This window comes from Anomaloglossus baeobatrachus, chromosome 1 (assembly GCF_048569485.1).
Source record: "Anomaloglossus baeobatrachus isolate aAnoBae1 chromosome 1, aAnoBae1.hap1, whole genome shotgun sequence".
Lineage (NCBI taxonomy): Eukaryota > Metazoa > Chordata > Amphibia > Anura > Aromobatidae > Anomaloglossus > Anomaloglossus baeobatrachus.
The window spans coordinates 429,335,632-429,403,112 of record NC_134353.1 but is presented as its reverse complement, the minus strand read 5'-3'; the positions used below and the strand labels follow the sequence as shown (position 1 = coordinate 429,403,112).

The 67,481-nt window shown below is 41.6% G+C and overlaps 1 long non-coding RNA gene across 1 annotated transcript; it reads right to left on the bottom strand.

Annotated features, from left to right (window-relative positions):
- Window positions 1-6,757: 6,757 nt before the first annotated feature.
- On the bottom strand, window positions 6,758-45,779 carry LOC142316430 (uncharacterized). Its single transcript, XR_012754631.1, has 3 exons — window positions 45,683-45,779; window positions 30,873-31,085; window positions 6,758-6,924 (listed from the first exon to the last, which is right to left on the bottom strand). It is a non-coding gene; the product is annotated as an uncharacterized LOC142316430 (long non-coding RNA).
- Between the last annotated feature and the right edge of the window lie 21,702 nt (window positions 45,780-67,481).

Here is a 67,481-nt window from a genome sequence, read left to right as displayed (position 1 = left end):
CTCCACTTTACCCCTGTTATGTGGATGTGTGAGTACGGGACGCCTACGGGCCCTCCCCCCGCCGTTACTGTCTCCAATGACACCCCCTCCCTCCATTCTAACAGCTACTTCTGCCGCCCGTCCTCCCCCTGCCGGTACAGTCACCATCTCCAATGACAACCCCTCCCTCCGCTCTACCCAGCCCCCACTCTGCCCCCGCTATTGCTACCACTGGTCTGTGTGTTTGTGTGCCTCTGCATGTGATACCGCCGCTGCTACCGTCTCCAAAAACACCCCCCCGCTCAACCCACCCCCCCGCCACCTGTCAGCCTGTGTGTGTACCGGTGATACTGTCTGCAGGGCTGTGTATCTAATCCTAGCCTGTGATACTGTCTGCAGAGCTGTGTATCTAATCCTATCCTGTGTGATATGGTCTGCTGAGCTGTGTATATAATCCTATCCTGTGTGATACTATTTACTGAGCCATGTATCTAATCCTATGCTGTGTGATACCGTCTGCTGAGACGTGTATCTAATCCTATCCTGTGTGATACTGTCTGCTGAGCCATGTATCTAATCCTATCCTGTGTGAAACTTTCTGCTGAGCCGTGTATCTAATCCTATCCTGTGTGATACCGTCTGCTGAGCCGTGTATCTAATCCTATCCTGTGTGATACTCCTGCTGTCCTTGGTGACACTTTAGACATTTCTGGTCACCAACAAAATGACTCTGCACTGTGTCCCTACATTTCATTCTCTCATCAGTTGGAAACACTCAGGTTGGGAGGTGGGGCTGTGACATCACACACAGGAGAGCAGATTCTGCCCACTCAACTGCAGCTGTAATCCAGGATTTTTCTACAGTGGCTTTTCTGTAGGATTTCAGCAGCTGCTCCCCTTCGTGTTTAACAGTGGAAAATATCAAACTTTTTAATTTTTTTTTATATATTTTCCTCAATTAAAAACAAATATTTAAACAAAACATTAAAACATTAATACTTTACATTTTTTCAGTTATTGAAATTTTTTTTTGACGACTACACCTTCTTTTTAAACTGAATATGCTGGAGCAAACTACTGGTTGTAGTTTTAAAGGAAATCTGCCACCAGGTTTTTGCCACCTAATCTGAAAGCAGAATGATGAAGGAAAACATTGACAAGTGCACCAACGTGTTTAGGAATGCTTGTGGCCGAAAATGTTGTCACCCTTGAAATTGTTGCAGAAAATGAAGTCGTTCTTCCAGAAAATTATTTGAATAACGCATTTTATTATACATGTTTATTTCCTTTTGTGTGTATTGCAACAGCACAAAATAAAACTGAAAGAAAGGAAAATTGGACATAATTATACCCAAAACTCCAAACATGGGCAAACAAAATTGTTGGAACCCTCAACTTATTTGGTTGCACACTTTGGAATAAATAACTGCAATCAATTGCTTCCTATAACCATCATCAAGCGTCTTATACCTCTGAAATGGAATTTTGGACTCTTCTTTTGCAAACTTCTCCAGGTCTCTCGTATTTGAAGGTGCCTTCTCCCAACAGCAATTTTAAGATTTCTCCACAGGTGTTCAATGGGATTTAGTTTCAAGTGTTCTGTTCTCTTCTCCTCTTTCTGTTCTCCATTCTTGGGGTGGCACATACAGACATATATTGCAAAGATTAAGTCAACTTCTCCCCTTTATATCTTGTTTAAGGTGTGATTTTCATATTGCCCACAAGTGTTATTTGCCACAGGTGAGTTTCATCGACCACATGCTTGAAACAAAGTTGTTTACTCACAATTTTGGAAAGGTGCGAATAATTCCATTTTTGATGTTGTGATATGATACCCAATTTGCTTTTTTTTTCTCTAATTTTTTTTTTCTTTGTGTTGCTCCAATACACACAACCTAAATAAATGTGTATAACAAAATGTGTAATTGCAATTATTTTCTGAGAGAAATATTTTATTTAGTGTAATCATTTCAAGAGTGCCAACATTTTTGGCCATGACTATATGTGCCCTCTGTGTCTAACTGTTGGGGGAACCAGCATACAAGATATAATACTGTCTTTTGAGGAGTTATTTATACGGCACTCTTTTAGCCCCTTCCCGACCTTGGATGTACTGGGTACGTCATGACTATCTGGGTTCTGCATCCACATGTTCACCTTTGGGGACTCAGCTTACCAGACAAGCTGAGCCTTGGTTTTAGCAGCCAGGGACAGTCCCCGCACAGTTTCTGGCTTTTTAGCCCATTAAATGCAGCGGTTGATATCAATCACAGCATTTAGGGGATGTAGGATCGCAGTCCTTCCCTCCAATCAGTTCTCCCATAATGGGAATGTCATGACAACCTCTGGTCATCAAGCTATGGAAAACTCCTGGAATCATACCAGTAGCATGATCCCAGATGCTTCTGTCCATGTAAAAGTGACGTAAAATGTTTTCCCTTTTAATACAATATACATGCTATCAAGGAAATAAAAAGTAATGTCCCATATAGGGACTAAGTAAAAAAGTTAAAAAAAAGTACAATAACAAAATATTTACAAAAAAATCTATAAATAAAGAACAGAAAAAATTCCAATATATTTTCCAATATATATTCCAGTATATTTATTTAAAAAAAAAAACTACTCTTATTTGGTATCTCCGTGTCTGTAACAACCCAATCTATAAAACTGTCACACTAGTTAACCCCTTCAGTAAACGCTGTAAAGAAATTAAAAAAAGCAGAAGCTGTCTTTTCATCATAAAGCGTCATCTTATCCCGCAAAAAACAAGCCGCCATACCCATACAGCTATAGTACTAAGAATACAGCAATGCAAAAACTTTTTCCATAAAATAGTTTTTATGATTTTAAGAGCATCAAAACATAAAAATACTATATAAATGTGATATTGCTGTATTCGTACTGAAGTGAAGAATAAAGCTGTAATTACGTTTACAACACTGAACGGCATATAAAAAAAAATCCTGAATTACTGCTGCTTCTTGATTCTGCCTCCCAATACACGGCGGAATAGAAACCTATAAAAAAATAGTGGTCCAAAATGGTACCAATAAAATCTCCAACTCATCCCGCAAGAAACAAGCCCTCACATGACTGTCAGCAGAAAAAAAACAAACTATAGCCTTCCAAATTCGGTGATGCAAAAAACTTGTTCTGTAAAAAAAAAGCAGTTTTAGTGTGATACAAGTAGTAGCCAAATCTAAACAAAAAAATATATAAATATGGTATATCTGTTATCATACTGAGTTGAGCAAAGGAACAAAGCCCAAATATCTGTCTTTGAGCTGCAGTTTTCCTTTGCAGATGCGGGAGGAGAGTTACTTCATATTTAAAATATATGTTGATCTTCCTAATATCCTACAGGGTTGGAATATTTGGAATTTTTCATTTTACAGTCAGACATTGCCTAGCAGCAGTGAGTATATCGGCCACTAGTATTTTCAGATTTGTTGGGAAAGTTTCCAACCCTATATTTAACAGTGCTTGTGGCGCATCCATATTAAAATGGAACCTTGGTAGTGATACTTAGTCCCAAAAGCTTTTGACCTTAGGGCAGAACCAGCAAACATAACCCATAGTACCTCTTTGCAAGCAACTCTTCCAACATAGGGGCGAGCAGTTAGGAATTAATTGGGACAACTTGGCAAGGGTTACATACCAACCCATATACATTTTCTTGAGGAGTTATAAATGATTTAAACATTGAGGTCTTCTGAGTCTATCTTGATGCAGAGCACCACTAATAGAGGGGTTCGAATTATAATTCACACTCCCAAGTGACCATGTAAGGTAATTTTGAGTGTTCCATTGGACTACTTAGGGCTTTATAAAATAGTTCTAATACAAAAGGCCCATCACTATCTTTAAAAAAAAAATTTCAGGGAAGGGTAAGGCATGACACCAGTATAAAAAAGACATTAAGAAATCTGGAGATACTGATAGAAACTATTTTTCTGAAGTGAAAACCTTGTAGTTAAGTCAGAGAAAGAAGATAGGAGTGAGACTTTTTGAATGTCTGCTGGGACTAAAATCCCATATTTTTTCCAGGTACTCAAATTTAAATACAGACTATGGGCCTTCATTGTTCTTAAAGGAATATCAATGAAGAGGAAATATTTCTCTCTCCCCATTTAGACCACCAATATAATATCGCTGACATAGTAAGGAGATATTGACTGGAATTAGATGGCCCTAGAAGTTCCCTTTCAAGGAGTTCTGTGGTGGAGCCTTGATACACATAAAAGAATTCTAATTGCAACTACTTATGAGAATGAATATTAAGCCACCAATCTCGTGATACCTCCAAGATTGTTGCCCTATGATATAAGAGAAGGTTGGGAACTCCCATGCCCCATAGACATATGAATAGTGTAAGAGGTCTCTTGTTCGCCCAAACAAATCTTCATATTGATTGGAGTTTAGAAATGAGTGTATTTGTAATTTTTAAGGACATACATCTAAATAAGTAAATTTTTAGGAGAAAAGTAATTTTGAAGGCCTGGATTCTAGCAATCCAAGATGAGTGCAAAAGATCATATCTATCTAATTCAGCTTTAATGGAATAGTATAGGGCATCTATATTTTGCTGGACTATAGCGGGCTTTACACGCTGCTATATCGTTAATGATTAATCATCGGGGTCACGTTGTTTGTGACGCACATCCGGCGTCATTAACGATATCGCAGTGTGTGACACTTATGAGCGAACTAAAACGATCGCAAAAGCGGACAAAATCGTTTGCCGCGGAGAGGTCGTCCTAAAACAAAAAATCGTTCTCTTCTAATTAGCAATGTTGTTCCTCGTTCCTGCGGCACCACACATCGCTATGTGTGACACCGCAGGAGCGAGGAACATCTCCTTACCTGCCTCCACCGCCAATGCGGAAGGAAGGAGGTGGGCGGGATGTTTACGTCCCGCTCATTTCCGCCCCTCTGCTTCTATTGGACGGCTGCCATGTGATGTCGCTGTGATACTAGACGACCCGCCCCCTTAGGAGGCGGATCGCAGGCCAGAGCGACGTCGCAGGACAGGTAAGTCCCTCTGACACGGGTAAGTGAGGTTGTGCGCGACGGGCAGTGATTTGCCCGTGTCGCACAACCGACGGGCGGGTACAATCGCTTGCGATGTCGCTAGCGAGATCGCAGCGTGTAAAGCCCGCTTATGTCTCGGGAACGTATCTCTTCATTCCCAGGTAAAGGATACTATCCTTCCATGTGAAAGGAAATTGAGCTTGTAACTGATGATTAAGTAAAGGGGAAATAAAGAAAGGAAGAATGAGAGATTTGGACTCATTGAGTTTGTAATATCAAACTACAGAGTAGTCTGCTAGCGCATCCAAGGTAGCCCGCAGTGAGGATTCAACATCTGTGCATGTTATGATATCATCAGCATATAAGTCTATAACATGATCTAGATCTCCAATTTGAACCCCGGATATGTTAGACTGAATAGATTCTGCTAGTGGTTCTGTCACTAAAGCAAAAATAACAGATAATAGGTCACCCTTGGCGGGTTCCATTTGTAATGGAACCATTTGTAGAAGAAAACACAGATGCTAACACAGATGCATTAAGGTTGGAGTATACTGACCTCACCGCAGATCTTATTTGGCCCACAAACCAAATTTTGTCAGAACTTTATAAAGTTACCCCCAGCGTACCCTGTCTTTTCGTCCAGTGACAAGAGCACACTTGGGACTTCCCTCTTTTCAATCGTCTCAATGATATCGATCAGCCTCCTTGACCCATTCTTAGCCTGCTTTCCTGACACAAAACAAACCTGATCTGATATTAAGGATGGTAGCACTGTTAAGATTCTATTAGCTAATATTTTTGAAAATATCTTAACGTCACAATTTAGCAAGGAGCTGGGCTAAAATTACCCAGAGCAGTATGGGGTGTATCCAGCTTTGGTAATGTGGTTATCGTGGCCTCCAAATTTTCAGGAGCAATGAATTGAGAAGATTGCCATTGGTTGGAGGTCTTGGGCATATATGGTCCTAGCGTATGGGAAAACAGGTAATAACTATTAGTATGCCCATCTGGGCCAGGAGCTGAAATTCGTTTGGTTGTCTGGATCGCCCACTGAATCTCAGTAACAGAAAAAGGAGTGTAAAAGCTTTCAAGTTGTGATGCTGAGATTTGTGGGAGTTTAATCTTTTCAAAGTAGATCTGGATGCTTTCTACAGATTGTTGAGCTGACGTGTCATTTTTAAAATTATATTGTTTATGATAATCCACAAAACCACTAGTAATGTTCATAGGGTTACGGAGTATGGCACAGTCTCGCAACTCTATATATTCTAGTTTTGTTTTTGACTTGTTTTCTAACTCTTAGCAATGCTTCGGTCCTGCTCATGGCATAGAATTTCGACTTCAAGTTTTTTTCATACTCAGACATAAAGCTGCCATGGAGCTGTAATCTCAATGATATAATAGATTTGGAGAACATTGGGGACGGGGTTTCTATATTAGCTTCTTCTTGAATTTGAGACAAAATATCGGTCACATGTTTTTCCTTCTTTCTCATATGTAGTAATTTTAATGAACATGCCTCTTTTAAATTCTTTATAAGCTGACCATAGTGTCTACTCTGTTACCAACCCATTATCATTAAAAATGATGTATTCTTCTAGGTTTTTAATAATTGTATCTACAATCTTTCTACTCACCAGAAGATAATCATTTAACCACCATCTAGTTGTTTTACAGGCTGAAAATTGATCTTTAATAATTAGGAATATAGGGGCATGATTAGACCAAGTGAGTAACCCAATCTCTGGCTTGACACAGTTGCAAAACCGTTTACTATTTACAAACAAGTAATCTATACTATAATAACCATGTCTAGAGGAAAAAAAAATCATTTTTTTTTCATTAAAGTGCAAATACCTCCAGATGTCATGCAAGTGATATTCAGGTGGTAGAGTCCACTTCTCTTTCCTGTTAAGATTAGAGTGAGAATAATCATATTCTTTTAGACATGGAAATGTTAAAATCACTACACAATATATTAAATCCATGAGCAGATTCGAAGAACTTCTGAAGGAACTTCCATGTGAAACTAAGTTGAGATGTATTAGGCATGCAAATACAAGCTATAGTATATTTTACATTATTCAGGGATCAGAAGAGTGACAAATCTGCCTTCATGGTCTGATTCTATATTATGCAGACTCCATTTCTTTTTTTTTTTTTGTTATTCGCAGAAAACCTATGTCGGAATTTAATATTGCTCAGTCCACTGTTATCTTGTTCCAACAGATGACTCTACAGACAACATCACAATTTGACCTAGATACCTCTGTCCACATTAGGGATCTCTTAGCGGCAGAGTTTAATTCCCTCACTTTCAGTGATAAGAACTGTATACTCATGCTGACATTGTGGGAGAACTAGTACAGAATATATGCATGCCAGATCATTGAGTGTAGTGAGCAAAAAGGGATGAAACAAAACAGTAATAAAAAAACAAAGTAAAGTCTTTATAAAAGTCCAAAACATAAGATTCGAACAATAAGACTGCTCGATTGGGGCAACAAGTACCTAATAGTTCCCATGGTTAAGATGGATACTATTTGTGTAAACATAGCCAAAGGTAGGGTTTGAAGTCCAAACTAGGCTTGTATCTGGAAAGTCATGGGTTATACCACTTCTGGATAACCTTTTCCTCTGTGTACCTTGGGCTAGAGCATGGTCCGCTTTATGAGTCGGTTGCATGTTCCAGGATTGCAAAAGTTTCCCTATTTGCACTGGTATATGACACACAATTGAAGATCCAGATCTTTGGACCACCAGTTTGACCAGGAAGTCCCACCTGTACAGCACACCATTCTCTCAATGTTTTGGTGAATGGAGTAAATTCTCTTCTCTTAGCTAGTGTCCCAGCTGAAAGCTCAGGTAACACTACCATCCTGGAAGATCAGCCCCTTTTCTTACGCTTTGTAAAAAGACCTCTTTGATTTAAAAAAAAATGAAGTTGTGACAGATTCTGGTTCAGTGCTTTAGGCTTAGGGGCACTATATATTGTGTCCACTATTAACTCTTTAATATGCAAGTCCGGCAGGACTGCTACCAACATGTTATTGATGACTTTATAAGGCATAAATCCAGCGCAATCTCATAACGTATTAAAAACAATCATCTTTATTCATATGGTTTTCATAAAATCCAGGAACATGCAGCATAGATTATAAAGATGCCCAGGTCTTAATCATGGTCTGAACCAAAACTGACCAAATCCTTCTTTAAGAAGGGAATCAACCCAATAATAATTGCTCACCTGTGGGGCTAGCAGCTAATGGGTTAACATGCAAAAAACATACAATTAAAAACATATACAAATATATTAGTTACATCACAATTAATGGAGTATGTAGAAAATATTCGGAATCATGATAGTTTTTATCTTAGAGACAAATATATTATTTTAAATTGTATAGTAGAAGAATATTTTAAAGGTTCACTTTTTTAATTAGGTTTTATTATAATTGTATCAAAATATTCTACTTTTAAAATGTCAGAGGATCAATGAGTACATATAAGTTTATAAACAGATCAATAATGTAAAATTAAATTCTGTCTGCTGTTCAGTCCATGGGGGTATCTGGTTTCTAGGGTGAAGATCCAGAAGGTCTCTCGATTGAGAAGTTTCCTCCTGTAATCTCCACCCCGTAGTGGTTTAGTAACCTTTTCAATTCCCATTACTTCGATACCATTCAGACTACCCCCATGGATATCGCTGAAATGCTTGGAGACCGCTGATGCAGATAATGCATTAGGGTTCCCAGCGTCTAATATGTGTCTCCTTAGTCTTACTATTAAAGGGCCAGTCGTACAGCTAATATATTGAATATTGCACAGAGTACATGTTATCAAATATACTACGTACTCCGTGTTACAGTTGATGTAATTTTTAATCAAATATTCTTTTTTTATTATGGCTAGATATAAAGTTTTTATTAGATTTAACATATCTACAGGTTTTGCATCGGTTAGCACCGCATTTATAAAAACATCTGCATTCAACCATGTCCTTCTATCTTTAATACTTTAATATTCTCACTAGTATAAAGACTGGGTGAAAGTAGATTAGCCAGTGTAGGCGCTCTTTTTTGCGATGCAATGTGTACCGTTGCTTAAAATTCGTTTAAGTTTCAAATCCTCATTTAAAACAGGTAGATTTTTTTTATTATTTCAGCGATTTTCCTAAACTGTAGACTATAATTAGTTGTAAAAACTGTATTTTGTGATTTTTTTTTTTTTTTTTTTTTTTTTTTTAATTTTTATTCTTATTTTTGTCAGCAAACAGAAGTTTATTACGATCCATCTCCGTCACTATGGATTTTGCTCTATTTAGGGACCAGGTAGGATAACCTCAGTATAAGAGTCGATCACATGTCATTTTTTTCATGTTTATTATAGTCTTCGGAGTCAGTGCAGTTGCATTTTATGCAAATTAATTCACCCACTGGGATGTTTTTTATCGTATGTGGCATATGGCAAGAAGTGGCTTTTAAGATGGAATTTGTAGCAGTAGTTTTTCTAAATGGTAAAATATTAACCTTATTATTTTTAATTACTAAGGATACATCCAAAAAATTAATATCTGTGAGATGTGAATATGATGTAAATTTAAGGTTAAACTCATTATTGTTAATATAACTCATAAAATTAGTTACTTCTGTCTCTGAGCCTACCCAGATGATCAACAGATCATCCAGGTATCTCCCGTACCACAATAAGTTTTTACAAAAAAGGGTATCCTCGTTATAAAGCATATCCTCCTCCCATCTAGCCATCACCAGGTTTGACAAAGACGGTGAGAAGCGGGCCCCATACTCTGTCTCTGCAGAAAAAAATCTCCCATTGAAGTAAAAGTAATTATACCTCAATAGGAATTCAGCTGCTGAAATCGGGAATATTTTTAAATTTTCATCATATGAACTATACTTATTGAGATGGTCTGATAAACAACGTAGGGCTACATGGTGAAGGATAGATGGGTAGAGGGAGGTCACATCACAACTAAGCCATCGGTACTCTGTATTCCATGGAATACAATCTAAAGCTTTCACTACCTCCTTGGTATCTTTTAAGAAACCAGGGATTTCATATACCAGGGGCTGCAGATGATAATCTACCCACCCCCCAAGATTCTCGTCCAATGATCCAATTCCCGAAACAATTGGTCTCATTGGGGGTGGAAAGATGTTTTTGTGAATCTTGGGGAGTGAATGATAAATGGGAAGAACAAGTGTCGGTACATACAAGTAATCTTTCATTTTTTCATCTAAAGCTGCTTTCACAAAAACAGTTTGTGCAGTGCAACTCAATCCGGCTCAAAAACCTATGCAACGGATGCGGCGGAAAAAAAAGATCCGTTTCATAAGTTTTTCCATGCGGCCCGTCCGTTTTTTGACGGATGCGACTTGATACTGAGCATGTGCAGCGCAAAAAAGCATCTGGCGGCCGGATGCGGTTTTTGCCGCAGCACGCCGCATCCGGCGTCCATAGGCTTGCATTGTAAATTGCGCCGCATTAGCGCTAAAATGCACAAACGCAGCGTCTTGAAAAAAACGCACGCGTTTTACCGCGTTTTGGTGCGTTTTTGGCTGCGTTTTTGCTCATTGCGTTTTTCTGCGTTCATCAGTGAACATTGCCATTAAAGATTGTTGAAAAAAAAAAAAAGGTCTGATGTAATTTCCTTCTTCAATATGTTCTTCATTCTCCACTAGTGTATGCATGAGAGCAGACAGCTGCAGAACTACAAGGCTCAGCATGCTCCATCCAGGACTGTATGCTGGAGGGAGAGTCAAGGGGAGCAGACCTACAAGGCTCAGCATACTCTATCCACTAGTGGATGAAGGAGAGCAGACAGCAGCTGCAGAACTACAAGGCTCAGCATCCTCCATCCAATAGTGTATGCAGGAGAGCAGACAGCTGTCGAACTACAAGGCTCAGCATCCTCCTTCCAGGATTGTATGCAGGATTTCTTTGCCCAACCCCCCCCCAACAAAAAAAAAATGACATTGGCTTTGCCATATTTTTGTATGCTAGCCGGGTACAGCAGGCAGGTATGGGCTTCCCCCAGCTGCCTATTTGTACCCGGCTGGGAACCAAAAATATAGGGAAGCCCTTTTTTTTTTTTTTTTTTTTTTTTTATTTCATGAATTTCATGAAATTAAAAAAAAAATAAAATGACGTGAGCTTCGCCTAATTTTTGTGTCCAGCCAGGTACAACTAGGCAGCTGGGGATTGGAATCCGCAGCGCAGGGTGCCCTAGCTTTCTGGGCACCCCCGGTGCGAATTGCAGTCCGCAGCCACCCCAGAAAATGGCTCTTTCATAGAAGCTCCATCTTTTGGCGCTGTATCCAACTCTTCCAGCTGCCCTGATGCCGGGTGGCTCGCTGGGTAATAATGGGGTTAGGGCTAGCTGTATTTTATCAACTGGCCCTAAGCCCGAAATTCATGGTGTCACGCCAATATTAGACATGGCCACCATGAATTTCTAGTAGAGATAAAAAAAAAAAAAAACACAAAACACAGAAAAATATTTCTATTAGAAATAAAACACAATTAGTGACTCCATCTTTATTGAAATAAAGAACCCCCCTCTGCAGTAATCCTGGGTCAAGGGTCCCGCGCCGTCCAATCCGGATCCAATATCATCTGATCGGTTTGCTGGAAGGCAAAGCGATCAGATGATGTGTCAGGTTCAAGGCCTGAATCACATCACACATCAGCTGATTGTATAAAAGCAGTTTATACAATCAGCTGATGCATCAGTGCAAGAAAAAAAAACAAAACACTTCTGTGCAGCGTTGGGCTGGCTACCAGAGGAATCGCCAGTAATGCCAGGCCTGGATTCAGGTACCTGCACTGCACTCCGGAGTTCTCACCTGAGCTCCAGACTGCAGCCAAGACTGTACAGCAAGCGAGCGCCGAGTGACTGATTCCCCTGCACTTACGATTCAGTTCATGACAGCTGCAGACATCCAGGCTCATCTCCGGTGCTCTCACCTGAACTCCGGAGATCACCCCAGCCTGTCTGCAGCTGTCATGAACTGACTGCAAGCACCGGGGAATCAGTCACTCGGCGGTAAAACCAGCGTCACCGCGAGACTTACGATCAGCTGATGCATCAGGTGATCACTGCCAGGTCCTCACGGCCAGGTCCTCACGGCCAGGTAATGCAGGTATCGTACGTGCCTGGGAGCCGGCACACAGCTGGAGCGGGGGTGGCGGGACCGGGAGAGGAGCTGGGAGCGGACATGGCACCGGGAGTCTGCAGACAGGTGAGTATGACATTTTTCTACTGTTCACTTTTGATTTAGCAGCCGCTTCCACCTCCTGCACGGTAGCGGACATGGTCAGGGCGGGAATTGGAAGTGACGGTACCGGGAGGATTCACGCTTCTGTGTTTACTGACAGAAGGAATCCTCTTCCTGTACATGTAACTTTACTACCCACCCCTTGCGTTTATAGCTGCGTTTTTAGTAATAAAAACGCACTAAAACACAGCTATATTTGCAATTTGCTGTTTTCATTGCGTTTTTGAACATCTCATAGAACTCAATGGGTGGAAAACGCAGTGAAAAACGCAAAAATAATTGACGCTGCGTTTTTGTGGGCACCACAAAAACGCAGCTAAAAAAAAAACGCTGTGTGCAGACAGCAAAAATGAAAACTCATAGACTTTACTGGGGAAGCAAAGTTATGCAGTTTTCTGAGCAAAAACGCACCCGAAAAACGCACTGTGTGAACTTACCCTTATGTATTCCAGATAAATATCAACATTTTCTAAATCTTGGAGATTAAGTTTTTCATACAATCCTGAGTCGAGGAGAACAATCACTCCCCCCTTATCTGCCTTCCTAAGTATTAAATCCTTATTATTCCTCAATTCATGGAGAGCAGCACATTCTCCTCGACTCAGATTATCACTAGTTTTTTTTAGAATTATTTTTTAGATCTATAAGATAACAATTCTTGAAATAAATCTAATACTTTTGGGCGTGACTTTATAGGGTAAAAAAAGGGGATTACTAGTAGGGAAACTGATTCTAGTATTATTTGTATCCTCCATTACATTAGATTCACCCTTTAATTGCCTAAGATATTGTAGTGATTTTTGTTCATTAAATAACGGATAAGAGATATCATTCTGATCACATACATCATATAATATCTCTGAATTGGTGGTGGTCATCTCCTCATTATCAAAGTGACATTTTAATGTCATTTGAGAAAACCTGTTTACATCAAGAATTGTCTCGAAAATATCAAAATCCACTGTTGGGCAGAAACCAAGTCCTTTAGATAGAAGGGAGATTTGCTCTTCTGACAAAATGTAGCTGGAAAGATTCCATATTGGAAGACTTAAATCTTTTGAATCTATATCCCGGGGTGCTAGCGGTCTTTTCTAGTGCTTCCTCCCTGCGCTTCTGCGTTTTTTGGAGGAGGTCCGCTTTTATTCTTATTTTTGTTTTTATAGTACGTTTTAGATCTTGTAGAAAAGTTACTGTTCTCCTGTGGAGGAATGGAGTTGTCTGAGGTTCCCTCTGATGTTGCAAAAGAGGAGTTATAAAATGAGCAGTTGGAATCATCAAAACTCACTCTATTTGTATTATAATGACTTTTCTTGAGGATTGGGCGAGGTCTTTTTCCCCAATTATACACTTCATCTCGTGTTTCTAGTGAATTTCCTTTTCTTTAGATTCATTAGATTAGTTTCCAATTTAGTCATTTTCACTTGGATTTTATCATAAGTATTTTTATACTCCTCTTGCGATGTGTAGCTTGTCAGAGATTCTCAAATTTTCTTTATATTATCTTTCAATGTTGAAAACTCTATTTCTTCCTGCTTCACAATAAGATCCATCAGTTTTAGGGAACAATCACTCAAAATTCCATTCCAGTTTTTAATCTTTTAATTTTAATCCCTTCTATCTAAAGGACTTGGTTTCTGCCCAACAGTGGATTTTGATATTTTCCAGACAATTCTTGATGTAAACAGGTTTTCACGAAATATTACATTAAAATGTCACTTTGATAATGATGTGATGACCACCACCAATTCAGAGATGATATATGATGTATGTGATCAGAATGATGATATCTCTTATCCGTTATTTACTGAACAAAAATCACTACAATATCTTAGACCCGCAACACACATCCGTGTAATTTGTACGTGTGCGGTACGTATTTGCACGTACCGGAGACACGTACACACGGAGACCCATGTTATTCAATGGTAGATGGCACACGCACGTAAAATCACACGGAACGTGTGTCCGTGTCGTAAGTACGTGTGCGCTTTTCTACACGGACGACATGTCCGTTTTTGGCCGGCAACACGCAGGCACGGACCCGCTTTAGTCTATGGGTCCGTGCCTGCACAGACCGCACACGGAGTATGTCCGTGTTCAGCACGTATCGTCCGTGTCCGTTTTTCATTACAAAATTTGAAACACTTGTTACCAATCTATCAGGTCAATTGTAGGCCATTAATTCTGGCGCCAAACATACATTTCCTGTCTCATTTGCACGCCAGACAGCAGCTGGGCACCTGTCCTCTCACTGCGGGGGACCTTTGAGCACAGAGAACAACACAGGTACTGAGCATGGCGCCCAGAATTGATAGAGAGGCTGATTGGATAAGTAGAGAGGCATCCAGAGCTGTGGGACACACGTGTTGATGGCTATCATGACAGGTTAATGGTGGAACGAGCATGGATGGCTGTGGCAGAGAGAGTCTACCCTAGGAATGGATGGTCTCAATGTACCCCTGGAAAGAAAAATAGATATGGTGAGTACAGATATTTGCCTTGCTTCTGTCTTTACCTACATGTGCACATTCTGTAGGCAGATTAGAAACATATTTGTCTAGTTTGTTTGGCATGTATTAATGGGCCTGACTCATTTTGAGACACACTGGAGACTCACAAACAGGAGAGTGTAGTTTTCTGGCCTTTTTGAAGTATTCATTGCAGTTTACTAGTAATGTCAGCATGTGTATATGTGGTCTGCAAAGCATTTTATGCATGTACAAAAGGCATTTCAGGGTGGTCAGGCCACTATTAAACATGTTGGGGGTTTTTTTTTGGTTTGCATTTCTGTGCTTTTTCTAATGCAAATGTGCTGTGAAATGTCTATACATTTTGAGTTGTATTTCTATGTTTGGTTTATTATGCATGTTCCTTCGTGTCACCATGTCTGGAATGGTAACAGTAATGTGTAGTGTATTATGGAAAATATATGTTGAACATATGGCACTTCATGGGTTAGTAGTCATTTTCATTCTCATGCCTTTCTGTAGGAATTTTTTTTTTTCTTTTGTGTACATTTAAAAGGAGATAAATGATTATTCAGTGGTTTAAGATTTTCACTGGTGAACTTGTTTCCTTTCTCATGCTTATTGTGTTATGTCACTATATGAGTGTTATGGTGATTGTTGTTTTCATACACATGGATGTGTGTTCCTATTTTTTACAATTGCTGCAATATAAGACTGTCTAATTTTTTAAATCTACAATTGTTAGAGTTTGTGACCTTATTTTACAATGTATTTTTTTTTATACAGTGGATCTTGTCAAACGGCGATGGCGCTCAGCCCGTGACCAGTTCAGAAGAGAATATAACCCAGTGGCCACCACAGCTGCCGCTGCAAAAAAGAAAAAATATGTCCATTATGAAAAACTTAGCTTCCTTATGCCCATTATGGAAGTACCAAAGTAAGTTTAAACCATTACATCACATGGTGTTTGTTTTTTTTGTTTTTTTTTAAGGCACACATTATTTTTTTTTTTGTCATCAAAGTACAGAGGATAATCTGGAAGATAGTGAGGAAGCCCAGTCAGCAGTATTAACAGTGACCTCTGCTTCGCAGATGGAGCCAACCTCATATCAACCACCAACAATCCCCAACACCAGTCAGCCAGACGCAGAAGAAATGTCCTCTGATTTGGGTTTGGGAACAAGTCAATCCACTAATGTAATTGCAGGCCAGTCTACAGGGCAACAAAGTGGCCCTTCACCAGTTCTTGCAGAGAGTAGTCCACAGCAACATGCAGGCATACAGCCAAGAATATCAACTAATACCATGCGCACAGTAGCCCAATCTATCCGTGGTCGCAGACATAGGCGTTATGAAGATTTACGTTCCCTGCCAGATATCATTAATACCAGAATTATACGCATGATGAATTCACTGATACCAGAGAGTGATGGAGAGCGATTTTGCCGCTCCCTTTCTCCCTCTCTTGCATTGGTTGCACCTGATAGGCAGGACAGATTGAGGGCGTCCTTAATAACATGAATATCTGCTACCAAACGTGAGCCAGAACCCTTTTATTGTTTTGAAGTGATAGAACAATGGAGAGCAAATCCACGTGGCCCACACACGAACACCACTGTGGAAACCCAAACTGAAGAACATTTCTCTAATTTTCAACTTCATCCTGTAGTGCAACAAACACATATACAGTGTCCATCTTCTTCTATGGTAACTGATGTACAAATTAGGCCAACAGTTGTCCCACAACAAACAGGTACATTAATGACACAAAGGCCATCTCAACAGCCAACATTTGTCCTACAAGTACCCCAACAGACACCAATGCAAACCTCTTTTAACTATACTAGTATTGTTAGTAATGTTCATAGACTACCTCAAATGTTTCAACAACCAACAGCCTACCATGTTCCTAATAATCCACAACAACAGTACTTTCAACAACAGACTTACCCAACTAACTTCACATACACCCATACTCGGCCTCTTCCAACACATCAATATGTACCACCTACACATGGTCTACCATCTGCTCAAACAACTGCCTCATTATTTGTTCCAAGTACAACAACTGTTACTAGTGGAAACACTGATCAGTCACTCACTACAACATCTACTGTTGTGCAGCAAATATATTCTGTAGATGTCAATGCAATGGAGCTTACACAGGAAAGCATCACTAGCCTAGAGGATTTAGTTGAATCATAATGTGATATTGTATGTATTATTTTACATTTTGATATGTTTTCTAGGGTATTGCTGGTGGGAAAAAAATATCAAAATGTAACACATTACTTACTCTATATGTATGTGTTCATAATTATTTTTTCCTTTACAAAAATGCAATAGAAATTACTCTATCACTTCAAAAACAATACCTGCCTGTTAGAATGTTGCGTTGCTCTGGACATGTTGTTTGGACCATCCATTAGAATAAACTGGGTTTAGAGTAAAAATACACGCACATAAACTACTACACTAACATTCAGACACCTTTCTTATTAAAAATCCAGCCACTATGCAGTATCTGCATATGGTCTGGTCCCATACTTGTATTCCAATAGTGTCAAACAAATTATTTTTGCGTGACATTATTGCATAATAAAGTATGGTGTTTTGTATGGGCTAATGTCCCTGACAAAATTGTTCATAGATATATATATATATATATATATATATATATATATATATATATATATATATATATATATATATACATACATATACATATATATATATATATATATATATATATATATATATATATATATATATATATATATATATAGATCTATATCTATATGTATATATATGTATGTATATTATATATATATATATATATATATATATCTAGATATGTAAAAAATAAAAATACAGGGTGTATTGCAAAAGATAACATACATACATAAATAAAATAATAATTCTGGACTAATTTGTTCAAAAACAATTTGCCATATTTTAATTAGTCATGTACATTCAGTAGTACTGTTTGTAGAATAACCAAAAATCCTGATTTTATAGCAATATAGTTATATCACAATAGCTTATGGGGACCACAAAAACAACCAACCAACAAAAAAAAATAAAAATACCTATGTATGGTTATTTTCTCTTTTGTATTACATATGTGTTTGTGATTATGTAACCAAGTGATAAAAAACTATAACAATGTCAAAATTATACATGACTATGGCGATTTAAACTAAAATAATCGTTAAACTGATTCCTCACTTGTAGACCAGAAGTGGACACAGTGGTTCTAACAGTACCATTCTCTACAAATGGTGCATTTAAAGCTGGCAACTCCTCAATGTCTTCGTCATTGCTTTCATGTAATCTACAGTAATTATGTAACACTACTGTCGATTTAATGACAGCCTTGACGGTGGTTGGTTGGAGTTGGATGGTGGTTTGATAAATGCGCCATCTTGAGGCCAAAATGCCAAAGGCATGTTCAACATAGCAACGTGCTCTGGCCAATTTGCTATTAAATAGGGCTTTTGATCTGTCCAGCCCCCTTTTGGGATATGGACGCATCAAATGCCTAGACAATGCAAACCCCTGATCTGCAACCATTACAAAAGGGACAATTGGGCCATTAGTACCAGGCAATGGTCTTGGTGCAGGCAAACTTAAACTATCAGACATTAATCGTCTTGCTAAACGTGAGCTTCTGAAAATGCGTGCATCTGAGGCACTGCCATAGGCCCCAATATCAGCAAATAAAAAGCAGTAGTTTGTATCTACCATGGCCAAAATAACTACAGAAAACTTATGATAATTAAAATATCTTGATGCAGAGTTTGGTGGTTTCTTCACTCTGTGTTTTCAGTCAATGGCACCAATACAATTAGGGAAAGCTGTTTTCTCCAAAAATTCATCTGAAATGTGCATCCATTCCTGTGTTGAAGGCAGCTGCATGACATGATGCCTAAGGGTCTCCCAAAGCACAGTGCAGGTATGCAGGATAATCTTGTCAATTGTGGCCCTTCCCAATAAGAATTCGAAATGTAGACTGCTGATGGATTGCCCAGTTGCTAGGTAACTGAAATAGAATAAAAACATGACATTACTTTGACTATTCATGTAATGTATATTTCACACCAATTATTTGTATCATCCAATGACTGGCGAGATACTGTGTCTGTTTTTTTATAATTTCTTTGGTTGGGAAAACATGTGATCTTTACTTTCCATATTGGAAAAATATTTAATTTTGTGTTTAATAAACAAGCTTGTTTGAGTTAAGCCTCTTGTTTCTTTAATTTTAGTAGAGATAGAATGGTAGATGTGACTTCTCAGATCTTATTTTGAAATTGCACTGTGGTTAAGTGATCAATATAAGTTTTCTACAAAGACCATAATGTTAAATTACATAATTTCTACAAAATGATGCCTTAGTGACTTAACATGTATTTCAATATAACAGATAAAGCATGAGTATACATGACAACACCTACCGTAAAGTCACCAACAGTCGTTCCTCAGGGGAGATGCTGAGGCGTATAGAGGTGTCCTGATGCTTCAAACGATGGTACACAAGGCCAAGGATGTTGTCAAATGAATTCATGGTGAGATGGCAGTAGGCTTGGAATTTTGGTGGAAATTTGCGCATTTCGCCATATAAAATATTAAAATGCCCATGTGTTTTCCTGAGCTTCACAAGGGGGTGAATCCACATCCTTTTCTCCAGTGGTGTCTCTTCTTCAATCATATGTCGCCTAACCCCAAATCTCTTAGATATCAACCAGAGCAAATACATGGTTGCTTCATTGGAGAGAGACATTTTGGAGTGTGTCTAATGTGAGAATGAGCTCAGAAGCCATGTTTTTTTAAGGTTTTTTAAGCAAACTAAGCAAATTGGGTAGTTAATTGACCAATTTAACACACCAGGAGCACATTATGATGGGCTAACAAGGTTATGTGTGTGAAAATACGTATCTGAAAAAACGGACGGCAAACGGACTGCACACGTATGTATTTTATGTCAATACGGACATTCCACACGCACACACGGCTCGCATACGCCATCACACTGATGCCATACGTACCGGAGAAACGGCCCAAAAATACGGAACACTGACCCGAAAAACGGACCGTGTCATACGGACGTTTTTTTTGCGGAAGTGCGTTTTAGGCCTTAGGCAATTAAAGGGTGAATCAAATAATACTAGAATCAGTTTCCCTCCTAGTAATCCCCTTTTTTACCCTATAAAGTCACACCCTAAAGTATTAAATTTTATTTCAAGAGTTGGTAGTCAGTGATCTCATAGATCTAAAAAATTCTAAAAAAGCTAGTGATAATCTGAGTCGAGGAGAACATGCTGCTCTCCATGAATTGAGGAATAATAAGGATTTAATACTTAGGAAGGCAGATAAGGGGGATCGATTGTTCTCCTCGACTCAGGATTATATGAAAAACTTAATCTCCAAGATTTAGAAAATGTTGATATTTATCTGGAAATACATCATAACCCTACAACTAACTTTAATTCTTTATTGTTTAAACTATTAGAGGAAGGTTTATCTATGGAAGTGTTATATGAAAAAATGAAAGATTACTTGTATGTACCGTCACTTGTTCTTCCCATTTATCATTCACTCCCCAAGATTCACAAAAACATCTTTCCACCCCCAATGAGACCAATTGTTTCGGGAATTGGATCATTGGGGGAGAATCTTGGGGCGTGGGTAGATTATCACCTGCAGCCCCTGGTATATGAAATCCCTGGTTTCTTAAAAGATACCAAGGAGGTAGTGAAAGCTTTAGATAGATTTCCATGGAATACAGAGTACCGATGGCTTAGTTTTGATGTGACCTCCCTCTACCCATCTATCCCTCACCATGTAGTCCTACGTTGTTTATCAGACCATCTCAATAAGTATAGTTGATATGATGAAAATTTTAAAATATTCCCGATTTCAGCAGTTGAATTCCTATTGAGGTATAATTACTTTTACTTCAATGGGAGATTTTTTTCTGCAGAGACGGGGAGTGAGTATGGGGGCCCGCTTCTCTCAGTCTTTGGCAAACCTGGTGATGGCTAGATGGGAGGAGGATATGCTTTATAATGAGGATAACCCTTTTTGTAAAAACCTATTGTGGTACGTGGAGATACCTGGATCATCTGTTGATCATCTGGGTAGGCTCAGAGACAGAAGTAACTAATTTTATGAGTTATATTAACAATAATGAGTTTAACCTTAAATTTACATCATATTCACATCCCACAGATATTAATTTTTTGGATGTATCCTTGGTAATTAAAAATAATAAGGTTAATATTTTACCATTCAGAAAAACTACTGCTACAAATTCCATCTTAAAACCACTTCTTGCCATATGCCACATACGATAAAAAACATCCCAGTGGGTGAATTAATTTGCATAAAACGCAACTGCACTGACTCAGAAGAGTATAATAAACATGAAAAAATGACATGTGATCGACTCTTATACAGAGGTTATCCTACCTGGTCCCTAAATAGAGCAAAGTCCATAGTGACGGAGATGGATCGTAATAAACTTCTGTTTGCTGACAAAAATAAGAATAAAAATCACAAAAATACAGTTTTTACAACTAATTATAGTCTGCAGTTTAGGAAAATCGCTGAAATAATAAAATCTACCTGTTTTAAATGAGGATTTGAAACTTAAACGAATTTTAAGCAACGGTACACATTGCATCGCAAAAAAGAGCGCCTACACTGGCTAATCTACTTTCACCCAGTCTTTATACTAGTGAGAATATTAAAGATAGAAGGACATGGTTGAATGCAGATGTTTTTATAAATGCGGTGCTAACCGATGCAAAACATGTAGATATGTTAAATCTAATAAAAACTTTATATCTAGCCATAATAAAAAAGAATATTTGATTAAAAATTACATCAACTGTAACACGGAGTACGTAGTTTATTTGATAACATGTACTCTGTGCAATATTCAATATATTGTCTGTACGACTGGCCCTTTAAAAGTAAGAATAAGGAGACACATATTAGACGCTGGGAACCCTAATGCATTATCTGCATCAGCGGTCTCCAAGCATTTCAGCGATATCCATGGGGGTAGTCTGAATGGTATCGAAGTAATGGGAATTGAAAAGGTTACTAAACCACTACGGGGTGGAGATCACAGGAGGAAACTTCTCAATCGAGAGACCTTCTGGATCTTCACCATGGAAACCAGATACCCCCATGGACTGAACAGCAAATAGGATTTAATTTTACATTATTGATCTGTTTATAAACTTTTATGTACTCATTGATCCTCTGACTTTTTAGGAGTAGAATATTTTGATATTATAATAAAACCTAATTAAAAAAGTGAACCTTTAAAATATCCTTCTACTGTACAATTTAAAATAGTTTTTATCTTAGAGAGAAATATATCATGATTCCGAATATTTGCTACATACTCCATTAATTGTGATGTAACTTATATATTTGTATATGTTTTTAATTGAATGTTTTTTGCATGTTAACCCATTAGCTGCTAGCCCCACAGGTGAGCAATTATTATTGGGTTGATTCCCTTCTTAAAGAAGGATTTGGTTAGTTTTGGTTCAGACCATGATTAAGACAGTTTGTTGAAACGCGTCGCTCTGACCTGGGCATCTTTATAATCTATGCTGCATGTTCCTGGATTTTATGAAAACTATATGAATAAAGAAGATTGTTTTTAATACGTTATGAGATTGCGCTGGATTTATGCCTTCCAATTTACCTGGTGACTTCTAAACCATCCGTGCACTGAATCCTCCATTACGGACTGCAGCAAGTCTGTTGAGCTGATACAATACATTTTTTGTCTATATTGATTACTTTAGGTACATCCCGGTCAGGTATGGATTATGGGATTGCCCTCATTCTGACAATATTCTGTCTGGACCTGTCTTCAAGGTCCAGAATCTTATGTTTAAGCTGGGACACCTTTTCCTCCAGAGAAGTGTTGGCGTTTATCAGGTCGTTATGCAAGCTGGTCAGCTCCTCCATCTTTAACTCATTGTGAGCGGTACGTTCCCCCACAACATTCAGCTCCCCCTTCAGCTCATCCATGATACCTTAAGGTCTGCTTAGAGAAAAAGGAACCAGCACGATCTGAAATTGGCATGCAGCATATAAAAAGTGAAAATTCACAGATTTATTCCAACTGGACTATAATAAAAAAAAAAAAAATGAGATTTTTAGCAAATAATTGATCAATTTTTTGAGCCACCCCTGCCAACGTCACGGCAAATCTCAATAGGGGGGTCCTACTCTACATTCTGTATTTCATGTGCCATGCGGCCTCCTAGATAAAGTTAAAAGCAGAACCATAATGGAGCACACATACCTGTAACCTGTATATAGCCGCTTCCATGTTGCAAAAAAGGCAATTGTGGATAGAGACCAGCCCAGGTCCCAGCATGTGGAGCAAGCTCTACACATACCAGGACTATATCAGAACTGATCTTCCCAGTGCCAGACTGCAACCATTGATAAAGGCGGACCTGGGCTGGTCTCTATCCACAATTGCCTTTTTTGCAACATGGAAGCGGCTATATACAGGTTACAGGTATGTGTGCTCCATTATGGTTCTGCTTTTAACTTTATCTAGGAGGCCGCATGGCACATGAAATACAGAATATAGAGTAGGACCCCCCTATTGAGATTTGCCGTGACGTTGGCAGGGGTGGCTCAAAAAACTGATCAATTATTTGCTAAAAATCTCATTTTTTTTTTTTTTTTTTATTATAGTCCAGTTGGAATAAATCTGTGAATTTTCACTTTTTATATGATGCATGCCAATTTCAGATCGCGCTGTCTCCTTTTTCTCTGTTATGACTGTAATTATGCTACAATTTCTGGTGACTGACCATCACCATACCATGCACGCCTGATTTTGGTTTGCAATGTATTCCTCCTGTTGGTAGCTGTTCAGATTCAGTTACCTCACCCCTTTCCACAGGCAATGCTAATTAAGCACCATTCTTGGATCTGGTCCGCCTTTATTAATGGTTGCAGTCTGGCACTGGGAGGATCAGTTCTGATGTAGTCCTGGTATCTGTAGAGCTTGCTCCACATGCTGGGACCTGGGCTGGTCTCTATCCACAATTGCCTTTTTTGCAACATGGAAGTGGCTATATACAGGTTACAGGTATGTGTGCTCCATTATGGTTCTGCTTTTAACTTTATCTAGGAGGCCGCATGGCACATGAAATACAGAATATAGAGTAGGACCCCCCTATTGAGATTTGCCGTGACGTTGGCAGGGGTGGCTCAAAGAATTGATTAATTATTTGCTAAAAATCTCATTTATATTACGGTACAGTTGGAATAAATCTGTGAATTTGCACTTTTTATATGATGCATGCCATTTTCAGATCGTGCTGGCTCCCCTCTCTCTCTGTTTGGTTGTAGTTATGCTACAAATGTCTGGTGGCTGGTCACCACCATGCTATGCACGCCTGATCTTGGTTTGCAATATATTCCTCCTGTTGGTAGGTGTACACATTCAGTTGCCTCACCATTTCCACAGGCATTGCTAATTAAGCACCATACTTGGATCTGGTCCGCCTTTATCAATGGTTGCTGTCTGGCACTGGAAGGGTCAGTTCTGATATAGTCCTGGTATGTGTAGAGCTTGCTCCACATGCTGGGACCTGGGCTGGCCTCTATCCACAATTGCCTCTTTTGCAACATAGAAGCGGTGATATATATACAGGTTACAGGTATGTGTGCTTCATTATGGTTCTGCTTTTAACTTTATCTAGGAGGCCGCATGGCACATGAAATACAGAATATAGAGTAGGACCCCCCCTATTGAGATTTGCCGTGACGTTGGCAGGGGTGGCTCAAAGAATTGATCAATTATTTGCTAAAATTCTCATTTATATTACAGTACAGTTGGAATAAATCTGTGAATTTGCACTTTTTATATGATGCATGCCATTTTCAGATCCTGCTGGCTCCCCTCTCTCTTAAGGTCTGCTTGCAGAGACTTCAAGGAAGGAAGAAGGATTTGCCTTGTCTTCTTGACCACGAAGATATCAGCCGTGTCACTGTCAAGCAACTGTGACACCACTTGAGATCCTCTGTACGAACAGCGGGAAGAAGCAGGGGACGACACCATCTTTTCTGGCCAGGGCTGCTGTGCTGTGTTGCATGCAAAGAAGTCTTTTAATTTCCTGTGCCTTACCCTGCTTCATATCATGCACTTAGTATTCCAGCATTGGGGAAGAGACAAGTTAAGGCAAAATTCAGCTTGTCTTTGCTTATCTAAGCCACTTAGGAGCCTTAGAATGCAGGAGCTTCTACCTTATGAAGCCAGTGCCATTAGCTTCCAGGCCACATCCCTCCCCCTCCCTTTTGAGCCCCAGAATGTGCCTAAACCAGTTAGCGACCACATGTTTGGCATTATTGTAGGCCCACTTAATTTACAAGGTGCAGGTTTCCAGAAGCACGAGCTTGGCACACTGTACGGGCACTACAAAGGTTTATTTACAATTTTTAATTCTGCAGCATTCACTGTATTTGACTCGATGACTGTGGTTTCTAGAGACTAAATCAACACTACAGCCGTAGGTGAATTCCTAGAGGGCTGTAATGTCCAAAATGTGGTCACTTGAGGGGCTTTCTGTTGTTGTAGCATTTAGGGGCTCTGTAAATGGAGTCCACAAACTATTCTAGGAAAATCTGTGCAACAAAAATAACATGGTACTCCTTTCCTCCTGAGCCCTGCAGTGCAGCCAAACAGTATTGTACAGTCACATTTGGGATATTGCCACATTCAGGAATAATTGTGCAATACATTGTGGGGCCTTTTTTTTTTACCTATTCCCCTTGTAAAAATTGGAAATCTGGGGTAAAACAACATTTTAGTGGTAAAAATGTAATTATTTTTTCTTTACCACCCAATAGTATAAAATGTTGTGACACACCTGTGGGGTAAATATGCTCAATGTACCCCTAAATGAACTCATTGTAGAGTGCAATTTGTAAAATGGGGTCATTTGTGTGGGGTTTCTGCAGTTCTGGCACCTCAGGGGCTTTGCCAATATAACCATTTGAACTAAATCTGAACTCAAATATGGCACTCCTTCCCTTTTTCACTTTGCACTGTGCCTCAAGTAGTTTTTGACCACATATTGGCGTACTCAGGAGAAATTGCAAAAATTGTATAGTCCATTTTGTGCGGTTACCATTATGAAAAAGAAAAATCTGGGGTTAAAGCAACATTTTTGTGTTTGTGGTTAAAATGGATTTTTTTTTTTCATAGTTCAATGTTATAAAATTCTGTGACACACCTGGGGGTTCAAGGCGCTCACTAATCATTTTAAATAAATTCCCTGATTGGTCTAGCTTCCAAAATGGTGTCACTTGTGGGGGAGCACAATTGTTTAGGCGCATCAGGGGCTCTCCAAATGCGACATTGTGTCCGATAAAAATTCCAGCTAATTTGCATTCAAAAATTAAATTCTCTCCCCTTCCCTTCCGAGCCATGCCGCGCGCCCAAACAGATTTAAACCACATATGGGGTATTGGTGTACTGAGGAGAAATTGCACAACAAATTTTATGGTGTTTTTTTTTCCTGTTATCCTTGTGAAAAAAAAAATTTGCGGTTACAGCAACATTTTTTTGTAAAAATGTATATTTTCATGGCTCAACAATGCAAACCTCTGTGAAGCACCAGGTGTTCAAGGTGCTCACCAAACATCTAGATTAATTACTTTAAGTGTCTAGTTTACAAAATAGGGTCACTTGTAGGGGAGCTGTATTGTTTAAGCACATCAGGAACTCTCCAAACGCGACATGGTGTCTGCTAACGATTCCAACTAATTTTGCATTCAAATAGTCAAATTTCACTTTTTCCCTCCCAATCCCTGTCATGCGCCCAACCAGTAGTTTTTCTTCACATGTTGGATATCAGTGTACTCTGGAGAAATTGCACAACAAATAGTATTGTGGATTTTTTTAGCCTTGTGAAAATGCAAAATTTGGGCCTAAAGTAACAATTTTGTGGGGAAAAAGTAAAATTTTAATTTTTTCCTTCCACATTGCTTCAGTTCCTGTGAAGCTTCCCAAGGGTTAATAAACTTCTTTGATGAGATTTTGAGCAGTTTGAGGGGTACATTATTTAGAATGGTGTCACTTTTGAGTATTTTTCTGTCAGCTAGGCTTCTTAAAGTCACTTCAAATGTGATGTGGTCCCTAAAAAATTTAATAGCATAAAAATTCAAAGTTTGAATATTGCAAAACTTTCCCTAAATTTCTGATATTTTGACAAATAAATGCAAAAAATGTAATCTTAAGTTTACCGCTATCATGAAGTACAATATGTCTTGGAAAAACATTCTCAGAATTGCAGGGATTCGTTGAAGCATTCAAGAGTTATAACTTCATAAAGTGATACTAGTCAGAATTGAAAAAAATGGCCTGGTCAAGCAGGTGAAAAAAAAAGCTTAGGGGTAAAAGTGTTAAAGATTGGGTTGTTTCGGTCAAGGCGATACCAGTTATGTGTAAGTTTCCTTTTTAACTCGCATTTTTAGTGACAAAACGGATTTTCATGATTTTTATGCGCTTTCTTGTTTGCATTTTATTTCCTTTTTACATATTTTATTTAAAGTTTCTTTACATTTCACTTAGTTCCACTGTGGGACATAAATATTTTTGACTTTGATTGCTGGTCTAATGTATTGCAGTACATGGGACCTGTCCGTGACTGACTGTACCTGTTAGACCCTGCTTATAGCAGGATCTCACAGGCCACCATACCCTTTTGTCATCAGATTAACTCAGGGTGCCATAGCAATGCTCGACACCCATGATTACAGTCACATGGCAATGGGTGGTATTTTATCCCTCTTTTAACCTCTTGGATACCACTGTTGCAATTAAAAGCTGTATTTGAGAGGTCGATTGGCTTTAAAAGCGGTCGGGGCTGTTGCCCACTTAACAGATTTCATACACAGCTGTCACCCACGGGGGTGAGGATGCTATTCACTTATTCCGCAGCGCTATTAAGGCCCCTGAATGGCCATCGTTAAAAGGTGTATCAGCAGTTGTTAAGGGGTTAAAGATCTGAACAACTGTACTTTTCATATTTTACCAAATGCACTTAAATATGTAAAATCTAAAATATGTAGTGTACACTTTAACATCTTCATGATATTTCACAAACATTTACGTCATGGTCGTGAAGGAGTTCCTGCAAAATGACAAACTTACATCATAGCGGGCACATTAGCTGTGCCCTCACGATAGCCACCAGGCACTCTACTTAAGTGATAGCCAAGATTCGGCTATCACAGCCAGGGCTGGTGCCCACGCCTGACTGTTTAACACCCCAAATGCCACAATCAATATCGATCCTAACCTTTAGGAGACTGTGAGAAGGGACTGTGCTCCCTTTCTTACCAAATCTGGACCCTAATCATTGCCATGGCCACCTGAGGTCAAGTAATGATCTCTGGGTCTGCCAGCTATAGTGGCCTGTTAGACCATGCAAGGAGCATGGTCTAATAGGCGTTCTGTTAATGTCACACCGACTAGTATAATGCATTGCAATTCTTTTGCATTGCAATACATTTTACCAGAGAATAAAAGGTAATGTCCCATTTAGGAACTAAGTAATACAAGTGAGAAGAAAAAAGGTAGAATATAAAAAAAATAAACAAATTAATATATATGTATATGTGTATATATGTATATGTGTGTGTATATATGTATATGTGTGTATATATGTATATGTGTGTATATGTGTGTATATATGTATATGTGTGTATATATGTATGTGTATATATGTGTGTATATGTATGTATATGTATGTATATGTGTGTATATATGTATGTATATGTATGTATGTATGTATATATGTATGTATATGTATGTATATGTACAGTGCCTACAAGTAGTATTCAACCCCCTGCAGATTTAGCAGGTTTGATAAGATGCAAATAAGTTAGAGCCTGCAAACTTCAAACAAGAGCAGGATTTATTAACAGATGCATAAATCTTACAAACCAACAAGTTATGTTGCTCAGTTAAATTTTAATACATTTTCAACATAAAAGTGTGGGTCAATTATTATTCAACCCCTAGGTTTAATATTTTGTGGAATAACCCTTGTTAGCAATAACAGCTAATAATCGTCTTTTATAAGACCTGATCAGGCCGGCACAGGTCTCTGAAGTTATCTTGGCCCACTCCTCCATGCAGATCTTCTCCAAGTTATCTAAGTTCTTTGGGTGTCTCATGTGGACTTTAATCTTGAGCTCCTTCCACAGGTTTTCAATTGGGTTAAGGTCAGGAGACTGACTAGGCCACTGCAACACCTTGATTTTTTCCCTCTTGAACCAGGCCTTGGTTTTCTTGGCTGTGTGCTTTGGGTCGTTGTCTTGTTGGAAGATGAAATGACGACCCATCTTAAGATCCTTGATGGAGGAGCGGAGGTTCTTGGCCAAAATCTCCAGGTAGGCCGTGCTATCCATCTTCCCATGGATGCGGACCAGATGGCCAGGGCCCTTGGCTGAGAAACAGCCCCACAGCATGATGCTACCACCACCATGCTTGACTGTAGGGATGGTATTCTTGGGGTCATATGCAGTGCCATCCAGTCTCCAAACATCACGTGTGTGGTTTGCACCAAAGATCTCGATCTTGGTCTCATCAGACCAGAGAACCTTTAACCAGTCTGTCTCAGAGTCCTCCAAGTGATCATGAGCAAACTGTAGACGAGCCTTGACATGATGCTTTGAAAGTAAAGCAACCTTACGGGCTCGTCTGGAACGGAGACCATTGCGGTGGAGTACGTTACTTATGGTATTGACTGAAACCAATGTCCCCACTGCCATGAGATCTTCCCGGAGCTCCTTCCTTGTTGTCCTTGGGTTAGCCTTGACTCTTTGGACAAACCTGGCCTCGGCACGGGAGGAAACTTTCAAAGGCTGTCCAGGCCATGGAAGGCTAACAGTAGTTCCATAAACCTTCCACTTCAGGATGATGCTCCCAACAGTGGAGACAGGTAGGCCCAACTCCTTGGAAAGGGTTTTGTACCCCTTGCCAGCCTTGTGACCCTCCACGATCTTGTCTCTGATGGCCTTGGAATGCTCCTTTGTCTTTCCCATGTTGACCATGTATGAGTGCTGTTCACAAGTTTGAGGAGGGTCTTAATTAGTCAGAAAAGGCTGGAAAAAGAGATACTTAATCCAAACATGTGAAGCTCATTGTTCTTTGTGCCTGAAATACTTCTTAATACTTTAGGGGAACCAAACAGAATTCTGGTGGCTTGAGGGGTTGAATAATAAATGACCCTCTGAATAAACTTTTCACAATTTAAAACAAAAACAAACAAATAACATTCTTTTTTGCTGCAGTGCATTTCACACTTCCAGGCTGATCTACAGTCCAAATGTCACAATGCCAAGTTAATTCTGAATGTGTAAACCTGCTAAATCTGCAGGGGGTTGAATACTACTTGTAGGCACTGTATGTATGTATATAATATAATAGCAAAAAACTGTCTTTTCATGATACAACTGACAAAAAAGTGGAATAAAACAAATCAAAACGTCTTATGTAAATTGAAATGGGATCACTGAAAATGTTGTTTTAAAAAAACAAGCGAAAAACTGAAAAAAAACCTATAGCTCTCATAATACAGCAAAAACATTTTTTTCTTTAAAACTGTTTATTTCCTAAAAGTAGTACATAATAAATGTGGTATCACTGTATTCATACTGATCCAAAAAATAGACCGCTGTTATCATTTTACGATACAGTGAAAAAAAACATTCTGAATTATGATTTCTTCTTGATTCTGTCTCACATAAAGCGAAGTAGAATATAAGAAAAAAAAATATTATGTGCTCCTAATATGGCGTTTCTTCCCTTCAGAGTTTTGCAATGTGCCTCAAATGTAGTTTTTGACCACATATGGGTTATTGGCTAACTCAGAGAAATTGTGTAACAAATTGTACAGTTTTTTTTTCTCCTATTACCCTTTTTGAAAATTAAAACTGTGGGGCCAGAGCAACATTTTATTGTAAAAAATGGCAATGTTATACAATTTTGTGATTCACCTGAGGCCTAAAATTGCTTAGTACTCACCCATAAATGAATTCCTTGAGATCTGTACTTTCCAAAATGAGATCACTTGTGGGGGGTTTCTGTTGTTTTTGCATGTGAGGGATCTTCAAATGTGACATGGCGTCCACAATCTAAGCAAAACGGCACTCCAAGATTCAAATAGTGCTCCATCCCTTCCGATCCCTGCCGTGCGCTCAAATAGTAGTTTTCCATCACATATGAGGTATCTCTGTACTAAGAAGAAATTGCACAATAAATTGTATGGTCCATTTTCTCCTGTTACCATTGTGAAAATGTAAAATTTGTGGCTAAAGCACTTTTTCTCACAAAAATATTAACATTTTCTTTTTTTCCTTCTGCGTTGCTTTTGTTCCTGTTAAGCACCTAAAAGGTTAATAAACTTCTTGAATGTGGTTTTGAGCACTTTGAGGGGTGTCATTTTTGGGTATTTTCTTTCATACAGGCCTCTCAAAGTCACTTAAAATGTGATGTGATCTGTAAAAAAAAATTGGATTTGTAAATATTTGTTTTTGTTGGAAAATGAGAATTGCTGCTAAATGTTAACCCTTCTAACTTCCTATCAAAAAATTATTTAAAAAAAAAATGTTGCTTGTGTAAAGTAGACATATGGTTATTTCTAAATTTTGTTGGAGATAGCTACCCTGTTTCCCCGAAAATAAGACAGTGTCTTATATTAATTTTTGCTCCCAGAAATGCGCTAGGTCTTATTTTTAGGGGAAGTCTTATTTTTCCATGAAGAAAATGTCACATTTATTGTTCAACAGAAAAAATGAACATTTATTATATACTGTACAGAAGTTGTCGTCACAAACCAGCATAAATAAACAAACTGTGAATTCTATCAAGAATTTCTTGCTACTACCATTATTTCCATGTACAACATGCCCTGGTGTGCTGTTCGGCGGGCATGCTTCCAAACAAAAACTTTGCTAGGTCTTACTTTCATGGGAGGCCTTATATTTAGCAATTCAGCAAAAACTCTACTAGGTCTTATTTTCAGGGAATGTCTTATTTTGGGGGAAACAGGGTATCTCTTTTAAGGGCGTAAAAAGTAAAAGTTAGAAAATTGCGGAATATTCAAATTTTTGGTCGATTTGTGATATTTTCCTGAATGCAAATCATATCAACCAAAGTTTACCACTAACATGAAGTACATTATGTCATAAAAAAGAATCTCCGAATCACTGGGAAATATTGAAACGTTCCACAGTTATTACATTATAAAGTGACACTGGTCAGAATAGTAAATTTGGTCTGGTCAGGAAGGTGAAAAAATGCTTGGGGATGAAAAGGTTAAGAAAAGTAAAAAACAGTATTAGATCTCCTCTATACGCAATCAGTCAGCTTCTAATTGTAACACCTTTTATGTGGCCAAACACTGAATTTATCAATATGACAGGAATGTCTCCACATCTGTACCTTATGGGATTGAATATATCGATCAGCACATGCTCACAGAGGAGATTGGGAACTCTTCATCCATAAGGAAGCCTTTCAGATATAGGGTAAGTTCACACAGTGCGTTTTTTTCGCAGTTTTCGGGTGCGTTTTTGCCCAGAAAACTGCATGACTTTGCTTCCCCAGCAAAGTCTATGAGTTTTCATTTTTGCTGTCTGCACACAGCGTTTTTTTTCAGCTGCGTTTTTGTGGTGCCACAAAAACGCAGCATGTCAATTATTCCCACGTTTTTCACTGCACTCAATGGATGAAAAGCGCAATGGGATGTTGAAAGACGCAATGAGAAACGCAAATTGTTATTATAGCTGCGTTTTGGTGCGTTTCGAAGATCAAAAACGCAGCTATAAACGCAGGAGGTGGGTAGTAAAGTGACATGTACAGGAAGAGGATTCCTTCTGTCAGTAAACACAGAAGCGTGAATCCTCCCGGTACCGTCACCGCCGCTTCCACCTCCGGTCCTGTGCATGTATGCTGCCGTGCGGCGCCATGTACGGGCAGGAGGTGGAAGCGGCTGAGAAAACAAAAGTGAACAGTAGAAAAAAAAAAAAGTCATATTCACCTATCTGCAGGGTCCCGGTGCCATGCCCACTCCCATCTCCTGTCCCGGTACCGCTGCTGCGCTGTGTGCAGTCTCCCCGGGTACGTATGCCTGCAGGATGCAGGACCTGGCAATGGATCACCTGATGCATCAGCTGATCGTAAGTCTCGGGGTGACGCGGGTGCCCGGCCGGTTTAACCTGTCAGCGGATGCGTCAGGAGACTTCATCCCTGATTATTGGCAGCTGCTGCAGCGATCGGACGGGATCAGACTCCTCCAATCACTGCAGGAGCTGCCGGTAATCAGCACATAAGTAAGTATATATATATATATATATATTTTATTTTTATTTTTTTTGCACCGATGCATCTGCTGATTGTATAAACGGCTTTTATACAATCAGCCGATGTGTGATGTGATTCAGGCACTTGAACCTGATACATCATCTGATCGGTATGCCTTCCAGCAAACCGATCAGATAATATTGGATCCGGATTGGACGGTGCGGGACCCTGACCCAGGATTACTGCGGAGGGGGGTTCTTTATTTCAATAAAGATGGAGTCACTAATTGTGTTGTGTTTTATTTCTAATAAAAATATTTTTCTGTGTGTTGTGGTTTTTTTATCTTTACTAGAAATTCATGGTGGCCATGCCTAATATTCGCGTGACACCATAAATTTCAGGCTTAGGGCCAGCTGATAATATACAGCTAGCCCTAACCCCATTATTACCCAGCGAGCCACCCGGCATCAGGGCAGCTGGAAGAGTTGGATACAGCGCCAGAAGATGGCGCTTCTATGAAAGCGCCATTTTCTGGGGTGGCTGCGGACTGCAATTCGCAGTGGGGGTGCCCAGAATGCTTGGGCACCCTGCACTGTGGATTCCAATACCCAGCTGCCTAGTTGTACCGGGCTGGACACAAAAATTAGGCGAAGCTCACGTCTTTTTTTTTTTTTTTATAAATTATTTCATGAAATTCATGAAATAATTAAAAAAAAAAAAGGGCTTCTCTATATTTTTGGTTCCCAGCCGGGTACAAATAGGCAGCTGGGGGTTGGGGGCAGCCCGTACCTGCCTGCTGTACCCGGCTAGCATACAAAAATATGGCGAAGCCCACGTCATTTTTTTGTTTCGGGGGGCAAAGAAATCCTGCATACAGTCCTGGAAGGAGGATGCTGAGACTTGTAGTTCGACAGCTGCTGTCTGCTCTCCTGCATACACTATTGGATGGAGTATGCTGAGCCTTGTAGTTCTGCAGCTGTCTGCTCTTCTGCATACACTAGTGGAGAATGAAGAACACATTGAAGAAGGAAATGACATCAGACCTTTTTTTTTGTTCACTGATAAACACATAAAAACGCAGTGAGCAAAAATGCAGCAAAAAAACGCACCAAATCGCGGCAAAACGCGTGCGTTTTTGCCGCGTTTTTTTGACGTGGGTGAGTTTTTGTGCAGTTTTTGCCGCAAAAAACGCGTCAAAAAAACGCAGTGTGTGAACCTAGCCTTACTGTCCTGCACAGGATAAATCCCTCAATAAACGAACCACAAGAAGTTCTCAAGTTGGATGTGTTCCAAGATAAGTAGGAGTCAGATGACAATAGAGGTATGATCTATATTGAGATTAGTAACAGGTAATTGTAGATATAAGGGTGAATTATCAACTTAAGTAACTAAAACAAACAACCAAAGGCTCCCTAGGTTAAAAACTCACTCTTTGGGTAAGTTCACAAAGTGCGTTTTTCGCGTGCGTTTTTGGCCTCAAAACTGCATGACTTTGCTTCCCCAGCAAAGTCTGAGTTTTCATTTTCGCTGTCCGCACACAACTTCTTTTTTAAGCTGCGTTTTTGAGCTTAAAAAAAAAAAATGTACATGTCAATTCTTTCCTGCGTTTTTCTGCGTTTTCCCCCCATGCAATGCATTGGAAAAATGCAGAGATCAAAAACGCAGCCAAAAACGCACCAAATCGCGGCAAAAACACATGCGGTTTTTGCCGCGGGTGCGTTTTTGTGCATTTTTAGCGGCCAAAAAAGCAGCGTCAAAAAAACGCAGCATGTGCACATAGCCTTTGACGTTTCTCTCAGTTTGTGGATTAATCTTCCTGGTAAACAATGTAGGGCACATTTTGTCTCCCATTGATCTCCTGTGTGCTGCAGAGCTGATACTGAATTTTACTTCTGATCACTAGAGAGAAGGGGCAGTAGCACTGGCAGGTTACTAATAGATAATGTGTTAGCAGACCTGAATGGCAGACACGCTGATTATCCTCCACCACCTTCGTCCGACAGGCGGGAGCGGAGCAGCTGTGTCTTATGATTGCTGGTGATGTCATTAGCTTGCTAAAGGTACCGTCACACTAAGCGACGCTCTAGCGATCCCACCAGCAACCTGACCTGGCAGGGATCGCTGGAGCGTCGCTACACGGGTGGCTGGTGAGCTGTCACACAGGCAGATCTCACCAGCAACCAGTGACCAGCCCCCAGCCAGCAGCGACGCATGGAAGCGATGCTGCGCTTGGTAACTAAGCTAAATATCGGGTAACCAACCCGATATTTACCTTTGTTACCAGCGCACACCGCTTAGCGCTGGCTCCCTGCACTCCTAGCCAGAGTACACATCGGGTTTATTAAACGATGTGTAGTCTGGCAATGTGTGCAGGGAGCCGGCACTGACAGCGTGAGAGCGGCGGACGCTGGTAAGGAAGGTAAATATCGGGTAACCAAGGAGAGGGCTTCTTGGTTACCCGATATTTACATTGGTTACCAGCGTCCGCAGAAGCTGGCTCCCTGGTCACTGCACATTCAGTTGTTGCTCTCTCGCTGTCACACACAGCGATGTGTGCTTCACAGCGAGAGAGCAACAACTAAAAAATGGTCCAGGACATTCAGCAACAACCAGCGACCTCACAGCAGGGGCCAAGTTGTTGCTGGATGTCACACACAGCAACATCGCTAGCAACATCGCTGTTGCGTCACAAAAGTTGTTCATCAGCAGCGATGTTGCTAGCGATGTTGCTTACTGTGACGGTACCTTTAGGAAGCGAAGGTGGCTGATGGGAGACAAAATGGGCCCTACATTGTTGTTTACCAGGGAGATTAATCCACACACTGAAAGAAACATCAAAGAGGGAGTTTTTAACCTAGGGAGCCTTTGGTTGTTTGTTTTAGTTACTTAAGTTGATAAATCACCCTTATATCTACAATTACCTGTTACTAATCCCATTATAGATCATACCTCTATTGTCATCTGACTCCTACTTATCTTGGAAGACATGCAACTTAAGAACTTAAAGGCCCCTTTATACACTGAGACTTTCTAGGCATCCCACCAGCGATCCCAACCTGGCCGGGATCGCAACAAAGTCTCTGGTGAGCTGTCAAACAGGCAGACCTGGCCAACGACGCAACAACGATCCGGACCTGCAGAACGACCTAGCTAGTCATTGGGGACGTTGTAAAGCAGCTTTTTGAAAGGGAAGTCGCTAACAAAGTCGCTGTAAAGTCCCCTTTACACACTGAGACTTTCTAGCCATCATGCTGCACAGCGGGAAACAAAGGACCAAAGAATGGTCCTGAACGATTTGTAGCGATCAGCAACTTAACAGCAGGGGCCAGGTCGCTGATGTGTTTCACACACTGCAATGTCGCTGGGGAGGTCGCTATAACGTCACAAAACCGATGACGTTACAGCGATGTCGTTTGTGATGTTGCAGTGTGTAAAGCCACCTTAAGGTACCGTCACACTAAGCAACATCGCTAGCAACATCGCTGCTGAGGCACAACTTACTAGCGATGTTGCGGTGTGTGACATCCAGCAACAACCTTGCCCCTGCTGTGAGGTCGCTGGTTGTTACTGAATGTCCTGGACTATTTTTTAGTTGTTGCTCTCCCGCTGTGAAGCACACAAAGCTGTGTGTGACAGCCACAGAGCAACAACTAAATGTGCAGTGAGGAGGGAGCCTGCTTCTGCGGACGCTGGTAACCAATGTAAATATCGGGTAACCAAGAAGCCCTTTCCTTGGTTACCCGATATTTACCTTCGTTACCAGCGTCCGCCGCTCTCAGCTGTCGGTGCCGGCTCCCTGCTTTCTGCACACGTAGCTGGAGTACACATTAGGTAATTAACCCGATGTGTACTGTGGCTAGGAATGCAGGGAACAGGGAGCTGGCACTGGCAGTGTGAGAGCGGCAGACGCCGGTAACGAAGGTAAATATCGGGTAACCAAGGGAAGGGCTTCTTGGTTACCCGATATTTACATTGGTTACCAGCGTCCGCAGAAGCCGGCTCCCTGCTGCCTGCACACGTAGCAGAGTACATATCGGGTAATTAACCCAATGTGTACTGCGGCTAGATGTGCAGGGAGCCAGCGCTAAGCGGTGTGCGCTGGTAACCAAGGTAAATATTGGGTTGGTTACCCGATATTTACCTTAGTTACCAAGCGCAGCATGCTTCCACGTGTAGCGACGCTCCAGCGATCCCTGCCAGGTCAGGTTGCTGGTGTGATCGCTGGAGCGTCGCTTAGTGTGACATCTCACCAGCGACCTCCTAGCAACTTACCAGCGATCCCTATCAGGTTGTATCGTTGTTGGGATCGCTAGTAAGTTGTTTAGTGTGACTGGGCCTTTATTGTGGTTCATTTATTGAGGGATTTATCCTGTTCAGGACAGTAATTATACATCGACTGTTATATAATATACATATCAGCCCACTCCAATTAGATATGGTAAATATTATACTAATTATTAGTCATGTAATTTAAAGATATCTGCTTTAGTATCGTTGCATCCATTAACTAAATAATAATAAGTACATTTTTAATTTTTTTTTGCTTTGTACAATAGGGTGTCTCACTTTTTTATCCGCCACCAGCAGTCACCATCAATATATTTTTTTCTTCAATTATACTACAGGTGATTATATTATACTATACACTCAATAGATAGTGAATGTTTTGCGCAGTAGTGCATTTTAAATTATTGTTTTAAGGTTTTTATTGTGGGGATATACACACGATACCCTGTGCCTACTAGCTGCCTCATTCCTACAATATTTATTAAGTACACTTCACACTTTAATAAGGCATTGATTAGAGCGCCAGTTATTGTTATTTCTGTTTTAAAATACATTTAATCTTTAGAGTAATACCAGTAATTTAAATTATTTTAACATGTTTACTTTTATCTGTTATATACAAAACAATTTGTATGATCAACCCAAAAAATCTGTTGCACATTGAGCTTAAAGAGTCTCATATAGGCATGAAGTTCTCTAAAAGACAACCAACAAGACAAACCAACAGCAGACCCATTTAAGAACTATTTCAGGAACCTTGTAAAAGCTGATCCAGAAAGTGAAATATCATGCACCTGTTAGCCTATGTTTTATACATTTTGTGATGCACAGTAACTAAGGCAGTACAGGTGAATGTTCCAATGTGGACTGCTTCAGTGTGCTCTAAACAAACATGTTCATATTAACTATGTAAATTGACACTTGAGAACTTAGTTTACAATTTATACATGGTCTCCAATAAATATGTATATAATATTTACTCATTTTATAGCCTCTCTAATATATTCATGAATATTTACATGGTCAAAGTTTCTCAGCCTTCATAACTACATAGGTCGTGACTACATGATTATAAAGAAATTGCTTTTTTGGGGGGGTATTTTTTATTTTTATTTTATTCTGCACAATTCAGTTTTGGTTATTTTGCTGTTGGAAAGCGTTATTGTTTGAGCTTCATAACTTTTAAGAGCTCTTCTCCTAACACCTTTATGCTACATTCCTAGGCAGCATGCCACAACCTTTTTTAATGTCTAAGGCTAAGTGCACACAGTGCGTTTTTTTTTACGCTGCGTTTTTGTGCGTTTTTGTCCGCTAAAAACGCACAAAAACGCACCTGTGTCGAAAAAACGCAGCAAAAAACGCACGCGTTTTGCCGCGATTTGGTGCGGTTTTTGCTGCGTTTTGCTGCGTTTTTGCTCACTGCGTCCTTATGCGTTTTTTATCAGTGAACAAAAAGAAAAGGTCTGATGTAATTTCCTTCTTCAATGTGTTCTTCATTCTCCACTAGTGTATGCAGAAGAGCAGACAGCTGCAGAACTACAAGGCTCAGCATACTCCATCCAATAGTGTATGCAGGACAGCAGACAGTAGCTGTCGAACTACAAGGCTCAGCATCCTCCTTCCAGGACTGTATACAGGATTTTTCCCCCCCCCCAAACAAAAAAAAATGACGTGGGCTTCGCCATATTTTTGTATGCTAGCCGGGTACAGCAGGCAGGTACGGGCTGCCCCCAACCCCCAGCTGCCTATTTGTACCCGGCTGGGAACCAAAAATATAGGGAAGCCCTTTTTTTTTAAATAATTATTTTATGAATTTCATGAAATAATTTAAAAAAAAAATGACGTGAGCTTCGCCCAATTTTTGAGTCCAGCCGGGTACAACTAGGCAGCTGGGGATTGGAATCCACAGTGCAGAGTGCCCATGCTTTCTGGGCACCCCCGCTGTGAATTGCAGTCCCGCAGCCACCCCAGAAAATGGCTCTTTCATAGAAGCGCCATCTTCTAGCGCTGTATCCAACTCTTCTAGCTGCCCTGATGCCGGGTGGCTAGCTAGGTAATAATGGAGTTAGGGCTAGCTGTATATTATCAGCTAGCCCTAAGCCCGAAATTCATGGTGTCACGCCAATATTAGACATGGCCACCATGAATTTCTAGTAAAGATAAAAAAAAACACAACACACAGAAAAACATTTTTATTAGAAATAAAACAACACAATTAGTGACTCCATCTTTATTGAAATAAAGAACCCCCCTCTGCAGTAATCCTGGGTCAGGGTCCCGCGCCGTCCAATCCGGATCCAATATCATCTGATCGGTTTGCTGGAAGGCAAAGCGATCAGATGATGTGTCAGGATCAAGTGCCTGAATCACATCACACATCAGCTGATTGCATAAAAGCCGATTATACAATCAGCTGATGCATCGGTGCAAAAAAAAATAAAAAAAATAATACTCACTTATGTGCTGATTACCGGTAGCTCCTGCAGCGATGGGGCAGGAGTCTGATCCTGTCCGATCGCTGCAGCAGCTGCCGGTAATCAGGGATGAAGTCTCCTGACGCATCCGCTGATACCGGCCGGGCGCCCGTGTCACCGCGATACTTACGATCACCTGATGCGTCAGGTGACTGCATCAGGTGATCCATCGCCAGGTCCTGTATCCATCGGAGGTTTCCCGGCCGTCTGCACACAGCCGGAGCGGGGGTGGCGATACCGTGAGAGGAGATGGGAGCGGGCATGGCACCGGGAGGCTGCACACAGGTGAGTATAACTTTTTTTTTTTTTTCTACTGTTAACTTTTGATATTGCAGCCGCTTCTACCTCCTGCCTGTACATGGCGCCGCACGGCAGCATACATGCACAGGACGGGAGGTGGACGCAGCGGTGACGGTACCGGGAGGATTCACGCTTCTGTATATACTGACAGAAGGAATCCTCTTCCTGTACACGTCACTTTACTACCCACCTCCTGCGTTTTATAGCTGCGTTTTTGGTCTTAGAAACGCACCAAAACGCAGCTATTTGCGTTTCTCATTGCGTCTTTCAACATCCCATTGAACTCGGATGAAAAGCGCAGTGAAAAATGCGTGAATAATTGACATGCTGCGTTTTTGTGGCACCACAAAAACGCAGCTGAAAAAAAACAGATGTGTGGGGACAGCAACAATTAAAACTCATAGACTTTGCTGGGGAAGCAAAGTCCTGCAGTTTTGAGGCCAAAAACGCACCCGAAAAACGCGCAAAAACGCCGCGAAAAACGCACTGTGTGCACATAGCCTTACTGGAAAGGATTTACTTTTCAAACGCACTGTTAATAACCTAAATAAGGGAAAATGTAGGATGTGGTATGGTAATACACCACTATTTGAACATTTAAGCACTTGTTAATTTCATGCATGCTATTACAGAAGTAGTACTTGTGTTGGTGTGACAAATTTAATTGAAATAGTAACCCCATCAATTATGAAACCTTTTCACTTTACAAACAAGCCTCACCTTTCCTTAAATCATATTATGATTGTTTTGTATCTGATTTACAGTTTGTTGAAGTCTCGACAGAACACTTTTTCTCATATTGTAGATATACATGTTGTATATTTGGTGTTTCTAAGTTATTTTTTATATAAAATTATTTTTTCAGGCATTTTATTTTCTTTTAAACATTGTTTTTACATGGTTTTATTTTAAATAAAGTATGATCCTAATTTTCAAGTGGCTCTAACAATGTTTTGAACTCTCAGTAAAGAAAATATCTGAACTTGCTAGATTAGCCACACCCGTGTAATAAAGGTGGGGGATCGGGAATATACAATAGTGGAAAAATTCCAAACATACTAGTACTTAAAATTGCAAGAGTCAAATATCCACCAAAAGAAGTCTCTTAAAATTTCCTTTTAATTACACATGTAATGAGAAAAAATATAGCGACAGAAGGTCTTGGTGGGAAATGCAAAACAGTGAATGTAAATGACACATAATATATATGTGGGTTACAGGTATTCGTTACATAACCAAAAGCAGCTTATTGCACATAGTTGGAATTACCACATGCGATCTATCATCTAGTGAGAGTTAAAAGGCAGTGCACACATAAAGGCAAAGTTGCCAACATAACTCACCCATATTCCCCTCAATGTCAGTCATGCACCAGAACAACTCGAATGCACATTTCACATGGTCTTCCTCAGGAGAGCCGTCATGAATTGTCAGGTCAACTTTTAAATAGCACAGTCCACAAATGTTAACTAGTGCCTCACGATCAGTGGCGTATGTCCAGTCCACTGAACTAACCAGGTGCGTGGAACATCAGCAATCAGATCGTGTCATACCAAGTGGGGGGCATCCCCCATAACGTCATAAGCTCAGGGTCCTAGAGAGCATCAGTGCTACACGATGAATGGCGACCGAACGAGGCAAGTACGCATGTGTGGCACATCATAGGAAGGTCAATAGATAAATATGCAATGCAGGCACCATTTTAAGATGGGGAAAAAAATATATCAAGACCTCCCGACATGCACAAACATATTTTAAATATCCATACTTCATTAGATACAGAGTGCCATCCAAAAAAGTTATTGATCATATTTTTTTTTACTATTTTAACGGCCTTCAGCTCAATCTCGAACAATAGCAACCCTCTGTAGGAAGATGATCTTGTACAAGCCTAGATTGGTCCTCTAGGGTCTTCACTGCCATTATCTTGATAGTATCAACCCATTGGGTTGCTGGTCTTCCTATATTGATCATATAGGCCCAAAGAATGTATACAGTTGAAACCAGAAGTTTACATACACTATCTAAAAAGACATCTAGGCATGTTTTTCTCACTACCAGACATGAACTCAGAATAAACCTTTCTTGTTTTAGGTCAATTAGGATTACCAAAATCATTTATATTTGACAAATGACAGAATGAGAGAATGTTTTAAGGCATTTTTATTATTTTCTGCAAAGTCAAACGTTTACATTACTAAAAGGACTATGCCTTCAAACAATATGAGAGAACCCATATGATGATGTCATGTCTTTGGAAGCTTCTTGATAGGATTATTGCCAATAGCTGAATTAATTAGAGACCCACCCGTGGATGTATTTTAATGCACGCCTGAAACACACTGCTTCTTTATGTAGTATCATGATGAAAGCAAAAGAAATCAGCCATGATCTCATGAAGAGAATTGTGGATTCATTCTTGGGTGCAATTTCAAGATACCTGAAGGTGCCTTGTTCATCTGTATAAACAATTTAATACGCAAGTACAATCAAGTTGAGATTATCCAGCCATTGTACCGATCAGGAAGGAGATGGGTTTTGTGTATCAGAGATGAATGTGCTTTGGTAAGACATGTGTATATCAACCCAAGAACATAATCAAAAGACCTTGTGAAGATGCTTGCGGAAACTAGTAAAATTGTGTCTTTATCCACAGTGAAACGAGTGCTGCATCAACATGGGCTGAAAGGCCACTCTGCCAGGAAGAAGCCATTACTCCAAAAAAAAACATAAAAAAATCCAGATTAATGTTTGCAAATGCACACAGGAACATAGGCTTTACTTTTTGGAGAGGTGACCTGTGATCTGACGAACTAAAAATTGAACTGTTTGACCATAATGACCATCCTTACATTTGAAGGAAAAAGGTAGATGCTTTGAAGCCCAAGAATACCATCCCAACTGTGAAACACAAGGAGGCAGCATCATGTTGGGGAGTTGTTTTGCTGCAGGAGGGACTGGTGCACTTCACAAAATAGATGGCATCATGACAAAAGAAGATTGTGGCAATACTGAAGCAACATCTCAAGACATCAGCCAGGAACTTAAAGCTTGGACAGAAATGGGTCTTATAAATGGACAATGACCCAAAGCGTCCTGCCAAACTGGTTGGAAAGTGGCTTAAGGATAACAAAGTCAATGTTTTGGAGTGGCCACCACAAAGACCTGATCTCTATCCTATTTAAAATGTATTGGGAAAGCTGAAAAGGCAGGTGCAAGAAAGGCGACCTACAAACATGGCTCATGTCTTTTTAGATAATTTATGTAAACTTCTGGTTTCGACTGTAGATATTTAAAACGCCATTATAATTAAAACACATTACTTGTAAAATACAAAAAGTAAAAAGGATAAAAAGATATATACATGCATATATACATACACATATAAGAGAGAATAAAGTGCAAATGAAACAAATATATAAAACACAGTGTAATAATATTAGAAGAAAACTGCGCCCATATCGCAATAAATGTATCAATAATAAAGTGCTACAGTATGAATAGTGCAATTTAAAAACTATCTAAAAAACGGGGGGCATCTTGAATAGGGAAAATCTCTAGTGACTAGATTAAAAGGTAAATATTGTGAACATCATAGGACATCACTAGACCATCTAAATACAACGTTAAAAAAATATATAAGAAAAAACAAGGTAACGACACCAAGAAAGATTATTTCACCTTACTGAGGAAAAGATCATAGAAAAGGAACGAAACTCAATTTTTCATTTAAACCATGTTGAAATAGGGACCCAAGAGTCACAAACCAGTGACATTCTAATTGGCCAATAAAGCGCGTAGTATCACCTCTCCGGATGCCACATCACAATCTATTCAATACCTCTGACCTTTAAGTGATTGGGATCATAATAATGAAACTTTTTAAGGTGTCTGGGGATTGTGTTGAGAGGAAAAGTCATCTATATTGGGAGCTGTCACAATGTCTCACACGTGTTCATACGTGCAACTATGTAGTTCTCTAGATGTGAGACCAACATAGGTCAAATTGCACGTAAATGTGACCTGATAGACAACATATGAATGTTAGGTTGACCAAAAGGTCACAACTTTTGCCAGTGATGACCTAATGCAGAGGGAGTCCTGGTAACCCCCCCTGCTTCCCTCAGCCTTGAATGAGATACAGGCAGACGCTGTTATACACATAAAGCTGGAGATGTGCGCTCCAAAAAGAACTGTATTGATTTTGTTTTGACATACAAGGTTATACAAAACTAATTAGGGCATAACTATGTAACATGCATATTCATTAGTCTAGATTCGTCACAAGCGTGAATTACATTTTCCCATAACATAAATTTTATTCTCACAGCAAAAAACTGTTTCTTTCCCAGGGAGATGTTTTTCTCTCCTTTAAGACAAAACATTCTGAGCCCTTGAATCTTTCTCAAAGTCTGTTACGTAAACAAGTCTAGTCGTGCTCTTTTCAAAGGAGAATGAATTTCTATGATTTTTCTAACCATTAAAAGGTTAACTCTTTCCTCACATGAAGTACTGCAGGAAATAAAGTTCAGAATCCTAAACTCCCTTGAGCCATTGACAGATTTAGGCCTCTTTCACACGTCTGTAGAAAACACGTTTTTCACGGATGTGTTGAAGGTGTGTATGGCCACCCATGTGCCGGGATTTTGGCACACGTGTTCTGTGTGTGTTATCCGTGGTAGCACACATCAGGAATTTTTTACTCACCTGTCCCCATCGCTGCTGTCCATTGTGCTGCTGTCTTTGGCGCTGCTGCTTCTGGGTCAGCCATGCAGTGAATATGCACGAGTACAATGAGCAGGTCCTGAAGCAAACGACAGCAGCGCTAGAGACAGGAGTATAGAAAATCATTTTATTTCAAAGACGTGTGTTCTCCGTTACTGTTATGGACATGGTTATGGACTTTTATGGTCAGTATTCAGATTTATATGGAGACATCCAAAAACAGGACTCAAAATGGCATTTGAACTGTACTCAGATACGGGACTTTCTGGTCATAAGTGATTCATGCTGACTTAGCTTAATATAAAATGATGAAACACATATACAAATATATCTCAGAATAAACTCTTTTTGCCGTTTACCCAAAAGGAGACGTGTTACGTATTCTTGGCTCCTAGCCAACTGATTTCTTTAAATGTATCTGATGTTTTGTAATTATAGCAGTCATATTTTCTACGCAGATCCATGGTCATCTCTGATCTGTGTGGATGAATAGCATGCATGCGGACAAATGACTCATGATTTGGAATGCAGACTGGTTTAAGACGCGGATGCATAACTTGGATTGCATCACCCTAAATTATGCCCCCTTTATCAGATGGCGCCCAACGTCACCTAAGACGAAAAGTCTGGACGAAGGACAGCCGTGCTTTCACCTTCGTTTTCTGAACGGAGCACACACGGGGAGGGGAGATTGCACAACTCACCAAAAAAAGAAAATTTCTTATCTTGCCTTAATAAACTCACGTGTGTTTTCATTTGGAAGTAGGGGATGTCGTCTGCGCCGGTCCAGACACCTGATGACCGATCTCTGTGAGATAAAAGTTTTAGTGAAATCTGGTCATATCTCTTAAAATGTCTGCATAATGTAATGTTTGTCTTTATCTGTTCCGTGAAAAAGTGGAAGTTGTGAGCTCCGTTGGTTTTAGAGAAAAAAGGGGAAGTAGATATAAGCTGAATTCTGGTATGAAGCAAGTTATATGAAGAACTGTTTTTAACTGTGTAATTGACGAGTTCAGACATCTGCATTTTATATCTTGTGTCTTTATTTTATGTCAGTTTGTGTTGGTTCATCTTTTCTCGTCTTTGTCTGGAAATAGTCGCTTGTGGAACGAGGAACTAATACTTTGGACAAGTTAACTGCTTAGTTTATGGCTACAACTTTGTGTGACTGGTCCAATAATTGAAATAATTGATAAGTCTTGGGGCCCTAGTTTTCTAGGAATAGAAGAGACAGAAGGGGGGTTTTAGTGATTTACCTGCTGAGTAAAAAAATTATTTAAAAGAACTGAGAGTCCTCAGTGGTTGATACCTTTTAATGGCTAACTGAAAAGATGGTAATAATTGCAAGCTTTCGAGACTACTCAGGTCTCTTCATCAGGCATGGTATACCTGCTAAGTACTGAGCTGATGGGAAAGAGACCTGGCTGTAAGGGCTCTTTCAAGAGTTCCCTCATGTAGTGGGTGGAGGATTGTGTGCTCCTAAAAGGGAATTTTGATCATCAGAAGTTGGCATATACTCTATTAGGCTTTTTGCTGGCAGCACCCAGTGATCTATCCTATTTTTGTGTGTCTTAGTTAGCAGTGCCTATCTTTGCTTATATCTATCCCTAACCAACTGTGTATTGTTTACTTCTTATATTATCATCGATATACACTGTGTGCAGAATTATTAGGCAAATGAGTATTTTGATCACATGATAATTTTTATAACAACAGACGAAGTGGAGGAAAGCTTGATACGCCCAATGGAATAGGTCACCACACATCCATGGAGTGCAACAATATGAAGTCCGCCAGGTGGACTATAACTTGAATAAGAGGAAAAAATATCGGCACATCCAACGTAAAATAATTTTTCTTTATTTTCACAATGTTAAAAAAGTCCATCAATATTCAGAAGATCCTGACGTGTTTCCGACGCAAAAGAGCGTCCTTAATGATCAAGGACGCTCTTTTGTGTCGGAAACGCGTCAGGGTCTTCTGAATATGGATGGACTTTTTTAACATTATGTGAAAATAAAGAAAAATTATTTTACGTTGGATGTGCTGATATTTTTTCCTCTTATTCAAGTTAATTTTTATACATGTTCTACTCCAAGCTTGAGAGCCAACTACCAATTAAGTAAATCAGGTGATGTGCATTTTTGTAATGAGGAGGGGTGTGGTGTAATGACATATCAACACCCTATATAAGGTTTGCTTAATTATTAGGCAAATTCCTTTCCTTTGGCAAAATGGGTCAGAAGAGAGAATTGACGGGCCCTGAAAAGTCTAAAATTGTGAGATGTCTTGCAGAGGGATGCAGCAGTCTTTAAATTGCCAAACTTTTTAAGCGTGATCACTGAACAATCAAGCGTTTCATGGCATATAGCTAACAGGGTCGCAGGAAGCATGTTGGGCAAAAAAGGCACAAAATAACTGCCCATGGATTGAGGAAAATCAAGCGTGAAGCTGCCAAGATGCCATTTGCCACCAGTTTGCTCATATTTCAGAGCTGCAACGTTACTGTGGTATAAAAAAGCACAAGGTGTTCCTGCTGGATTGGATAGAAGACCTGGAAAATAGATCCCGCAAGAAAAATTTGTGGTTAGTGGGTCTCCCAGAAACAGTACAGCAAAGGCAGCTGCAAAGAATCTTTGAGGATGACCTTCCCTCCGCCCTGGGTCTGGAACCTAAGAGAAGAGTGGAAAGAGCGCATAGAGTGGGACCGCCGAGAAAAAACGCAGATAAAGCTGGGCCCCAGAAGCCGAGACAAGCTATTGCAAAATACCTAGACTTTAAGGATAGAGGACATAATAAGAGCCTTTCGGAAGCGTAAACAACCCCTGATGTTCCAGGATTACAAAATTGTCCTTTTTAATGACTTCTCAGTGGAGGTTACTAAGCAACGCAGAATGTTCAGTGCGAGCTGCACCAAATTATATAGGAACCAGGTGCAATTTCAACTGATCTATCCAGCCACCTTGAAAATATAGTGCACGGATGGCACAGCAAAAACTTCCAGGACCCTAAAGCTGCGGAGCTCTACATAGACTCTAGAGAAGGAAAGTGAGGAACGGCAGGCAAAAAGATCATCGCCAGACCAACCCAGAGGAAAAGAGCAAGCTTCGGAGGATGGAGACCGACCAAGCCTCAACAGTTTATCGCCAAAGACGCAAAGGCAAAGACATCCTAAGACATTCCATAAGTGTGACACCAGCCAAAAAGAGAGCAAGCAGGTGGAGAAGTCCAAACCAACGAGATGAGATCGGCTAACATGGACTCTGGATAGAAGTGGTGGAGAAGAAAAACGCAAGGACACGTGAGAGGGGGTTCACATTTTTGGACTTTTTGATGGGAGGGAGGAAGAGAGAAGAGGGGTGGAGGGATTTCCCTCCCCCTTTTTTTGTCTCTCCTTTGCCTTGCCTAACCATGCTACACAAGGTCGGGGGGGGGGGAGGGGAGGAGTGTAGAGAGGTGGGATGCAAAGTCAGAAAAAAAGAGTACTAAGACACATTGGTATTTGTTTGCAATGTTAAAGTTTGTGATATTATTGATAGTTGTAGTAGCATTTAGGGTATATTGTCAATGGGAGGGGTTAAAAGGGGGAATCACACAGCAGCACGAATATAGACAAATAAGAAACCGCATGGAAGGTTCACCCACCAAAGGGAATACCAGATGCATAAGTAGCTCAGAAATACCAATCACATAATATGAAGGTCATCTCATGGAATGTTAAAGGGTTGAAAGCTCCAGGAAAGCGTATGATGGTATTAAGACATCTCAGAAAGTTAAAGGCAGACATAGCGCTACTACAGGAAACACACAAGGAGGACTTTTTCAGGATGAAGAAAATGTGGGTGGGAGAGGTAGTGGGGTCACCAACATAAGGGAGGAAAGCAGGGGTAGTCATACTGATGCACAAACATTTAGCATACAAGGTGAAGGGAGTGGAGCGTGACTCGGAGGGCAGGTGGATGGCGCTCACATTAGAGGGGGTGGAGGGCACACTGACAATTCATAATGTATATGCACCAAACACTGAACAGAGGCCCTTCTATGCTAAATTGAGGGTAAGATTGCTCCAGGGAGAAGGACAAAAGACAGTTGTGGGAGGAAACTTTAATTCAGTGTCTTCGCTGGTAGAGGATAGAAAAGAAACAAAAGATAGCCATACAGAGCGTAGGAACAGACCAACACCCCTGTCGGAGCTGGTGGCAGATCCAAGTCTGGTAGACGTATGGAGAAAAGAGTTCCCGAGCGAAAGTGAGTATTCTTTCTATTCGAACCCGCATCAAACATGGTCTAGAATTGACTATCTGTTGACGAGTAGTGATTTCATGGATAGATGCAGGTGAGTTAAGATAGAAGACATGGTAATATCTGATCACGCGCTGATATCATTAGACTTAGCTGACCATTATCCTAGGGGTACTGACTTTATTTGCAGGTTCCCCTCCTTCTTGCTTAGGGATCAGCAGTTTGTAACAGTAATGCAGGGGTGGTGGAGTGACTTTGAATACCACAATGCGTCAGAAGAGATGAAGCCGCAGCTATATTGTGAGGCTGGAAAGGTGGTAATGAAAGGGCACTTGATGGCACGAGTGTTTGGGCTTAAAAAGCAAGTGAATGCAAAGTTTAATACCACAACTGCCCAATTACGTGCTGCGTATACAGAATTCTTGAGTGATGCTTCAATAAAAAATAGAGAAAAATGGAAATAAGCCAAGAAGAACTTTGATATGTGGGCAGAAAAACGAGAACTCATGAGGAAAACACAACTAGACATAGATTTGCGGCGCTTTGGGGGATAAGGCAGGTAAACTTTTAGCTAATTTAGCTAAGGGGCGGCAAACTAGGAGCACTATCCTAAAGCTAAAAAAGAAAGATGGGAATATTGTTACTGACCCAGTAAAGATAGTTAGTGAATTACAAAGCTTTTATTCAAAACTATACACCCAAGAGGAAGCTGGGGAGCGAGATGGTAATGCCTTTCTTAAGAGAATAAATCTTCCTAGACTAACAGCGGACCAACTGAGTGATTTAAATAGACTTGTCACAGAAGGAGAGGTCCAGGTGGCCATTAAGTCTTTGCCGTCAGGGAAATCTCCGGATCCGGACGGGTATACAGGGGACTTTTATAAAGCCATGGCCCAGCAGATAACCCCAATACTAACAAAATGGTATAATGATTTATTACAGGGTGGTAATCTAATAGAGGGGTCAAATCTAGTACATATTAACCTCATACCGAAAGACGGGAAAAATCCGGAAAACCCAGCATCATATAGGCCAATTTCACTCATCAACTAAGATATAAAAATAATTTCCAAAATTATGGCGAATAGACTAGCAGATGTCCTGCCAGCAATAGTAGCTCCGGCGCAGGTTGGTTTCATTAAAGGGAGAAGCGCAGTTACAAATATCAGGCGGATGCTGTTGGCGATCAAAGCCGTACGCAAGGATGTGGAGGAGAGAGGGAAGCCGGCCCTGGTGACTCTGGATGCGGAGAAGGCGTTCAACAATGCAGTGGGGCTGGTTGGAAAAAGTATTGGACAAGGTGGGCTTGGAAGGTCAGTTCAGAGCCTATATAAGAGCGATTTACACCAACCCGCTGGCGAGAGTGCAAATACCGGGCCACTTGTCGAGCGTTTTCTCATTGCAAAAGGGGACACGCCAAGGGTGCCCATTATCTCCTCTACTCTTTGACCTGGCGTTGGAACAATTGGCACGGTTACTAGAACAACATGGACCATACAAAGGAATTAAGATAGGGAGCAAAACTCTAAAAGCTGCATACTTTGCAGATGACATTATACTTTTTATGGCCGAAGTGGAGAGAGACTTGCCGAGGGTACTAGACTTGTTGGATGAGTTTGGTATTTTTTTCTGGGTTTGTGTTAAATAAAAAGAAGTGCGGGGGGCGGAGCCGGACATGGCTGAGTGAGGACACTGTTTTCCTGAGCTCCTCTCTACACTCTCCCATAAAGCCGGTTTTAACTTCAAAATGGGCAAATCCTCCACTAAAAAGAAGAAACCCTGCACCCCAGGGCGCCCACCTACCTCCCAAAGCAACATCGGAGCATATTTTACCCGCTCCCGGGAGCTCGGGGCTGTTTCACTACCAGGGCAGGAATTGAGGCCTGCAGCCCAGCTGGGACCGGAGAACCAGCATAACTCACCTGCGACCGGCGCTGGTGGAATTCGGGAGGTGGGGACCAGCCGACGCCAGGTACACGTGGGCCTGGGCTCAGGCGATGACTCACCGCTGCAGCAGCAGGCGATGACTCACCGCTGCAGCAGCGGGCGCTGAGGAACCAGCTGCTGCGCAATGAAGCTGATGGGCAGGAACCTCCATCATCATCAAACAATGGTGCTGTGGCTGGGGGAGAGGAGGGTATAATGATTAACCCTAAGGGACTGCCTGGCTGTATCACCCAGAAGCAGGGACAGCAGGGGGTCCTGATGGACAGGGCTCAGGCTGGGGGCAACAGTAATAACCCCAGCCATACCTTCTATATGGAGGTCCCACAGCCTTCGGGGGGAGCTTGAGAAGGAGGGAGGCCACAGGAGCCCCTGGTGGATGTTGGTGAATCGTGGGGACTTCCTCAGAGAAAGGTATCCCCCACACCCTCAGGGAGCTGGTCCACGGGATCCTCCTGGGCAGAGCACCTGTCAGGACCTAATAGGGATCTAGAGAGGGGCACACTGATGCCCGTGAACAGGGGATCCAGGATGCTGGGGTCTCCCTCAATCCATCTTGCGGCAGACCCACGGACGTGGGATGACATAATCAACCCTCATGACACGCAAAACATGATATATGGTCCAACTCCACAGGACTCTTTTCGTGCATACCCCAACATATCTCATACAGCCGCCGCGATGGGCGAGGACCGCCCGGCATCCCTGGCAGACCTGCGGTCATTGCTACAAGCGATTCCCACCAAGAATGATATTGCTGCACTCGCCAGCCAAGTGGTAGCTGAATGTAAACAAGAATTCACCCAATTACGGTCTGAACTTTCCATACTTACCCACAGGGTAGACGCCCTTGATGAGCAGCAATCAAATTCTCAGGTCTCTATGCAATCTATCCAAGAGACAGTAAAAAAAACAGTCCAAGCAATTATTTGCCCTCCAACAGCACGTAGCTGATTTAGAGAACAGAAACAGAAGGAACAATCTACGTGTTAGGGACCTTCCTGAGTCCATTGCTGCCCCCGATATCCCAGCAGTCCTCCGGTCACTTTTTAATGGCTTGCTAAAGAGACCACCAGGTGCCCTCCTTGAACTTGACAGAGCTCACAGGGCTCTACGTCCTCCTGACCAGCGGACTCTCGCCCGAGGGATGTTGTGTGCAGGGTGCACTTTTTGCCGTCAAAGAGGCCATCTTGCAAGCTGCTAGGAGGAAACAGACCTTATCATACAATGGCACCGCCATCCGTATAATGCCGGATCTCTCAAGGCACACCCTGGCCCAGCGCGCCAATCTTAAGCCTCTCCTGGACGTATTAAAGGAGAAGGGTTTACCGTTCCGATGGGGATTCCCCTTCTCCCTATCGTTGCAGAAGGACTTGCGGTGGTGGGTACACATCGGGTAATTAACCCCATGTGTACTGTAGCTAGGTGTGCCTGGTAACCAAGGTAAATATCGGGTTGGTTACCCGATATTTACCTTAGTTACCAAGCGCAGCATGCTTCCACGACGCTCCAGCGATCCCTGCCAGGTCAGTTGCTGGTGGGATCGCTGGAGCGCCGCTTAGTGTGACATCTCACCAGCGACCTCCTAAGCAACTTACCAGTGATCCCTATCAGGTTGTATCGTTGTTGGGATCGCTGGTAAGTTGTTTGATGTGACTGGGCCTTTACTGACGGTAATCGGATCCATGTGTAAGGGAAATCTTCTTAAAAGGCCTCTTGGTGATAGATTATGGACCCAAGACAAGAAGAGATCCATTAGTGTTGTGATACAATCAGGTGTATTCAGGTAGAAAAGTCTCGAAGACGCAGATAGCACTCAGATGTTGACTGAGAATCAGTCTTTCAGAAACTGTAATGCTAAAAGCTGCAGCATAACGTTAAGCTTATTCTTACAATTGCCTTACTCTTTCTAATCGATTAATCTCAAAATCTAGGTGAGCTCTTCGGCATTAAATAGTCTGTTCTAAGGACTGGAACATTACCTGTGCCTCTGTGAACTGTGTGCACAGGATGTGATCAACTCTCTGATCAACAGTCTGTACCAGTTGGGGCAAAGGATTAGCATTGCTTGTATAGCAAAACGAAAAGAGTTGCAGTTAAAGCATTAGAGCTGATGTGTTAGAGGACCACGGTAGGGTCAGAAGGTTAATAAAGTATTTTGGGGGGACTGTGGAGGAGAGCCATAAGATGAAATACGTAATTAACCTCTGGACATAGAGCACTGTGAGAAGTGTGTTCAATTAAATCAATTCTGTATACATAAGCCAGTCAGTCTTCAGAGGAACCCAAGATGGCCCCCGATGACATCACAAACCCTACCATCAGTATGGATTCACCAGATGACGTCCTTCCCATCACCATCATCATGTATCCATCCAATGACATCATAGACCCACCCACGATGATGCCCATTAATCAGCTCATGGACTAACACATTGTTCAACCCACTGACCAATGAACACATCTGGACATGCCCCTTTCCAAGATTATATCAGGGCATGCTTCAGATGAAATAAAGCAGAGTCCGGGCCGACTTTTGTCAAGGAAAGATTAATATCCGACTGTGTGTCTGATCTCACTTTCCAAGCATGCACTCGATCCACACCAATTAGGCCAGGCAGTAGGCAACAAGTGATTAAGAGTTCACCTTAACACAAAGCCATTCCTTTAGTAAGCTGTTTATCATCAAGTAGTATACTTAAATGTTAGGTTGACCCAATGGTCACAGCTGTTGCCAGCGATGTTCGAATGCAGAGAGAGTACCGGTAACCCCTCCTCGGCTATTCCATCTCAATGAAAACAGGCAGACGCTGTTATACACATAAGACCTGGAGATGTGTGGCTCCCAAATAGAACTGTATTGATTTTTGTTTACATTACAAAGTTATACAAAGTTGATTAGGGTGTAACTATGCAACATACATATTCATTAAAGGTGTGGAGTACATGTTCCCAGCAAGAGAAATTAACATAATGACTTTTAGTCCCATAACAGTCTATAACATTTCTTCCCATAATAAGATGTTTTTCAGTTGATTCTAAGTCAAAACATTCTGTGTCCTTGTGTTTGGTCTCAAAACTTATTACGTAAATAAGTCTGGTCTTGTTCTTGTAAAGGAGAATGAATTTCTATTATTTTTCTAACCAGTGAAAAAGGTTAACTCTTTCCTCACAATCCCCCCTTTTGGCGTGAGTGATGGACAGGGGGCCATCGAGAAGCTGTGAACTGTAGAGCGAGCAGGCTAGCCTCCAGATACTTTCTGAGCCGCGGGTTGCCCAGGGAATGTCGTCTACATCCATCACCCAGAGGACTGCCTGCATGTCTCTCGATAGGAGTCTCATCATGATACGCCAAGGTGATGTCTAGAGGAAAGAGTAGAGAAGAGAAAAAAGCATATTAGTGATTTCATAGGGGTGCTGAATAATCATTGTATCTACATTGCTTCAAGCAGCGGGAAAACAAAGCCATTAGCAACTTGAACACTACATAAGCAACTAATAAACAGAGTAACACTTGGAACACTGATTGCAGTATCCCCATGAACCATGCTCCTATTCCCTTAAACCAGTTTGCAGGGTTGAACATTGAAAAGGTATTGCTCCACCAAGCATCTGAGCTTCTGAGTACCTTCTCCTCATGTTTTTTTCCTCAGCTTTTGTATCTCAGTTAAACTGGCTTGGGCTTTTAAGGTTCCTTTTGGATCTATGTAGTGACAACAGCTGGGGCCTATTATTTGGCACATCCCTCCTTGGGCCGCAGTGAGGTAATCCAGTACCAAAGTATGTTGGTTGGTTACAATGATTGTCTCTGTATGGCAATGGTACTATTTACTGCTTGGAGAACCTCAAAAATTTGACTATCAAGATAGTCAGTGCTGTCCACCAACTTATCATACATCTGCATTATCATGGGATAGATAAAAAGAGAACTGAAAAATTTGTTGACATGGCTCATTTGAACCACATGGGGTCAGCCACTAGGCCTGTCTTTGTTGTCTGACGCTCTCTTTACCAGTAGGTGGAGAGGCATTTTCCCTGCCGGTATATCAGTGGTATTGATAATGAAGGTGGCAGGGGTCAAACGGGTCAAACAGGTGCCATTTACTCCTACTGGTAGCCATTTGTAGGCATTGTAACCACAAACCCAGTAGGTTTGCGGTGGGAGATCCCAGATGGCAGAATGTTGTAATATGAGTCTATGTACTATATCTATAAAGGCCGATATGTTTCTGAGCATACACCATCCGGGAAGTTGGCCTAGGGGACTACAATACCATGCGGACGGTTCACCACAGGTTTCTCGGCCAGGCACATATGGGTCAGAATCATTGCACCATGAATTTCCGGGTTGGGAGTAACAAGTATCATTTGTGCCTTCTGGAAACAATGAATTGTATACCCACCCATGGTCATGCAGATGTCTCTCTAACAGCAAGGGTTTAAATGCATCTGTACTGTCAGAGGTTCACCCAAAACTTATTTTGATTTCTTCTGTTGGAATCTTGCCCATAGTAGGTGTTTTTGTGTAGTTACGGGGTACCCAGCTGCTTTCTTCAAAGGCTAAATATTGCTGGGTTCCGGGAAGGCCAGTAGTAAGGTTGCCTTGCCACCAGAGGAAATCTACCCATCCTACTATTGGTATGGGCACACTAGTGTTCCACAGTTTTTGATACTTGGTGTCATTGACTGATAGTCTATTGTAACAGCCTCCCCATTGGAACACCTCGTTTATTGGGACTGGTATGGCTAAGTAAGGCATAGAAGAGGCTGTCACAGGTGCGTGTGTACATATCCAGCAGTCTGTGATCTCAAGATTTTCAGCTAACACTTCATGATGGGTCTCAAATGAATTCTGCCGTGGTGTAGAAGGCCCCAAAAAGGGAGTACACATAGAAATACTTATCAGCAGTATTAGGCCTTCTTGCAGTGGCTGGCATGGACCCATGTCGATCTCCCCTCAAGTTTGACAGAGGTTGGAGTGGTCAGCTGGACAGTCAAAGGCCCTTCGAATCGTGGCTCAAGGTTCTTTCTCACGTGCTTCTTTAGGTAGACCCGGTCACCAGGCTTTAGGGAGTGGGTTCCTGGAACGGCATCAGGATCAGGTAGAGAAGAGTAGACCCTTTGGTGGGTTTCAGTTAGTCTCTTCTGCAGAGAAACAACATAAGACGTTAGGCTATCACATTGCAGGTGTAACTCCTGCGGGAAGTAGCATCCTAATCTGGGTGCACTACCAAAGAGTATTTCAAAGGGTGAGAGCCTGTGCTTTCCCTGCGGGGTGGTCCTTATAGATTAAAGAGCTATGGGGAGACATTTTGTCCATGGTCTACCAGTCTCCTCCACTGCCTTGGCTAGTTTGAGCTTTAGAGTTCCATTTAACCTTTCCACTTTCCCTGATGACTGTGGGTGGTAAGGCGTGTGTAAGGCTGACTGAATGCCTAACAGGGCACAAGTGTTCTGGAAAACTTGTCCAGTGAAAGGATTACCTCGGTCTGACTCTATGACTTCAGGGAGTCCAAACCGTGGCACCAGCTCACAGGCCAATTTTTTTTGCTGTAATTCGGGCCGTGGCTGAGCTTACAGGGTAGGCCTCTGGCCATTCTGAGAAGAGGTCTACACAGACAAGTACAAACTCGTAGATGTCATGTTTTGGCAACTGTATATAGTCTATTTGTACTCTTTGAAATGGGGCAAACGTCTTTGGCATGTGTCTTTGCGGGATTTTAGTTAGCTGGCCTGGATTATGCTGTTGACAGATGTGACAAGCTTTTATTCTCTGGGAGGCGTATTGTCTGAAGCCGGGGGCTACCCAATAAGGTTGCATCTGGTTCATGATTGAGTTTGTGCTACCGTGTGTAGGGTAGTGGAGTACTTGGAAAATGGCAGGGAACCAACTGCGTGGCAGGACGGAAAGTCCGTTTAGGCGCCAAATCCCCTCTACCTTTTCTGCCCCCTTGGCCCGCCATCCGGCCTTTTCTTCCTCCGAGGCGTTTTCTTGTGTCTCAAAGAGGTTCTGCATTTCTTCCTCCGTCGTTGACACTGTTTCCGTCTCCTTCAAAGGGAGTAAGTCTGCTTGTTTTGCTGTTTGGTCGGCCAAGCGATTTCCCCTTGCCTCGGGTTTTTGATCCTTGGTGTGGGCTGCAACCTTTATGATTGCTAGCTGCTTTGGTATCAAGGCTACTTCCATTAGTTTCTTCACTGAGGCTCCATGCCTGATGGGATTTCCTGTTGTTGTGAGGAATCCTCTAGTCTGCCAGATAGTGCCAAAATCGTGCACAATGCCATGTGCATAGGCTGAGTCCGTGTAGATGTTCGCTGTTCGTTCTTCCAGAAACTCAATTGCCCAGATGAGGGCAAGAAGTTCTGCTTCTTGAGCAGATATGCGTGGAGGTAGCAGTTGTTTGGCTAAGACTGCATATAGAGTTACTACCGCAAATCCGGTGTGGAATATGCCTGTGTCATCGGCATATCTGCTTCCATCCACAAAAAGTTCAAAGTCTCTATTTGCAAGCGGTGTTGCCTGAATATTGTGCAGGGGCTTTGCCTCATGTTCGATGAGTTCCTGATAATCATGATCAAAGGGTGCGCTGGTACGTTTGTCACTCTCTTCTGTCCTCTCTTCTGTCCCCCCCTTCTAAACTTGTGAAGATCAGCAGATCAGCAAGGTTTAGACTTGTAACTCGAGCAAATGAGATGTTTGGGGGTAGCAACAGCGTGCACTGAAGTCTGACTTGTCTTGCCATGGAGAGATGTTTCAGCTGTACTTGATTGAGAATAGCATAGATGTCATGGCTTGTAAGAATGGTAGTCGGGAAATCGAGTGAGATTTCAGATGCTTTCTGCAGTATGTTTGAAACTGCTGTAACAGCACGGACACAGGTTGGTGCTGCTTTTGTGACGTTGTCAAGTTGAGAGGAGTAGTACCCGATTATGTGATGTTTGTCCGTCTTCTGGGTGAGTACTCCTACGGCAAAACCTTGAAGCTCTGCTACAAACAGATAGAAGGTGAGATAGTTTGGTAGTGCCAGAGCAGGTGCATCAATCACTAGTTCCTTAAGCTTTTGAAAGCTTTGTCGAGCTTCTTCTGTAAGAGAAAAAGGAACATTCTTCGTGCAATCATACAGCAGTTGCATGAGTAGTGACGCATTGGGAATCCATTGTCTGCAAAATGAGATCAATCCTAAAAATCCTCTAAGTTGCTTGAGATTCCTAGGAATGCTTGCTTGTCTGATCACTTCTTTTCTTTTCAATATTCTTTTTATTATAGTGAAAAACAGCATATGAAACACAATGCACACCTTCCAAGTATTGTTCGGAGCAAACAATTGATATATCGTAACATAAAACAATGAATAAATGTGAGAAAATATAAAGGCATTCGAATCCTGGAGGGAAGGATTTAGATACAAAGTTCGGTCCACAGTTCTGGATAATTTTTCTTCCCTTGTCGGAAGTACCTCAGTTAGGTGTGTTTACCATTGCAGTCCATGTGAAATCAACAATAAACGTTTGTGAATAATTAACATTAGTGAAATGAACATATGTAAAACATGTCAATAGTAGGATGGGGGGTGTAAAGAAAGGTAAGGATGGTTTCAAGAAGATAGTGAGAGACATGAGGTGTGAGTGGGAATTAATCTAGATGAGAAATATATCATGGCTGGCTCAGGGGGGAGATGGGAGCAGGTCAAGACGCCACCAATTCAAAGTACTCGGAGGATTCTCGGAACTACAACCAGGGGGCCCAGATGAGTCTAAATTTATCTTGAGTGATAAGCTAGAGCTGCCAGCTCTTCAATATGATATAACTGGTCGATTTTGAGCATCCAAGTTTGGATAGTAGGTATACTTGTCGAGCGCCAAAGGGGGGGGGGATGAGCAGTTTGGCCGCCGCTAGTAGAAATAGGAGGAGAGTTTTGTTCGGAGTGTTTTGTGGGTTGCTGACCAAGTTCAGGAAGATTAGGCTGGGTTGGGGGTTAAAGGACAGTTTACAGATCCGCTTGGTGTAGGTAATCACATTTTCCCCAGAAGGGCTGCAACTGGTCGCACTGCCACCAAATGTGGAAGTATGTACCTCGTTCTCTATTGCACCTCCAACATGACTCTGAAGAGGAAGGGAACCATGTGCTAGTTTGAGAAGGTGATACATACCATCTGGTAACTAATTTGTATTAGTTTTCCTGTACCTTCACGCAATATGATGGGCCAAAGGATCTCTTATAAATTTGGATCAAATCTCCTGTAAAATTCCTGCCTAGATCTTTTTCCCATAATGATATGAATGCCCGTTTCTGCGTTCGCTTATTTAAGACCAGTATTTGATATAATTTAGACAGGACTTTCTGAGGGCATTTTGTTTGCGTAATCATAGATTCAAAAGTGGAAAGATCCCTTCGGGGCAGCCCATTTGGTAAGTGATCCCGTACCGCTAACTTTTTAGTCTTTCATATTGAAGGAAGTTCAGTGAGTTTGGGGCTATGATCTTATTAAGCTGAGTCAGGGGTGTTAATGTTCCATCCTCCAACACTAGTTCCACTGGCGTAGTGAGTGTATGAAGCTGATCAGGAGTGCGTGATTGTGTGCTATCTGAGTACAGCCCCGGCAAATCCATTTGGATTATCGGGGAAGGTGGGGGAATAAGATAATGTGCATGTTTTGTCCCAGTTTGAAGCGCGTTCTTAAACATTAAATTACCCGTCGTCGGGTCTCGAAGAAAATGTTTTGCCGAGTGAAGGATGGGTCTTAAGTTCATCGGACTGATGGAGTCTGTGATCAAGGTCCAAAGTTTGGAGATTTGCAAGTCCAATCTATTATCATTGATAGTATTGCTGCTGTGTGATATTTTTGTGGGTCTGGTGCCCCCATTCCTCCTTTGGACCTAGGTAGTACTAGGGTATTATAATTCAACCTCGGGCACCTACCCTTCCAAATATAGTTGATAAAGAGGGTTCTAGCTTTATGGAAAAAGGTCTGTGGTACCTGAATTGGTAACATCTGTGATACATAACTAAATTTTGGTAACACAAAGCTTTTTAATAGATTTTTACGTCCCATCCATGAGACAAATGGGGCTGACCATGAGGCTATGACTTTTAAAGAAGATTTTAATAACGGGAAAAAGTTTAAAGAGACTAAAGAAGGCCAATGTGAGCATATCTTTATTCCCAGGTAGGTAATAAACTTGGGGGGCCACTTAAAGGGGTATTTACTTTTTAGGGTATCCATTGTTGCTTGAGGGAGCTGTATACCCAAAGCCTCTGATTTGTCCAAATTAATTTTGACATTTGACAGTGAGCCAAAATGTTTGAAGATATCCAAGATAGCCGGAAATTCTTTGAGGGGTTCCGTCAACAGGGAAAGAAGGTCGTCGGCGAAGGCTGCCGCTTTATGTATAGTTCCAGCTATGGAATCCCCTTTTATATCCGGTTGCTGTCTGATTCGTTGAATGAGGGTCTCCATCACTAAGATGAACAGAGATGGAGAAAGCGGGCAGCGCTGCCGAGTTCCATTGTTAATGTTGAATGGGCTAGAAAGATCCCCATGTATCCTAATACGCACTGTCGGGTGTGTATACATCTGAAAAATTGCCTCTATGAATGGGGTAGGAAAGGCGAAGTGCCGTAGTGTTTCTCTCATGAATATCCAATCGATCCTGTCAAAAGCCTTTTCCGCATCAGTGCCTAATAGCACTAAGGGTGTGCGGTGAATAAGGGCATGCTGCATTAAATGGAGTATGCGTATGGAGTTATCTCGTCCCTCTCTTCCCTTCACAAAACCCACTTGTTCGGGCGAGATAAGTGTAGGTAGAATGGTACTTAAACGGTGTTCTACAAGGCTCGCAAGTAATTTCAAATCATTATTCAACAGTGAAATTGGTCTGTAGTTGCTACAGATTTCAGGGTCTTTTTCCTCCTTATGTATGAGGGTAATATGTGCTTCTAATGACTGTTTTGGAAAAGGGGAGCCCTGTAGCACAGCATTAAAGAGGTGAAGGAGATGAGGGAGTAGAGTTTCTTTAAATTCTTGTAATAAGAGAGTATTATTATTATTATTTATTATTCTAGCGCCATTTATTCCATGGCGCTTTACAAGTGAAAGAGGGTATACATACAACAATCATTAACAGTACAAGACAGACTGGTATAGGAGGAGAGAGGACCCTGCCCGCGAGGGCTCACAGTCTACAGGAAATGGGTGATGGTACAATAGGTGAGGACAGAGCTGGTTGCGCAGTGGTCTACTGGATTGAGGGCTATTGTAGGTTGTAGGCTTGTTGGAAGAGGTGGGTCTTGAGGTTCCTCTTGAAGCTTTCCACGGTAGTGGAGAGTTTGATGTGCTGAGGTAGAGCATTCCAGAGTATGGGGGATGCACGGGAGAAATCTTGTACGCGATTGTGGGAAGAGGAGATAAGAGAGGAGCAGAGAAGGAGATCTTGTGAGGATCTGAGGTTGCGTGCAGGTAGGTACCGGGAGACTAGGTCACAGATGTAGGGAGGAGACAGGTTGTGCATGGCTTTGTATGTCATGGTTAATGTTTTGAACTGGAGTCGTTGGGCGATGGGAAGCCAGTGAAGGGATTGGCAGAGTGGCGAGGCTGGGGAGTAGCGAGGGGAGAGGTGGATTAAGCGGGCCGCAGAGTTTAGGATAGATTGCAGGGGTGCAAGAGTGTTGGAAGGGAGGCCAGAGAGCAGGAGGTTGCAGTAGTCGAGGCGGGAGATGATGAGGGCATGCACTAATATTTCGAGAGATCGGGAGGCCATCTGGGCCAGGGCTTTTCCCTGTGGGGCACTTTGACAGGATCGACTGGAGCTCCTCAATAGAAAATGGCCTGTTCAGGTTTGTTATATGGGTTGTGTTGAGCGTTGAAAGACGTAGTTCTGACAGAAAAGAGATTTCTGTCCCGTTGTCTTTTATCTGCTTGTTCTGGTGTCTCATGCTCTCGAATGTGATACAAGGAGGAGAAATATTTGCTAAAGGCATCAGCAATAGCTTCAGTGTCTGCAAGTTTTTTGTTATTTGAATGTTTTAAAGAATAAATGTACGTACGTGCTTTCCTTTTTTTGATCAGGGAAACCATAAGCTTAGATACTTTGTCTCCATGTACAAAGAGGCGATTCCTCCAGTTCATGTAGAACTTTGCAGACTGTTTGTTAAGATATCTCTGAGCCTTTGTCTTAGGCTACTTTCACACATCAGTTTTTTTCCATCTGGTACAATCCGGAAAAAAACGGGTAAAACTGATCCGGTACCGTATCCGTTTTATCCCCATAGATTTGCATTGTTATCGGATTGTACCTGATGGCTTTGCGTTGCATCTGTTTTTTTCCGGATGCGGCAAAATTAGTTAAAGCGGCGGCCGGAGGCAACGTAGCTTGCAACGGTTTTTTGTCCGGCAAAAAAAACGCATCGCGCTGCATCCGGCTGCTGCGGCGCATTTTTCAATGCATGCCTATGGACGCTGGATGCGGCGCGATGCGGAAAAAACGCATCCGGCCGCCGCATGCGTTTTTTTCCAATGCGCATGCTCAGTAGCGTGCCGCAACCGGAAAAAAACAGACAGGCCGCATGTAAAAACTTATGCAAAGGATGCAGTGTTTTCGCCGCATCCGTTGCATAGGTTTCACAGTCGGATTGAGCCGCAGTGCTCAAACCGGATGTGTGAAAGTAGCCTTAATTGTGTTAAGGGACTGAGGATGTTTGGTGACTGAGAGGTTTTATGTTGCAGTTCCATTTTTTGTATCTCGGAATACAATGATGCCACCTCATCTTTTCTGGATTTATTTAAGAATGAGGATATGGAGATAAACTCTTCGCGTATTACTGCCTTGTGCGCTTCCCACACTGTAGGAAAAGGGACTGTATCTTGAGTGTTAATATCAAAGTAATTTTTCAGGGCTTTCGTAACACGTGTCTTATACTGAGATTGAGACGAGAGATTCATTCAATCTCCATGTCCTGTTCCGGACCCTCTCCCCAAGTGTGATTCCCAGTTTTAAGATAGAATGGTCCGAGTGGATGCTAGTAATAAGTTTGGCATTTTGTATCATGGAAAGAGCTAAGAAAGGATAAATATGTAGTCAATTCGGCCATATGAATTTTGTGCAGGTGCGTAATGAGAGTAATCTCTTTCTGTTGGGTGGAGGTGTCTCCAGGCATCGACCAGTTGGGCCGAATGCAAGGATTTATGTATACGCATCAGCGCCTTTTTAGGAATAGAGGATCTGTTTGTGGAGGAATCAAGTTCCGGATTAAGGGCCACATTTATATCACCTCCCAGGATGAATGTACCCTCAATAAAATGTTTAGCTTCCTTCAAAACCTTCGATATCCAGACATCCTGCTTAGTGTTCGGGGCGTAGATATTTCCTATTGTTACTAGTGTATGTGCTATTTTCCCTTTGATAAATACAAATCGGCCCATATTGTCTGAAAAGGTATCCAGCAATTGAAAGGGTGTATGTTTTGAGAAGGCAATGGCTACTCCCCTGGCTTTTTTTGTAGTTGAGTATGAGTGGAACCATGTGTTGTAAAATGCTTTATCAAAGTTCGGTGACTTCTCTAGCATTAAGTGTGTTTCTTGTAGCAGAAGTATGTCTATCTTTTCTTTTTTAAGGTGGGCTAGAATTTGTGAGCGCTTGACGGGAGAGTTAAGGCCTCTTACATTGTAAGAGGCGAGTGTCAGCAGGTTGTGTTGTTTAGCCATAGTTAAGCTGTGTGGATGCCCAGCTCAACCCACTCCCACCTTGGATCTCGAGCCAATGTAAAAGTGATACACAGAGAAAGGCAAAAGAGAGAGTATTAAGAGAAGGGGTATAGAGGGGGGAAGGTGTGACATAAGAGAGGAGAATGGTGTGGATAGCAGTCTTGTCCTTGTGAACCGTAACCATGGGGGATTTCTTGGGGTTCATTCAAATAAGCGGACGATTTTGGTCTGCCAGGGAGAACCCAATAATTAATTATAACAATATATGCAGAAGTTCAACCTAAATGAAAAACATTTTAAATCTGTAGGATGATAAGAGGGAGAGAACAAGAGACAACAGGTCAAATATTCAAATTTGTCAGAGGTATACTCATCACATATGCAGTCTTTATTGAGATGGATTATTGAGATGGAACAGGCGCCTTCCATCAAACAGCTTTGTGTCTGGTTTCGGACAGAGGTGGCCTGGTAGGTCTTCGTCTGGGGCGTTGACTTTTCGGATATTCCACGATTTCCCATGGCTGCTGCGTGGGGAATTGTGGAAGATGTAGAGAAGGTTGGAGGAGATTCAGATCTGGAGTAGATCCTGGTGGGATGTCCAGTTCTGCGTAAAGGTTGGAGAAGTCCTTGGGAGATCTTGCAGTGAACTTCTTCCCCTTGGCCGAGACCAAAATACCGAAGGGGAACAGCCAACGGAATTGGAATTGTTGTTTCCTCAGTTCGTCCGTGAGAGGTTTAAGGAGGCGCCTCTTGGCTAATGTAGAAGGGGCTATGTCTTGGAAGATTGCAATGTTAGATCCTTCATGTTGGATGTTAGGGTCTGATCTGGCTTTTTGGAAGTTTTTGTCCTTAAGGCAGAAATCTAGAAATCGGCAGATAACATCTCTGGGAGGATCGTTTGGTTTGGGTTTTGGGCGTAGTGCTCTGTGTGCCCTCTATGATTAACTGGTGTTTTTCTTCAGCATCCAAATAGTTTGAGAAGAGGGCAGTTAGTGTTTTAGAGATGTCCTCAGCGATTACCGTTTCCAGAAGACCCCGTATCCGGAGATTATTGCGTCTGTTCCAGTTTTCCAGGTCTTCCATTGCGGCATATATTTTATAAATGTGATCATCGTGTACATAAAGGTTGGCTTCCAGCTCTTGGGCATGGGATATGATGTCTGTCTGAGACTGCTCCAGCTCCTCCACTCTGTGACCCAGTTGGTGAATGTCTCTTTTAATGTCAGATAGATCTTTTGCCAGAGGTGCTAAGGCTGTTTTCCGTATTCTGGTAATAAATGCCCTGGAGATTGGCTTGTCTGGGCTATCAAGCAGTTCTGCTTCTGTGTCAGAGACATCTGAATTGTGGTCAGGTGTATGTTGTCCTCCTTTGCTCTGCTCTGTTTGTTGTTTATTTTTCTGTTGCTTGTTAACGAATTTGTCCATCTCTTTCTTGTGGGGTGTAGATGCGTGATATACCTCTGTTGATGCGGATTTCTGGCCAAACTTAACCATGTTTTATCCTGTTCATCTGTAGGTTGAGCTGGGGTTCTCCCAGGTAGCAAAGAGATTGATTTATTGCATTCCTCTAAGACCCAGTACCTGCTAGTCCGTTTAAGTTAGGTGCTTGGTTCTGGTGTATGTATGAACCTGGTGTCCCAGGGGGTATGTTCAATGACCAGGCTTCCTGAGACAAGCAGTAAAGAGATCTATGTAAGGGGATATCTTCTTCTTATGATCTACTTGCTAGGATGTAGGTCATTTCCCCTTCACAATATAATCAGGTGTGTCCCCTTTAAGAGTCACTGAGTACTGGACCTTATCTGGTTAATATTTAAGCTGCTGCCAGGAGGAAAAGGGGAGAGATGTATGCCTGTATATCTGCTCCTCAGTGTCCCAAACAAGCTATGCAGGACAGCGTTTCCCTGCCTCTAGTCACCAGCTCCTGGACCCAGTCACATACAGCAGATAAGTCACCACTGGGGGGGAGGATTTTTTGCGGTGCTGCAGGTGATAAGGCCCTGTGCTATGGCCTCAGCAGCCGCTCTCACTAGCAGAAATCCCTGAGACAATGAATCCTGGGCAGTTCAGGGAGATGAGGGGTTAGGAGAGTGCTCTGTTTACCTCTGAGGCAGGGAGGAGGTTTGCTGGGAGCTATTCTGTGTCTGGGCAGAGCTTTCCTCCAGGCCGAGGCTTCCTTATGTGGACTAGGCCTCCTCTCCACAGATACCCCAGGGCTTGCTGTACAGAGGGTCCCTCAATTCTGGGGTCACCAGAGGACAGGTCCCACCGCTGGGTAAGCTTTAAAAGACTCGATGCCTTCGGATTTTTTCACTTTTTAGCAGAGCTCTCCAGCCTCACGTCTGCTCCTTGCTCCAGTCAGGCCACGCCCCCCTTGTCTGATCACTTCTTGTCGGTCCGGGCTGAGATGTTTTTGTTTTGCAGAAAGGCAATGACCCAGAAAAGTGACCCTCGTTTTGCAGAATTGTAATTTATCTCTGCTTGCTTTGCATCCAGATTCTGCTAGAAAGATAAGAAGGCTTTATTGAAGCCGTTTTACATTCTTCTTCACTAGGGCAGCATAGTAGTAAATCATCCACGTACTGGAGGAGAACACCGTGGTCTGGGGGCTGCCAGCCTTGAAGGACACTACTCATAGCCTGAGTATATAGCGTAGGAGAATGCTGCATTCCTTGAGGCAGTCTTGTCCATTTATATTGGTTTTGCTTGTGCGTGAATGCAAAGAAATCTTGGCATGCTGGGTCCAGTGGTACTGAGAAAAAGGCATTAGCAAGGTCTATGACTGTGTAATGGGTGGATGTAGCCGGCACCTGTGGGAGCAATGTATGTGGATTTGGTACAACAGGGGTGAGGGGCTCCAGTATTGAGTTCACTGCCCTCAAATCGTGTACCTTCCGGTACGTGACTGGGTCACCTTTTTTCACTTTTCTCTTCTTAACAGGAAACAGCGGAGTGTTGTACGGAGACTTAGTAGTTCTGAGGGCTCCCGACTTCAGCAGTTCTTTTATTTGGTAATCCAGGGCAGCTTCCTGTTGAGCATTGAGAGGATATTGTCTCAGCTGCGGTGGTGTAATTCCAGGCTTGACTGAAACTTTTACGGGGGGCACGGGTAGTGTGCCGAGGTCAGTTTTTGATGTGGACCAGAGTTTTGCAGGAACTTGTAGAAGTATTGGATCCGTGTTTACTTCACGTGCAACATCAGGTTCTGGTTGATCTTCGATCATCTGGATGGTGCACAGGACTTCTGGGATATCTTCTGGAATTTGCAGGATAGCAGATCCATCTTCATTGTAGACTATCTGAGCTTGTAGTCTTGATAGTACATCTGCTCCCATTAGGGCATCTCCACCCTTGGGGGACACTAAGAATTTAGACACGAACATATGTGGTCCCAGTTTCACCTTCAGTGGATAGGTTATTGGGATTATCTGGGCTTGTCCATCAAAACCGGATACTATAATAGCTTCGTATGAGATGGATCCTTCAGGCACCAAGTTCCTGGGGAGCACGGAGCGTGAGGCTCCTGAGTCCACCAAAGCTCTTATTTCCTTGTTGCCAATGTGAAGGGGGACGTGTATAAATGGACCTCTGGCATCCCTATCCCATGCTGCCTCAAGTCAGGCTGTCTTCCCCTCCTGACTCTCGGGTTGGTTTTGAG